Source organism: Haliotis cracherodii, unplaced genomic scaffold (assembly GCF_022045235.1).
Source record: "Haliotis cracherodii isolate W230 unplaced genomic scaffold, xgHalCrac1.p SCAF_8, whole genome shotgun sequence".
Taxonomy (NCBI): domain Eukaryota; kingdom Metazoa; phylum Mollusca; class Gastropoda; order Lepetellida; family Haliotidae; genus Haliotis; species Haliotis cracherodii.
In genome coordinates this window covers 2,354,644-2,426,732 of record NW_027266341.1, presented here as the reverse complement: position 1 = coordinate 2,426,732, position 72,089 = coordinate 2,354,644, and the positions used below count along the sequence as shown (strand labels likewise).

At 40.2% G+C, this 72,089-nt stretch overlaps 1 protein-coding gene and 1 pseudogene across 1 annotated transcript; one reads left to right on the top strand and one right to left on the bottom strand.

Moving 5' to 3' along the window:
• Positions 1 to 22,679: 22,679 nt before the first annotated feature.
• LOC139450253 (probable ethanolamine permease EutH) lies at positions 22,680 to 23,593 on the bottom strand. The gene is made up of 2 exons (XM_071231932.1): positions 23,297 to 23,593; positions 22,680 to 23,117 (listed from the first exon to the last, which is right to left on the bottom strand). Exons 1-2 carry the CDS (start codon positions 23,591 to 23,593, stop codon positions 22,680 to 22,682), a joined length of 735 nt encoding a protein of 244 aa, XP_071088033.1.
• Positions 23,594 to 28,406: 4,813 nt separating this feature from the next.
• LOC139450598 (uncharacterized) lies at positions 28,407 to 48,038 on the top strand (annotated as a pseudogene).
• The last annotated feature ends 24,051 nt before the right edge of the window (positions 48,039 to 72,089 follow it).

Here is a 72,089-nt window from a genome sequence, read left to right as displayed (position 1 = left end):
CAGAAAGGTAATAAATAAGAAAGGGGTTTTAAAGCCGCGCATTGTTGTTGTGGATGCGGTTATTTGCAATTAGCTAAGGGAATTGGCTTTGCAATTCAATTGGTTAATTGTTTGTCACGTGACACCAGCATGTCAAGTGGGCCATGACATATGTTGGTACCCATATATTAAGGGGTGCATGGCATCCGACAATCTCACACTCTCACCCTCCCCGTCTCTCACCCTACAATTACCACATCTACACCCGCAAGCAAAACCCAACGCACAACGACCACCACACAACCAGCACCAACACAAGCCATCACAGCCACAAGGGCAACAACACTCCCAAACTTACAGGCAACCCCCCACCCCACCCCCCCCCCCCCACCCCCCACCCCCCACCCCCCGAACACCCAGTCAACAGGGAAACTACAGAAACCACTCAGACTCTCGCACCCAAACCCAGCATGCAACCCACCACCGAACAGAGTGACCAAACTAAACATAACTTAACCGAAGAGGACGAGTACACATCCTCAGAGGAAATGTACGATCTTACCTTGTCAGCCCCCAAAACCAAAAGCTATAGAAAAAAACTCACCCAAAACGTAGCAAGCAAAAAACTAAACAACTTAGTCCTCCTACTAGCTTACATGTTAAAGCAGTCTAATCCAGAAGCCAGCTCCAAAGCCTTCTTTGGTGTAGCACATAAACTAAAACTCGTCACCACCTCTTTCGACCGTTTCAGCAGTAAATACCTAAACCAAGCCTAAACCAAACATAAATCCACCCAGTTTCCCAATGGAAGGCCTAAACATTTTTCAATGGAATGCCAATGGCCTCGCCGGCCATGGTTCTGAACTTAAAGCTAAATTCAAAATAGATAAAGGTCCCCATGTAGCTTGTATTCAAGAAACCAAATTCTCACATAAAACTAAATTCAACCTACCAAATTATAACGCAGTGAGAACCGACAGGTCCAAAACCATCCCAGGCAGAACAGGAGGAGGTCTAATCATCTACGTTAGAGAGGATATTAACTACGAGGAAGTTAAAGTAAACACTCCTAATCTAGAAGCTAATGGAATCCAAGTCACCATCAATAACCAAAAAATAAAAATCATTAACATCTATCACTCAACACTAAAACCAATTAAAGATACAGACCTAGATATCCTTTACCAATTAGGAAATAAATAAACCATCTTCCTAGGAGACTTCAATGCCAATCATCCTACCTGGGGCATTGCAGATAAACTAGACAACCATGGACAACTAATATCACAGTGGATCGAAAAAAATGACCTAATACTATTAAACAATAACCAACCAACTAGATACGACAAAACCCACCACACCATGTCGGCTATCGACTTAACAATATGTACGCCAGACTTAGCACAAAGTCTGATGTGGGACGTCAACCCAGTACCTCTAGGCAGCGACCACTTTCCCATAAATATAACCCTAGGAAATATAAAAATACCAAATCAAACCCCTAAACAGGAACCTAAATTTCAGTACAAAAACGCCAACTGGGACCAATTCCAAGAATTATGCAACGAAGCTAATCTAAACGATTTAGAAACAACAGACCCCGAAACATTCTGTCTAAACCTAACTAACTTCATAATCAACGCAGCCAAATCCGCAATCCCCTTCAAATCATCCAACCCAGGAAAACCCACTGTCCCTTGGTGGAATGAGGAAATAGAGCTAACTAGACTAAAACGCAAATCAGCTTTCAACAGAGCTAAACGAGACCCCTCTCATCTCAAAACAGCTCATGAACTTAACCACCAAGTCCAAAACCTAGTTAAACCTGCTAAAACCCAAAACTGGAAAAGATTCTGTGAGGAGCTAAACCACCACACCGACGCTAGGAAGGTGTGGCGCAAAATTCACGCCATCCGAGGCATCAAACGGCACAAAAAAAGCCCCAATATAAACAACTCAACTAACCCCACCCACACGGCCAACAGCCTAGCCAAACACTTCTCTAAAGTTAGTAGCAACAGTAACTTCAGTAAGAAATTCCAAGATAAACTAAATAAAGAAACCAAATTCTCCAAAAAAAAGACAAGACAACCTAGAAATAAATCAACCTTACACCATAGAAGAACTAAATCACTAACTAAACAAGAGAAAAAAAGGAACAGCCCCTGGCCTAGACCTCACCTCTTACCAAATAATCAAACACTTACCTACCAAACTACTCCAAACTTTACTTAAACTATACAACCTAGTCTACCTAAACGGACAGGTCCCATCCACATGGAAGGAAGCTCTAGTAATCCCAATACCTAAACCAATAAACCAGCAGATCAGGCAAACTCCTATAGGCCCATCTCCCTAACCTCAAATCTCTGCAAAATAATGGAACTTATGACTAAAAATAGGCTACAGCACTACCTGGACCAAAACAACATCATTAATCCCGACCAAAGCGGCTTCACTCCTGGTCGATCAACTCTCGATAACCTTGCCCGACTAGAACAGGATATAAAAACAGGACAGCTAAACAAGCAATACACCATAGGCATATTCCTCGACTTCTCTAAACCTTTCGATATGGTATGGCACCACGGGCTAATACAAAAACTAAAAAATAGGACTAAAAGGTCAAATAATAAACTTCATCCAAGATTTCCTAAACAATCGCAAAATTACCGTGGGTATAGACCATACGCTATCGGACCAGTGTCCCCTAGAAAATGGCACTCCCCAGGGCAGCATCCTCAGCCCAACCCTCTCCAATATAATGATAAATGATCTTATCGAGGACTTATCCCCTAAACTAAACACTTAAAAATTCGCGGATGACGGAGCTCTATGGATCCGCACTAAAAGCATTAAAATGGCAGAAAACTTAATCCAAAAATCTCTAAATAAAATACAACAATGGGCTGACAAATGGGGCTTCTCCCTTAACTCAGACAAAACAACAGGAGTAGTATTCAAACATAAAAACATGAACCTGCCTACCCAATCCTCCAGCTAAACAACCAAACAATCAAATTCCCAAAACAAACCAAATTCTTAGGACTTATTTTCGATCAACACCTCACCTGGGAGGCTCACGTCCAAAACCTAAAAACTAGATGCAGCAAAGACCTTAACTGGGGAGCCTCCAAACATACCCTCCTCTCACTATATACAACACTAATTATATCAAAACTAGACTACGGCTGTGCCATATACAATACCCTAAACCCTATACTCTCTATCTAAAAAACATGACTCAATACAATATCAGGCTCTCACACTAATTACACGCACCCAACATGGCACCTCCTACACCTCACTTCAGGCCCTTACAGGAGAAATGCCACTAAATCTACGCGGGGAACATCTAAGCCTTAATTTCTGGGCCGCGTCCCAAACAAACCCTCTCATCCAAAACCTAATTAACCAAAACATTAGCCCAAAACACCAAGCTCTAGCTCGCAAACACCCCTTACTCACCCCAATATCCCAAAGAATAACTAACTACCTCAATGAACACCAAACTCAAAATCTTAAACAAAACTGCAAAAAATCAAATATCTTCACCCCTAAACTCAAAATACCCCAAATAGACACAACGCTAGCTAACCAAATGAATAAACAAACCGACCCAAACATAGCTAAAACCACCACACTTGCATACATACACGAAAATTGGCCAAATTGGTGTCACATATACACTGACGGATCTTCAGACCCGATCTCCAACCACATAGGCTTCGGAGTCCATACCACACAACCAGTTATATCCACACAATTTTACCGACTCCCTAACAACCAATCTATATTCACGGCCGAACTTATGGGCATGGCCTCATCCCTGCATAACCAACAATCTAAAAACAACAAAAAAATCCTAATTCTCACTGACTCCCTTAGTGGACTAAAAGCCCTCCAAAACAAAAATACCAAAAAACGACCTAAATTAATAAACCAAATACTTAAAAGCTCCAACGACCTAACAAAAGCAGGCAAACAAATAACCTTCTTGTGGATCCCCGCCCACGTAGGAATTTACGGCAACGAAAGCGCCGATAAAGCAGCTAAATTATCTCTCAAAATACCAGAAATAAGCCTAAACCTACCCATCTCAAAATCAGAAATTAAAAGTGTAAACAAACAAAAAATAACCAAAAAATGGCATAATCAATATCAAAACTCAAATAGCCAAATCAAAAAAGTGCTCAGAAAACCACTAGCCAAACCTCAAATCCTACACCCCTCTAAAAAAATTGACAGATTAATTACAAAACTCCAAACAGGACACACGAACCTAAATAACCACCTAATACAACTCAAAAGACACACCACAGGCAACTGCCCCCACTGCAAACAACCCGAAACCACAGAACACGCACTCATCCACTGCACCCACTACCAAACACACAGTACCACACTACAAACCACCCTCAATCTAAATAAGGTTCCTACTCTAGATGAAATACTAAACCCTCAAAATAAACTAGAAAACTTCAAGGCCCTAGGCGTATTCCTAATCAAAACAGACATAATTAAGCGCATCTAAAAACTAATTAATCTACCAATCCAAAATCCAATAAACATACAAACACCCACCTCACCCGGCTCCCTTAGTTCCCTCCTCCACCCACCTCGGCATTAATTCCAAATTTAAAAATTCCAAAAATTCAATATAATTAACAACCCCTAAAAGCCCCCTCTTGGGTTGCAAACACCACTTTCACCCTTTTCGGAATACACTAAATGTTCTGGCCAGTGCGAAATACGCTACAGTCGGAAAGCGCACGTTAAATCTTCTATATCAGACAGTCAGTCAGTTAGTTTCCAACCACACTGACTGCTATGCTACTTATCAAGTCAGTTTACTGGTAACATGTTAGGTAGTGACCACTTCCCCATAAACATAACCATAGGAAATACAAACGTACCAATCCAAACAGAAAACCAAGAACCAAAATTCCATTACAATAAATCTAACTGGGACCAATTCCAAGATATCTGCAACGAAGCTAACTTAAACGAAATAGAAAATAATGATCCAGAAACCTATTGTAAAAACCTAACAGACTATATAATAAACGCAGCCAAAACCTCCATCCCCTTCAAAACATCTAACACAAGCAAATCGACAGTACCATGGTGGAATGAGGAAATAGAACAGACTAGACATAAATCAGCCTTTATTAAGCAAAACGCGACTACAAATATTTAAACATACCCCACGAACTAAACCACCAGGTTCAAAAACTAGGCCAAATAGCCAAAAGTAGAGACTGGAAAAAATTCTGCGAAGGTATAAATAACCGTACCGATGCCAGAACGGTCTAGCGCAAAATCCACGCCATTAGAGGCTTAAAACGACATAAAAGAAACCCTAACATTGACCAACCGCGCCCAAAAAGCAAATAATCTCGCCAACCACTTTTCGGCCGTTAGCAGTAACACCAACTTCAGCCAAACATTCCAAGATAAACTTAAAACAGAAAACAAACCCACAAAACACTGCAAACACGAAAACGTCGTTTTTTTCCGTATATGGTCATTGGACGGAAAAACGACGTTATTTGGACGTTTTGAAACCATCGTTTTTCCGTCCAAATAACGTCGTTATTTGACATCGGAATTTACTGGGAGAGAACGATAGCGTTAAGCTCCTCCCTTTCTTGATTGACATTGTCAATCAAGCAACAGCGTCTACCGGTATTTCTACTTCTCAGTTTTCATTGGTCAGTCCCCGCGTGTTAGATTACAGGCCCGCGTTTGACGCTGCACTCGAAGCGCTTAGCGGAAGTACTGAAATCAATCGTTCTGCGCATGCGGATTACTTAATGCCTTGACTAAATTTTCCGTTCTGTGCATGCGCGATTTCGCGTATTGTTTGCTAGAATTAATGTCACCACTATTTTTACAATGGTTCATAAACACAGTCACGTGAAGGTTCGGAATCGTAACGAGTAACTCCACTTAAATTGAAGAGTATCCCCAGTGATATGGGAGATTCCAAGATGAAACTATTCTATGGCTATCTAGGCTGCCACCCAAACCGATCTAAACGGGACCCGATAGCTTATTGTATGCTATATAGTCATATGGAAGTGGACAAGAACTATACATTGTATTCCGGCCGATTGTTCTTGCATTTACTTATAAGTCAGGAAAATGGACTTAAAAGGGGAGTTGTTGAATGTAATTTTTTAAATTATTAAATGTTGCCTATACACTAATCTGGACGAACTTCTCATTGTTCTGTTTATGTCATCCTATATACTATTAGTATGTTACCGTTCTAAAGTCATCCTCTCACATAACATTATATTGTTCATAGTATCAAAGTTTAATCAACAATATCAAGAGCAGCGATTTAAACCACTTAAACACCCAAACACAAGGCTGTTATCAAGCGCTAGTGCAGACGTGATGCATCGTAAAACTGTATCGTGATATCTTCAGAAATACAATTATACTACGAGATAGTACGGCTAACGCTGACTCACCGGTGGAACAAAGACAATATCGCTAATACAGATATAACGTATTTGAATGTTAATACTAAAGACAAACAATCATTATTTTTGCAGTGACGATATAACACGTATACACGTTTATTGTTAACTTTCATCAGTTTTGCTCTTCATTTTAATAACTTTGTTTTCACATATATATGTAGCAATACCCGACAAGCATGTCATACATAATTATGGGGCAGTTTTCAATCTTGCACTGACTTACTCTGGTGTTAATGAGCGAAGTTTATTGGCTTGTGTGTAAAACCCCGTTTTTCTTGTAATCCTATTATTACTTAGTTTATTTCTATCTAATGACACTCTGGATCATGGCTCCGTGACTATCCATAACAATTAAGATGAACATTCAGTTCAAGTAAATGAATGAGTTTGTTTTGACGCTACAGTCAGTCAAAAAACCAATGCTGTGAGGTTTGATAACACACTTCCACCAGGTCGAACATCGTGGATCCTCATTTTCTGCCTAAAGAGAATCATAGTTCATATGCTAATCCATCTGCGAATACCCTCCCACTCAAGATGACCTTACTTGTTGCTGAATCTATCATCTATCCCCCCAATCTCAGCCCCCCCCCCCCCCCCCCCCCCCCCCCCCCGCACGCACGCACGCACACACGCACACACGCACACACACACACACACACACAAACAACTGACCTAAATAACCTGGACAGGAAATACTGCTGATAGCCTCTGGTCAACTCAGCCGCGCCACCGCAGAATGTCCGTCCAACTCTGCAGGGGGCATTCTCAGTGGCTTCAAACGCGCTGAAATGTTTTCGCCTTGCATCCACGATGGTGGACAAGTGAAATCGTATGAAATTTGGCTATTTTAGGTCTTATCTCTTTTTTGATTACCCAATAAAGTCAATTCATAGTTACACGGTTGTGAAGCTTACAACTTTATAAGACTTATTCATCTCATTCCAAAAAAGCTACTCGTGCTCACATAAAGTTGTAGTTATTATGTCACTGTTATTTTCTTTAAAAATATATTACATGTTCAACAATAACAATTAAGATGAACATTCAATTTCCGATATTAGTAAATGAATAAGACATTAGTGTGTTTTACGCCACAATCAGTCAAAGACCAACGTTGTCCGGTCTGATGACACACAATCTACCAGGTAGCACATTGTGTACACCCTATCCCCATTGAAGTCTCCACTGTGGGTATTCCTGGGGACGAAAAGGTCCCATGTACCTAGGAATTTCATCAATACATTCATGCGCGGCATTCTCTGCCTAAAGAAGATCATATAGTTAACATGCTAATCCAACTCGAACTACCATCCCGCTCAAGATGAATGTTTTATGTAACATCCAACAGGCCCACATTTACGCACGCACGCACGCACGCGCACACACATATTTGGATTTACCAATCCCTGAATTGAGAAGACGTGCGTTACGAAGCTCCTCCAAGTCATCATCAATATCCGTATATGTCTGTGATATCATTACCCATCCAAAGCCGAATATACATTTATTGTGTTTTCTTGACAACAAATGTTATAATTGGGATAACACTTTCTGAGTAAAGTACAGATTCTCGTACTTTCTTTGGTTGAGTCCCGTCCGGGATTTGAACCCACACTGTGAGTGAGGCACCCAATCGCCAGAACACAATGTTGGCGATCTAACCCAGCCACCGAACCAAAAATGTTAGTCCAGATGACGTATACTTTGTGTACTCCTCTGACAAGAGAAAAATGGCACGGCTTCTATGACCGAAAGCTTTGAACCAACAATGCCTTTAAGAAAGTGGTCAACAGTAACACACATTATATTTGGATACCACTTTCTGAGTAAACTACATATTTTTAGGGTGGAGATAATAGACGTTGATGGTTGATTATCAATGGACAAATTAAAGCCAAAACTTAACTTATGAATGATTGGTAATGGGAAATGGACAATGGGCAAACGGGAGGCGGGGTAATCAGCGCCATGCCAGTTATCTGTTGGCTTCCCTTGTTGCGTTCCCATCTTTGATATCTTTTTACTTTTGTTGTTCTTACAGGTATAAATATATGTTCTCTGCCTCATAGCATTTAATAATATGCACCTGATGAAGGAGAAAGTATATATTCCGAAACGCAGTGTTCCTCCGTTGACATCCATAAATATTTTTCCTTGTGTGTATCAGTTCTTAATGCCCTTCAAAGACTCAATCTAGCTTTGTTTTTAAATGTGGTGATATTTGCGTAGAATATAATATGGTCATGCCTATATACATTTGGGTCTTTGTCTACATAAGCATTTAGACATACAATTTAAAGCTAAGGACATTTCTAATTCTGCAGGCATGAAGTACACGCCATAGCAAGCTGTGATCTTTATTCATACTTTAGATATTCGTAATGGAGATCTGTAACTGAAGTTTACCGTAATCTTCCGCAACTCTCACCTCCTGACCAGTTGAACGTCTTAGTGCATTCAAATGCCATTGTAAAATTCCAGGCTGCCCCTCTTTCTGTGATGTTTTGACGGATGAAATCTATTGCGTTATAATAATCTCTGTTTGCTGATATATAATATGTACATGTTGTAAAATATTTACGATATTTTAAACGTGTAATTCGATGCATATGCAATGCAGTGTGAACATAAGTGCGGATGCACGAAGGCGGTTATAGTCATAGTTATACTGCGATGGATGTAGGGGAATGGTAGGGGGGTGTATGTATGTATGAAAGCACGAATACCGATACATGAGGGCGGATATAGTTATAGTTCGATGGATGTTGGGGAATGGTGGGAGGATGGATTATGTATGAAAGCATGCGCATGGATCCATGATGGCTGACGTAGACATAATGGTGGGTAAAGAAGAATGTGGTGTGTGTGTGTGTGTGTGTGTGTGTGTGTGTGTGTGTGTGTGTGTGTGTGTGTGTGTGTGTGTGTGTGCATGCGTGCATGCGTTGTGATACGAGGGTACTTGGGGTTGGGGGATTGGGTGTGCCTGTACTGAGGTCTTTTGTTTCACTCACTTATAGTGTTTTCTTTCACTCAAATACTGTTTTACGCATTTTAATGACTGAAACTGTAGTGACTCAAAGGTCATACTGGCCGGGCATTCAACATATCTACCCCAACTACATACGTAGCCATTTTTATGGTGTACAATTCTTCTTCTACCTCTCTCACACACACACACACACACACACACACACACACACACACACACACACACACACACACACACACACACACACACACACACACACACACACACACACACACACACACACACACACACACACACACACACACACACACACACACACACACACACACACACACACACACACACACACACACACACACACACACACACACGCATTAATTGTTTTATTAAATGTATCTTCGAGAGTCAGTAAGAAACTAGAAATAACTGCCTTTGTTCTGTAAACCTCACCAAGTTTCAGCTTTCGCCTCTTCCTTTGTGGACTGAGGTTTCACATTTGTAAAATGATCTCTCTTATCTGTCTGTACCATCAACTTAACTGCCCTCACCCCCTGCAGTTTTCCCGTCCCATATTGCCAAGCAGGTGACCCACAAGGAGGAATACCGCCCTCCCTCAGTCCAGTGATACTGTTACTAGCACAATATGTTGGGGATACGTAGCCTTGCTGTGGGCAAACATTTTGTAACAATTTGGCAAACTTTGATATGTAAACAGCAAATATTATTCAGTTTCATTTCAACAAAAACGGTAAAAATCGCATCCTACTTATTTTGTGGATACCATAACAATAAATCAAGCCAATAGATCGTTTGAGCTGGCATGAATATAAAAAATAATTAGCAAGTCGATAGTCATAATTCCCTCTGTTGGTCCCACGTGAAATGTTCTTCACGAATAGAATAGATGGCTGATGGACGTTCGACCGAATAATATCATTTGCTAACTTCAACTGTTCATCTAATTTCCATGAATGTATGTTACATAGTTCATATGTTCATGGGCTTCTACACTGAATGTATAATGTGGAGGACTACTTCGCTTGAGGATAAGTAACATAAATAATGATGATAATTATGATAGTATTGCCATTATTATTCCTTCAGATTATTAAAAAAAAAGTTATTATGTTTTCATAGAGAGAAAGAGGTATGGAGATTGTGAGATTATTTTTAGCATCGGAATTGTTAACATAATTCTTAAAGATATTATGTTTTGTTTGTTTGTTGTTAAATTCTGCACTCAGCAACGTAAGGACATTAAAACATTACATTTAGGTTCAGTTGTATTTTTATATTTGTATCATTTTGCAAATGTTACAGAGACCTGATAAGGGATATATAATAATGTATAGTCGCTATTCTTAAAGTAAGAATATGTTAGATTTATCAACCAGAAATATTGCACACAAGAGGATAATCATATTTCATGACACTATTCAACGTCGAAGTCAACGATATTTGTGTATGTTATTGGTACATGACACGGATACGTCATGATAAAGCAATTAGAAATTGGCATTTGATGATATAAGATAGCTACGCGATAAATCACAAAGAACAAAGAAGGAAGCGATATTTATTTCACGATAAAAATTGTTCTATCATGACGTCATTTATTGAGATTCGAACATGCACTCGCAACTTGAAAAGTAAAATTTGTAAATTTGACCTTATTTTTGAGAGGTATGTGTCTAGTGAGTTGTTCCCAATAAATGTTGCTGGAGAATCCGAAAGTGAGAGTGATATGACAATCGGTATTGGGAGAAAAGGTACAGATGATTGACGAGAAAATTGTGAGAATATACGGGACCAAACTCAAATCCTAAAATGGATTTATCTAGCATGGCCGCTGTCGGATTCTATTCAAGGAATCATCATTATTTAAGTACGGGTAAATATTGTAAAGCGTGTATTTTTTCCTAATTTAACACCCTAAAAGAGGCTGTACGTAATGTTGATATCTCATATAGAAATAAACGAGTCTCGGTCGTTGTTTATCGTACAATAAACAACTCCCACTCGTCGTTTGTTTCTTAATTACATGACCATATACACTAACTTTATATCTTTTCATGTTTATCGGTCAACAAAAGCGACATAAGCATTTCCATTATCATGAGAAACCCTTGCCAAAAGTAGCGCCAACTGCACCATTGCGACAACATCAGGAGCATGTTTCATGATTCACCATAATAAATGATGACATTGGATGCTCGCAAAAACGCGAGCTCATTCCGATCCACTAGTGGCACCCGCCACAAACACATCCAAAGGCAAGCCAATTGTTCACCCGAAAAGGCAGAGAATTGCATCTGACATCATTTTTGTCATTGATACGTCAAACCTGGAAATGCCGTCTACACGTCCAACACAAAGCCCAAGCCAGGACCCAAATCCTTCAAACCGGGCCAAAGTTTAATTAATTACATACATTTCCCCCTAACCTTAAATAATCTCTACTAGTTCTGAAGTAAATCGTATTTACCCGTATGAATCATCTTATGTTATTTATTGCCGATAAACAGAATATGCACACTTTCTGAAAGTACTGTGTGATAAGTCACGCACCAAACCTATACTCTCGATGTACATGCTTCTCTTACTTAAAAAAGAATAACAAGGGTTAACAGGATACGTATATTAAAGTACCATGCTTTCCTGATGTGCTCTCATTCTAATTTGAAATAATGGCATAAATAGTTACCACTCATCTTTCAATATTTTTCAAGGTTGGGTTAATCACGAACATATTTGAATATGTACAACATCTATAGTTACTTATCTTTATACTTAAAGGCATCAGGTTTGTCTGTCATAAGACCCCGAAACAAATATGTCCAACACAGCCCAATATTTGACTCTTGGCTCCTTGTTCTTATATTTTATAAGTATTGTTTAAACAACTGTTTTTTTCTGTAAAATATGTTCATTTCAGAAATTAGATGTTATTCTAGCATCAGGTCTGTGGTACGTTTACTGCATCAGCATTACATTAAAACGATATTACATTATATAAATTCATACAGAGGAAATGCTTAACTTTTATCTTTTAGGGAAAAGTGCAGGACGACTTGCTTTATACATATAAATGTGGACATATATGTATGGACATTTGGATGATACAGATATACCTCCTTAAAGATAGTACAGTGTTCGTAGATGACTGTAGACAATGGAATAATTATGTGAGTAATCGGGTTAATACCACGTTCAGCAATATTTAGCCATATTGCGATATTGGTCTCCAGCATACAAGACGGACCATGAAATTATGACTTGAATTTGGACCTGGCTTTCTGGTGTGATGTAACACCCCAGAATCTCCGGTAGAAAAAGGGCTCAAAGCACGAATTAAGATCACGAGATGATACTGATGTATGCATCTGGACACATATTTGCGTAGTATTACTACCTTAATTCATCAGTATATATGTATTTTGCATAAAAGGATATTATAGGATCGACGCTGACGCGCATATAACCTATTCACCAGTGCTGTAATATTTCATTTCTTCTGACACATATCGACACGAGAAATTATATTTAAATTTAAAAGGAGCCCAAGTGGGATAGAAATTTGAGTCTGAACCTGTTGAACAAGGCTTGTTTCATTTTGGGCTATAGCATTGCCGCATGGCCTGGGCGGAAGGGACCACCTGTTTGCACCCATCAGATACCAATCACAACTTCTCTCTCCAAACGAAAACAAAATACGAAAAATGTCGGAAGTGTATCCTTCTAATTTTCTATTTAGATACATGTTTTAACTTTAAAGTAATTATATGTATCTCATGTATTATTGGTATCTGTGATGCTGGTACCGTTTTGTTGCCATTGTGTAGCTTTTGTGGAGTTATTATGAATATCAAATACATGCCTTGAAATATGGACTTCCATGACGAAAGAATACAGAGTATACATAACTCGCAATTCTATATATTCAGCAAACAGCCCAAAACCGAAACTCCACAACATATCTGATTACACTGAATAAGGCTGTCCCAGTTCTCCATGCGATACTGACGCCTGTTCGTCTCCCAGACCATACAGAATAAATTTAAAAGGAATCCAGCTCAAGTCTAGAACGATTTGGCAAGCCTAGATTGCCTTAATTCTATCCATGAAAGTAAGCATTAATAAAAAAAATATTGTTCTTGTCTGCTTCAGATTATATTTTGTAGATACTTATTTTAACTAGGAAAATTGTACTGACACCGGCGCTGTCCCTATTAAAGCTATCCATAAGAATTTCGAATTGCCGTCCATTGTTCGATGTCAATACATCGATGACAAGTGAGGATATCAAAAAGTAATCGTTGATGCCGCGCTACACTTTGATAAAAATTATAATCAAGTTGACTGGTGTGTACATTACTACAGTGAACATGTACATGATCATGCCCTAATAATCAAATGCCGTAATGTCAAATACTAATTTATTATTGTGTGATGAATTTAACTGGATCAGTGGTAACATGTGATATTAATATTCCATCAATTTCTTTCCTGGTTGGTCCATCCATGTCTACAAAATGAAAATAATACAATTAAAATGGAGCATAGAACAATCCTTAATTTCAGGCTAGAGCTGTGGAAATCTAGACTTTCCCAATCATTATAGACTTGAGTTGGTCTCATGTTTTACATTATTCTCTTGGGTCAACGTCACAGTTCATACCATACACTAACAAGACCAGCTTGCCCCCCGCCGGAGCTCCCGGATTTTGGTTATATCATCTAACATGGCCAACTCTGCTCTTAAGTAAACAAGAACCTAATCAGCGAGGGGTCCTTTATCATCCCTATGTGGTTGCTTATGAAAATCTGATATCTTCTTTTCCCAAAGACTTAGTTAATAATATATTTTCTGCTGAATATTCGAAACAAATAAAGTGAGTTGGTACTACATGTACATATGTATACGGTTCTATTTTAAATGACTGCAGCGCTCCATTATGAAAACAATTTGTTTTAACGCCGCTCTCAGCATTATTCCAGTGATATATGACGGCGGTCTGTTGTATATGAAATATATGCAAATTGAATCTTGAATCTTGAAAGTTGTAACATTTCCGCAAATAAGTATCACATGCAGTATACAGTATATCAACTGCAATACACATGAGCACACATTTCCTACACCTCTCCCTTCGGCAAACACCTCATGAGGGTTGCAACGAGGTCACAGGTCAGGCGTGCACTCGTCAGTTGTCTAATACGGTCAAGAGTAAGATCTTCCGGAAGACCACTGCACTGGAGGTATGTGGATTATGGAGGAGGTACTACGTGTTTGGAACTGGGAGTTGAACACTAAGCACTTTTAGAGAAGAGCTCATAATAAAACGTTATGGAATCGCGGACGGACTTGTGTTTTCATTTCAAGACGTACATTTATCAGGTTGAACTTCCTAACTGTAACAATAACTGAACTTTACGCCTTTTATACACATTTGTGATGGGGCGACAATGCGACAACGAGACATATTTTGACCTTGAAAATGTCGCGTTACGGCATCGTCGCCCTTTTGTAAAATAAAGAAAAGGATTATCAAAGAGCGACAATGCGAACACGCGACAATGCGACAAATGGCCAATTGTCGCGCTTTTGTTAATTTTGACAGGTTTTGCTTGTTGTTGTAAAGGCGTCAATGCGACAATGCGACAACGAGACAATGTCCCTTTCATAGTAATCCGTGCAAATAAAACTGAGTAATGAAATAGAAGTCTGACATGCCAGACATGCCAGTTAAAAGATAGAGTGTTGCAGCTTCTGATTTCATAGATCTTCAAGAAGGGGTTATCAATAATGGGATGGGTGATGAGTTCAACTGCATACTCTGTGATTAACAATAATGCTCCGAGTCAATACATTTTGTCAAATGTATGACATGTATTACGTGAATGAACATATTGTTTATACTCGTCCATGTTTTTGACGGACAAAATAATTTACATGCTCGGTAAAACTCATTGTGTGTTTCCGTGCTTTGTTCAGGTGAACAATTGACTTGTCCTTGCATGTGTTTGTGACGGGTGCCACTTGTGTGGCAGGATACGCTCACCTTTTCCCGAACACCCATTGGATGACCTGAACCACTTCGGATTTTTATCCCACAGCAGTCTGATACACCATGATATAACTGAAATACTGAAATACTGTACAGTTGAAAATGATGTTTAATGCGATTACCGTAGTGTGTTACTGCAACTGTTCATATTTTGTGCAGTGATGTTATGTAATATGTAAAAGAAAGCATATTCAATTATCCAATTGATTTGAATAGAATATACTTGCGTCAGTGTATTTTATTAACGCCCCAAATCGTAATTTAAACACATAAAATAACAGATCACGCATGGTGCCTTGACTTACTACTAGATTTAATGGGCCACCCCGGAATAAAATAGTTCCCCCCAAAGCGAGGAACATATGTTTTAGTATGTTTACAAGAAATATATTCCAAACAATATCCTCATAAGATGAGAAGATCTTTTACAGAATTACCTCAGTAAGTCAATTACAATGACAGCGTCGTAATACATTTACATCAAGTACAATACGTCAAAATGGCCGACACGATAAACGTGACGGGAGATATTTTCGAAGTTGTCAATTAACCTGTGGCTATTTCAAGCCTTTGGCATCACTGATCATTGAAAGGTGATTGTGAAGATGTGTCAAATAGATACTAAGGTAAATTCATAGATTTCTGTAAATTGTCACTGCGACAGTTTGGATTTTTTTTCGTGTTTTTTTTCTCTCTGGGATGGGTTGTAGCGAGGGTATCCTTAAATGGGCTTGCAACCACGCTTCTGTATGAATTCGTACCAGGGAATTCCAAGGGTTTTCCCCAGGAATGTGGAAGTAGTCAGTGTTTACGGCTTTTCAAGAATACAGTCACGTGAAGAACGTCATGTGACCGACCTCGCGTCCAAGTCGTATATCTTGTAAACTTCACATTAAAAAATTAGTTATTGTTATAACCAAATGAAACACAACCCATTATCCGATAGGGGTAACTGTACATAGCCGTTACCACAATAAACTTAGTAACATTGTTTGGTTTGACTTCTTGGCGCGTGTCTGAATTCCATTAACATGTAACATATCCTAAAACTAGCTTATCAGCAAATCTCGCTGCACTGCGCGCGAGAGATACTAGAGCAAGGCATGCCAGAAATATTAAACGTAAAGCTTCCGAAAGGAAGCCTTGGACATCACGTGCGTCGGGGGACCAGCGCCATCTGATTGGCCGTTAACAGTTGTACAAGGCGGAGCAAAAAGCATCGTTTTTCCGTCCATTTTACGCTTGAAAAACTCGACCCTTTTCTGGACACTTTCTAGACGCTGACCAATTAATCAATTTTAATGAATTTTTAGTCGTTTTTCCGTCCAATGACCATATACGGAAAAAAACGACGTTTTCGTGTTTGCAGTGAAAGAACCAAACAATAACAATCTAGAAATAAACCAACCCTACACAATGGAGGAGCTCCTCTACGTAATCCAAAACAGGAAAAAGGGCACAGCCCCAGGATTAGACCTAACTTCTTACCAAATAATTAAAAAACTCCCCCTAAAACTACTCCAGGCACTATTCAAACTATACAATCTCATCTACCTAAACGGACAGGTTCCTACTCCCTGGAAACAGGCCCTAGTCATACCAATCCCTAAACCTAATAAACCAGCTAATCAAGCTAACTCATATAGATCAATATCCCTAACTTCAAACTTATGTTAAGTACCGGGTAATGGAATCAATGGCTAAAAATAGATTACAACATTACTTAACCCAAAATAACATCATAAACCCAGATCAAAGCGGTTTCACTCCTGGCCGCTGCACCCTAGATAACCTCGCCCGACTAGAACAAGATATTAAGACAGGACAACTAAATAAACAATATACCACAGGCATCTTCTTAGACTTCTCAAGCTTTCGACATGGTATGGCACGTTGGGCTAATACAAAAACTTTTAAAAAATAGGACTCAAAGGTCAGATAATAAACTACATGCAGGACTTCCAGGACTGACCGTGGGTATAGACCAAACTCTATCGGACCAATGTCCCCTAGAAAATGGCACTCCACAGGGCAGTATCCTCAGCCCCACCCTCTTCAATATTATGATAAACGATCTATTCGAGGGCCTATCCCCTAAAGTAAACACATCAAAATTCGCGGATGATGGAGCCCTCTGGATCCGCACTAAAAGCATGAAAATGGCCCAAAAATCTACTCCAAAAATCTCTTAATAAAATACAACAATGGGCTGACAAATGGGGCTTCTCCCTTAACTCAGAAAAAACAACAGGAATAGTATTCAAACATAAAAACATGAAACCCGCCTCCCCAATTCTCTAGCTAAACAACCAAATCAAATCAAATTTCAAAACCAAACCAAATTCTTAGGACTTATTTTCGATGAACATCTCACCTGGGATGCTCACATCCAAAACCTAACAACTAAATGCAGTAAAGACCTAAACACCCTAAGATGCATAACTGGCTCTAACTGGGGAGCCTCCAAAGATACCCTCCTCTCTCTCTACATATCACTAATTAGATCAAAACTAGACTACGGCTGCGCCATATACAACACCCTAAACAACTCTCTATCTAAAAAAACTTGACTCAATACAATAATATCAGGCTCTCGAATTAATTACACGTAACCCAACATGGCACCTCCTACACTTCACTTCAGGCCTTGACGGGGGAAATGCCACTAAGTCTACGCAGGGAACAGCTAAGCTTAAATTTCTGGGCCGCGTCCCAATCAAACCCTCTCATCCAAAACTTAATAAACCAAAACATCAGCCCCAAAAACCAAGCTCTAGCTCGTAAACACCCCTTACTTACCCCAATATCCCAAAGAATAACAAACTACCTAAATGAACACCAAATTAATAATCTTAAACAAAACTGCAATCAATCAAATATCTTCACCCCTAAACTTAAAATACCCAAAATAGACACGACACTAGCTAGACAAATAAATAAACAAACCGACCCACTTTACAATTGCTTTTGAAAAAGTCGCAACTGATATTGAAGGTCAAATTAGCTTTCAATGTCTTTCAGTTAAAATGTTCACAGCAACTGAGGAAGAGCTCTCTGTAGTGTGATGAAATCTGGTACATGTCACCCTCAGAGTGAGGCATATTTTGTTTCAAACTTAAATGAAGCTGGTATGCTCGTAACAAGTACTTGTACCTTTACAAATAATCATATTATCATATCACTAGGACCAAAGGCCCACGTGAGCACACAGTTGATGAGTTTATACTTTCACCAGAACAATCTGGAAGTCTGAACATGAAATTTAAGGATATCATCATACATGTGTTAGAACTGATGTTTGTTCATTAAACAACTTAACATCTAAAAAGAATTATAGATGAAATTGAAAAAAATGTCTTCTCCAAAAGTACATGCCCATAGATCTCAACTTTAAGGAGATAATTACAACTAAAATGACACAGAATATTACTACAGCTATCTGATATGCCCAGGCTAACATTATTTACCAGAAATAAGACATCTCGAAAAATTGCATCCGGATACCTTCCAGATACCTTCCGGATACCTTCAGCAATGTTCAATTTTCTTGGTTAGTTTCCAATATATATTTAGGTGTTTCACACTTAATTGAACAAAATGCACCCCCAAGTTGGGACATTTATTTGGAATCTCAGAATGAGGTATCCGGTGCTGGATCCTTGGACACCCAGATTGAGGTATCCGGTCCCGGATACCCGGATTCCAGGTGGCATACTTTCAGGTGAGGTGTCCATGCTGGATACCCTGGATCTGGTATCCGTCAAGGTATCTGCCACCGGATACCCGGACGCGTTTTGGGTAAGTGTCCGGAGGTATCCAGCAGGTATCCGGATACCGGAATCTGCATTTTCTGTGTATACAGATGGTGGGTGAGGTGCAACAGTATTGAGACAGATGGTGGGTCAGGTGCAACAGTATTGAGACAGATGGTTGTTGAGGTGCAACAGTATTCAGACAGATGGTGGGTCAGGTGCAACAGTATTGAAACAGATGGTGGTTGAGGTGCAACAGTTGTCAGACAGATAGTGAGTGAGGTGCAACAGTATTCAGACAAATGATGGGTGAGGTGCAACAGTATTCAGACGGATAGTTGGTAAGGTGCAACAGTATTGGGAGAGATGTCGGGTCAGGTGCAACAGTATTCAAACAGATGGTGGTTGAGGTGCAACAGTATTCAGACTGATGGTGGGTGAGGTGCAACTATTTTGAGACCTGTAGATAGTGGGTGAGGTGCAACTGTATTCAGACTAATGGTGGGTGAGGTGCAACTGTATTCAGACTGATGGTGGGTGAGGTGCAACAATATTGAAACAGATTGTGGGTGAGGTGCAACAGTATTGAGACCTGTAGATGGTGAGTGAGGTGCAACAGTATTGAGACCTTTAGATGGTGGATGCGGTGCAACAGTGTTGAGACAGAAGTCCAGTGAGGTGCAACAGTATTGAGACAGATGTTGGGTGAGGTGCAACAGTATTCAGACTGATGGTGGGTGAGGTGCAACAGTATTAAGACAGATGGTTGGTGAGATGCAACAGTATTCAGACTAATGGTGGGTGAGGTTCAACTATTTTGAGACCTGTAGATAGTGGGTGAGGTGCAACTGTATTCAGACTGATGGTGGGTGAGGTGCAACAGTATTCAGACAGATGGTGTGTGAGGTGCAACAGTATTGAGACAGATGTTGGGTGAGGTGCAGCAATATTGAAACAGATTGTGGGTGAGGTACAACAGTATTCAGACCTGTAGATGGTGAGTGAGGTGTAACAGTATTAAGACATGTGTCCAGTGAGGTGCGACAGTATTGAGACAGATGTTGGGTGAGGTGCAACAGTATTCAGACAGATGTTGGGTGAGGTGCAACAGTATTGAAACAGATTGTGGGTGAGGTGCAACAGTATTGAGACCTGTAGATGGTGGGTGCGGTGCAACAGTGTTGAGACAGATGTCCAGAGAGGTGCAACAGTATTGAGACAGATGTTGGGTGAGGTGCAACAGTATTCAGACTGATGGTGGGTGAGGTGCAACAGTATTCAGACAGATGGTGGGTGAGGTGCAACAGTATTCAGACTGATGGTTGGTGAGATGCAACACTATTCAGACTGATGGTGGGTGAGGTGCAACTGTATTGAGACCTGTAGATAGTGGGTGAGGTGCAACTGTATTCAGATATATAGTGGTTGAGGTGCAACAGTATTGAGACTTGTAGATGGTTGGTGCGGTGCAACAGTATTGAGACTGATGGTTGTTGAGGTGCAACAGTATTCAGACAGATGGTGGGTGAGGTGCAACAGTATTGACACCTGTAGATGGTGAGTGAGGTGCAACAGTATTGAGACAGATGTCCAGTGAGGTGCAACAGTATTGAGACCTATAGATGGTGGGTGCAGTGCAACAGTATTGAGACAGATGTCCAGTGAGGTGCAACAGTATTCAGACTGATGTATGGTGAGGTGCAGCAGTATTCAGACTGATGTTGGGTGAGGTGCAACAGTACTCAGACAGACGGTAGTTGAGGTGCAACAGTATTCAGACGGATTGTGGGTTAGTTGCAACAGTATTTAGACCTGTAGATGGTGTGTGAGGTGCAACAGATTGAGACAGGTAGACGGTAGGTGAGGTGCAACAGTATTGCAAACTAGAGTCACGAGCTAATATTATGTTATGACCTAGAGGGTGGTATGTCAAAATGACCCGGGACCGGGTACTTGAAACTGCGATATCTCTGTGACCTTGCACAGCAGGCAAGGTTTGTTGTCAAGCAGATAAAAGTGTGCAGCGTCGTACTGGCTGCACTCTATCAAAATACCTGGTGTGATTGTCCGACGGATATACAGATATTCTGCGCCTTTCTATCTTTGTCTTTACCTCCTTTCAGCAGGTGGTTATGTATGGTGGAGGAGTGGTCAAGATGTAAGTATCGCTTAACATTGACATCATATTTCATAACTGTAACTGCCCTTTACCCAGGTGATGTATTTCCTTAACCTCTTGGGAATGGAGTAACCTGGTCAAAATGTATAAGTTTGCTCTATTTCAGGGACATCATACCCAGCACCAAACCCAGCACAAAACCCAGTACAATACCCATCACCACACCCTGTAGCATACCCTGCACCATACCCTGTAGCATACCCTGCACCAAACCCTGCAGCAAACCCTGTACCATACCCTGTAGCATACCCTGCACCACACCTTGTAGCATACCCTGCACCATACCCTGTAGCATACCCGGTAGCATAGCCTGCACCATACCCTGCACCATACCTTATACAATACCCAGCACAATACCAAGTAGAATACCCAGCACCACACACTGTAGCATACCCTGCACCACACCCTGTAGAATACCCATCACCACACCCTGTAGCATACCCTGCACCACACCCTGTAGCATACCCTGCACCACACCCTGTAGCATACCCTGCACCAAACCCTGTACCATACCGTGTAGCATACCCTGCACAATACCCTGTAGCATACCCCGTAGCATAGCCTGCATCATACCCTGAACCATATACAATACCCAGCACAATACCAAGTAGAATACCCAGCACCATACCCTGAACTATACACAGTAGCATACTCAGCACCATACTTTATACAATACCAAGCACAATACCCAGTAGAATACCCAGCAGCATACCATATACCATACCCTGCAGCAAACCCAGGACCACACCAAGTACCATATCCAGCACCACAACCATCACCACAACCGATACGACACCACTCACCTCAGCATCACCACATCCAGCACCATTCCCAGCACCACACCCAGCACCACACCCAGCACCACACCCAGCACCACACCCAGCAACACACCCAGACCCAGCACCACACCCTGCACCACACCCAGAACCACACCCAGCATCATACCAATTACAACACCAAATACCATACCCAGCACCATACCTAGCACCAGACCAACCACCAGACCCACCACCAGACCCACCACCACATCAACTACCACACACAGCACCACACACAGCACCACACCCGTCATCACACCCAACACCAGACCCAGCATCATACCAAGCATCACACCCAGCACCACACCCACCACCACACCCAGCACCACATCCAGCACCACACCCAGCACCACACCCAGCACCACACCCAACACCAGACCCAGCATCATACCAAGCATCACACCAAGCACCACATCCAGCACCACACCCAGCACCACAACCGGCACGACACCACACACCCCACCATCACCACATCCAGCACCATACCCAGTACTTCACTCTGCACGATACCCAGCATTACACCCATCACCCCACCCAGCACCATACCCATGATCACACCAAACACCACAACCAACACCACACCCAGCACCATACCCAGCACCACAACCATGATCACACCAAACACCACACCCAGCACCATACCCAGCACGACACCCAGCACCACACACAGCGCCACACCGAGCACCAAACCCAGCACCACACCCATGATCACACCAAACACCACACCCAGCACCAAACCCAGCGCCACACCCAGCACCACATCCAGCACCAGACCCAGCACCAGACCCAGCACCAAACCCAGCACCACACTCAGCACAACACCCAACACTGATAACTTTGGACCACATCCAGCACAACACCCAACAATTCAGTCAAGCTTGCAACAATAGATGAAAATGCTGAAAACTTTGGACCACATCCAGCACAACACCCAACTATTCAGTCAAGCTTGCAACAATAGATGAAAATGCTGATAACTTTGGACCAAATCCACCACAACACCCAACACCATACCCAGCACCACACCAAGCACCACATCCGCACTATACCCAGCATCACACTCAGCGCCATACCCACCACCACACCCAGCATCACACCCACCACCACATCCAGCGCCATACCCAGCACCATACCCAGCTTCACATCAAGCATCACACCCAGCACCACATCCAGCGCCATACCCAGCACCACACCCAGCGCCATACCCAGCACCACATCAGGCATCACACCAAGCGCCATACACAACACCAAACCAATCACATCACCAAGTACCACACAAATCACCACACCTAGCACCACACCCAGCACCATGCTGATAACTTTGGACCGCAGTATAAAGAATAATACTGATTAACTATATACAGGGAGTCGATGTATAACGAGCGTCCTGGTCCTGTTGAACAAAATGAACAAATGATAGAAACTAATTTCAACATTCCCCAGTAGTATTATAACGATTTCATGTAGCAGAATATGTGTGTGCACCGTAAACTGACGTCAAAACACGGCTACGGGTGTGATTCATTTTATTAGATGAGGAGTATGTATGGTATACTTTCTTTCTCACCCTTAAATGCACAATAACACTCAATAAGAATCTTGTAAATTATGACAATTAAATTGAGAACATGATACTTCATTAGGATTACCTTATACATGTATAGAGGATATGTATACGTCAGAACATGGTACATTATTAGAATTACATTATACATACATATAGTTTATGCATACGTCAAATCAAAATACTTCTTAGGTGGTGTAAAACGTGATCAATAGATAAACATAATAATAATAATATATATTTACATGTGGTAATAAGTAAACATACCAGAAGTATGTAGGTTACACTTTAGTCTGTCGCGACTACATGGCCAGGGCTACAGTACCTATAAATATGGAAATTATTCTAAATGTACAATAACACTAGCTTCCTTACACAATGCTCTTGCACGTGTGGACATTATTATCAAATCAGTGCTATTGTTTATACATATTTACAGATATGAACACAACACTACCATAAAACACAATTAATTACTAAACATACTAAAACTATCATAAATGTCCACACACTTACAATACATTTAACACATATATGACAATAGCCTCATAAACATGTTCAAACAACACCCTGTCCAGGAGAATCAGACATTGACTAAATCTCACACACATCATAACAAATACCTTATTTAACGTACACCTATATATAATCTTATTTATGAAAAGATGGTTTATATATGTTTGAGTATTTAATTGGAAACATACCTTGACTTTACAAAATCTATAAAATGTGCCCACTTGCTGTCGCCTGTCAGTGACTTGTCTGTGTAGTGACTGAGGTGCAAGTGAGGGTTAAAAAGCATGCAAAGCTGACCCTAAAGAAAACAATAGGGTCAACCACTCAACCAGAACATTTGCCCTGGCTGACACAAAGGAGCTGATAGGGTAGTGACTGACCCAAGCATAACTAAGTTAAAAGGAGCAGTATCAAATCGTCATTAAAATCCCTAAAACTCATACTGCAAACTAATACCAATACTATATACTAAATACTAATATTAAATACTAATACTAAATATTAATATTAATAATAATAATGACTAATGCTAATACTAACTACACTGTGTATTATATACACTATATACTAATACTGACACTAAGTGATTTACTGGTTAGTTGACAGTCAAACAAAACCTGTAACTGCCACAATCATATCCCAGGACCGCCCGAGAGACAGTTCTCAGCTATATCCTGTGGGGTCAATCGCTTTTAACATGTCTAAGAATAAACTCATTTTAAGGCACTTGATTGGTCAAAACCAGCTGCCCTGGTAGGTTTTTAGGTTTAACAGCACCATAACTATGCTCTTCGATTTCAGCGATAGATATGATTTGTTACCTAGGTGTTGTCATAAAAAGCTAAATGTCTCAACATTCCAGTTTCTTAAATAGTAGAAAAAGTGTGTTGAAATGTATCTACGATTTGTTTTATTGGACACAATATATGCTCTGTAAATTGTAGTAAACTGTAAATACTCCTGCTGCCATGTAACTTAAATATATACTCTTCACTAAACGAAACGCAAAACGGATATTTGGGGCCATAAAAGCAAAACTGAGCGGACCAAGAGATGCAAAATGATGAGGTTTAATTTATTATAGTGTCAGTGACAAATTCCCCTGATCAAAATGATCAGAACAAGGACATGCTAGCCATTAGTCGGGAAACACGTCGACTGACCGATCTTTATTCTGCTGAGCTAGTCAGTTCTGATTAACTTGACAGTCGCTATGTCAGCAATTATGCTGTTTATATAAGTACCTGGCATTTGCTATGTCGGCAATTAGGCTGCTTATATAAGTACGTCAGCTGACCAGTTATTATCTGCCGAGTTGGTCAATATTAAAACGCAGAAATTTTATACATGTAATTATGTTATCTGTATATGTTTTGCATTGTCTATCAAAACTATATTTTAATGGCGTTTCACTTTATTTTATGTATAAACTCCTACACCTGGTGTTATCACTGATTTTCAGTGACCCATTCAAATAATGTTCACCAGCTTTTTTTTTATTTGAAATGGGTCGATATTTCTGCCTGTGTTCTGAAGTCTCCGAATTTCATTTTTAGCTCAATAGCATTTATCAAATATGCTGAGACAACTACAAAAAAAGTGTTTTTGCCTGAGACAGAAACTGCCTCCGTTCCCGCCCCGGTAACCGCCCCCGCCCCTGCACCCGCCCCCGCTCCCCTACTGTGTTGCAAAACGAACATATATTTAACACGCTTTATTTCTTTACTTATAAGCAGCATAATCTCTGTACACGACAGATTCAATTCAATTTTATTGTATCGTTTTCAGTATGAACAAAATCAGTGAATTCGTTATCATGTGACTGGATTTCTTGTCCATCACTTGATTGTCATGTTATCTGCAGAGGTTCAGGACAACCTGTCCCAAGGGAAAGCAAAAGTCATCTGAAATATTTAATGTACCGAGAAAACAATACAATGTATGTGAAATGCTGGACATCCTCATTGATAACATCTATGTAGAATTTAGGGGTAAGACATCTAGGCAAGAAGTAGGCATCACCTTCTTGCTGGTCTGTTTCTTTCTGCTTGGATTGACAAAGTCAAAACAAGTTAATTTGGCCATGAGGTTTAACTGAAGCTATAAGTTATATCGATGATCTTATATCGTTCAATAACCATCAAACAGCCAATTCTCTTCCACTGATTTACCCTCCTGAACTAGAAATAAAGGTAATCAGTGATCAGTGAAACCGCCTCGTCTGTCTCATGCTCTTTCTTCAGAAATTTCAAAGAGCGTCATCCCATTCTTGCTCAAAAAGTTGTTTCATCAAGGTAACAACATTCAAGGCCCCAGTAAAGCTTTCAAGGGTTTTATGGTAGACATGTGGTGGACATTTCCAAATTTGAGCATCGGTGACCAAAATTATGCCCTCTGCTATTCCCTCTTTTTGACTTTGACCACATGTTCCTGTGTATTTTTCAGGTGAACAGTTAACTAGCCTTTGCATGTGTTTGTGACGAATGCCACTAGTTGGGCAGGTTGCGCTCACCTATTCGCGAACACCTGGTACCATCACTATTTGATAGTGATTATCAACAGTCGGAATTGTACAATCGAGATTACTTGTGGACTTTCCGTTTCCTGTCAATACTTTTGTGCTCTCTACCAATGACAAGATAACGCAAAAACGACTCTGAAAGACATTCAACAGATTCCTCTACTCTTTTGGCCAATTATTTGGCATATGCTTCGACAGCATCCATAATGAGTTTAAAGTTGTGCTCCCAAATGGTAGCAGGTTCCTCACGATACTCTGGTCCATATTTAAATATCTGACGAAGGTTGTTATTGTCAACAAGAGAGAAGTCACCCATGATTATATGACCTACAGGCTTAAAGAAGTATGATGAGTCTTGGTAGCCACAAGTAGTGGAATTTACATCTTTGGCTGCCAAGTTCACTTTCTTGAACACCTTCCTATAATTGAACAACCTGGATGAAATGGTGTTCATATACGAAAATGAAATTGTTGGTGGTTCCTGAAATTTGGAATATTGTGGGACATTTTGGTAAACTTATTTTTGACTGAGAATGTTACTTAAATTTAAGGCAACAATTCCCTTTTTGCAAATTTCAAATTCAAGGACATGCAGTCTTTGATTTAGTGGAGATTTGTTTCTGTTTAGGCCAAACGTTTCAAACCGAACTTTACTCTCTGTACTGTAGACCACCCATCAGCAAAAATTGCTGGAGTCGTTTAATTTCTTTCTTTGACACAGAGTATAGTATTGTCTTACTTTGTGCAGTCCCAATGATCCTCAAGGAGAGGCAACAAATGAATGGTATCATTTGGCCTTTGGCCTTTCTTGTGACCATGGCTACGTCGACGTCTTTGGGATGCTGGAAACAGATTCTATACATTAACGTTGGCACGTCTTTGGTTAGAAAGATTTTTATAAGTCTTATAATTTGTCATATAGGGTTGACTGCATTTAAAAATGCTAGATGGATGGAATATTTCCGCTAATATCCTTACTTTCATGCAAAGAATGGCATGACTTTCAGAATTGAAATGTTGGTAGACACAATTGGAACATTTAGCAAGACCAACTTTCTTAATTAGATTTGTTTGTATTGTTTTCAGCTTGACTTATCTTTGGACAGTATGGTAGCTAGTTAACAGTATGGTGATAAGGTAGCTAAAAAAGCAAATAACATCCCGAGTTGCATATATGCTAGATACACGTCTTCTCGATATTGCGATACTTATTGACTAGCTGTGAAACTTACATCGAATGTCATGGTAATAGCACTTAAAAATATACACAATGGTAAAAAATAGATACATGGGACAAAAAGAATGTTTTCCTAAATAACAGTTGATTAGATATATCCCACTTCTCCCTATATTTAGCAGAAGACAAACTTATTCTTGAGCATTGCATTTTTTGCTATAATCTTTTGCCTGATTGTTTTCTGGCGTTAACGTTTTGTGTAATTTAGAGTCTTTTGAAAAGTGTCAATTTAATTTTCTTTCAGAGAGCATATTCAAGTGATACCTAACTGATTGGGCATAGCAGGATGAACCGCCGCAGATCTACAGCATTGTGTGCAATAATTTTTCTTGTTTCAATACCTGGATTTGTATGGTGGAGAAGTGATCAATATGTGAGTAAATATTTACACGAACATTCATATTGAGTACTTATTTATTTTTTTACGATAACCTCATTGTTTCTACATAACGATCTTCCTCTTTAAAGAACACACAGTGTGTATGTGCAGATGTCTCATGATTGATAGTCAACCTTCCCTTCATGTCGATCACTAGTCCAGCCGGTCAAGCCTTTGGACTGAAATGCTCGTCTACGATTTCAAACATCATACGACTCTTACTCAGGGTTTGAGGGTTTTAGCATTAAATGCACAAGTGAAGCATTTAAAACGTTTCATGACATACATGTAAACTGTGGGACAAGAGACAGTATACTGAGTTGTTTTTTTTATGTAATTGAAATTTGAAAGAAATGTTAAATTTGATTATGTCTATTTAACCTTCACTTATTCCGGGAACATTTTGTAAAAAGTAATCTGTGGCTGGGTGATTTTGTGTAAAAATATATTGGTTCAATGACGACTGGGGTAAGAAATGAATATTTGCAACTACATTCCCCCTACCATGTTTGATGAATTGTAAATGTGTGCCGCAAATTTATTTATTTTCAAAGATACCCACCAGCAGTTGGACATTATGCGGATGTATCTCTTCATTTTTAATGTTTTAAATCAAATAGTATTTTATAAAATAGAACCATGTAGAAGTATTCGATGAGTGCTAACTTAGCACCAATGCAGTTGACTTTATAGATATAATATATCTAACTTAAGATATCTTCATTTGAAAATCAAACATATGATAAAATCAACTGAAAGGTTGACTTGTTTTGCTCCTCAGTTGACAAATTTGACGCGTAGGAGACAAGAATTAATTGACATATTTTGAGTTGTACCATATGCCTGTTCTTAAGCAGTCACTGGTCGCCAAGGCGTCTAATGCTCCGCGAATCGCTGTTCAGGCCTGCGCGACAGTATCTGTCATGACCCGAAATGCAAGCTTCCTCCTGTGTGTGATTTATGGTTTGCCAGGACCATACCCGAACTTTCATAAAAAGGATAAAACTCCCAGATAAAACTAAAGACCTATTATCCCTTTTGGCGTTCCTCCCAATTTAACCTGATCATGATCTGACATACATTCATATAACAGGAACATTGTTAAGTTGCATTAAGTGTTTCTTATCTCAACTCAATGTTTCAGCTGGACATTGGGGAAGTGTACATGTCTAGTGATGGAAAGCCATTCTCGTTTAACAAGATACATTGACCAGCTACTCAATCTGAAAACAGCGGAAAACCACTTCATTACTTCAGACAGATTGGAAGAATGTCAACCTTTTTCTTAACTGCTTTTGCAGTAAATGACCGACCAATAAATGGTCGTTTGAACATCAACATAAACACCTTTGATGGCGCCCATGTGACCTTGAAGTGTTGCATCATACTGAGCAACCACACGTTGTTGATAACCAATGCATCCGAACATTACAAGATGTCACGTGCGGGTCATTACCACGCTACGCAATACACTTGTTCATTACCGCTTGGGACAGATGTGGTACAGATGTCCCTGACGTCGTCCTCGTGCAGCCATGATGTACAGGATTATATTCCAGTGAAGAGACCAGTTCGACGACCAGGAGGTTTAGCTCTGTGTGGGAAGACCTTATTTGGAAAAGACCTGAGGCCTCAGCGATTAGTGGAATGGATAGAAATCCAAAAGCTACTGGGAGTTGACAAGATTCTGATATTTGATTTGGACAATCCAGAGAGTATACGAAAGATATTTCGGTATTACTCCAAAGAAGGAATACTGGAAGTTCAGCCCTTCGAATTACCAGGAAGAATAGACGGTAATATTATTAAACATTTTTCTTGTAACGTTTTTTTGTTACTCCCGGTGCTAAGGTTGTGTCACTGTGCACAACGTATGTGGTGTCATCGCACCATGAAATAACATAAGTCAAAATAACGTAAAATAACATATAGTAGTAGGTTATTCAGTAGTACGTCCACATGGCCTAAGTACAGTTTTACGTGTCAAGATAAGTGGTCACGTCAGAGTTTGTAATTGAAAAACATGTTTTAAGCAAAAGATTTAAGGAGTTGTACATTTCTAGTATTCGGCAACTTTACCATTGACTGAGTGCTGGTAGAGCTATAGTGAGGTATTTCTAATACCTGAGCACTTGGGGCATATAACATAATATGATACTCATCAGTAACAAAAGCTAAATTACAATGTGTAAATAGAGTCGGACTTATCTACATTTTTACATTGTCTTGATGTATTGTTTATCATCACTGACGTCTTGTGCAATCCATACATGAGAAAATCCGCAAAAGAATAGAAGATAGCGTATTTCTGATGTCCAATTTGTTTTTTCCAATTTCATTCAATTTTCGTAGCATATTATAACATTGATGGGCATGTCTATATTCATTCTTTATAATCTAATCCAATATTTAACAATTCTCATCTGAGTAGATATATACAGACAATGCCGCCCTGTCTCACCAAGGATAGCTTTGTCAGCAGCAAACTTTCCAACTCGCTTGAAGAAGGCTGCTTGGACAAAAGGTTTGCACGCACAAGAAAACAGTTGTATTGTTGAAATATATTATTTATTGGAATAATGACATTTGAGAGGGACGATTTTTCATTTCTTTTGCAATTGCATTTTCTTTCAAAAATTTACTTCAAGTCCCCACTTTTTACAAAATGATGTAGCACAATCAAGTTGTCGCTGTAGGCCAATCACAGTATATGAAAATGTCGCAACATCGTCCGCAAATAGAAGGAGCATTAAATCTTTAATACTTTGTGAAATAAATATGTAATAGTTACAAGATGTTACATTTCTGTCACTAATTCATTTATGAAGAAGATAAACAAAAGCGGACTTAAGATGCATCCTTGACGAACTTAAGACGATGTTTGAAATGATGGGGTTATCTCACTATTAATTTTCAAGCAAGATTTAACGGAGCCGTACATGTTTTTGAGACTACTGTGTATTTTTCCATGACATCCTTTCTGTAACAATAAGTTTTTTTTCTTGGTCAAAGGTCAAATGCCTTTTTAAAATCTATAAACGCACAAAGGAAACGTCCTTTTGGTCTGAAAAGATACTTACTGTATATTGCTTGTGAAGAGAATAGGTTGTCTATTCTAGACTGATGCCCTCGGAAATCAGCTTGTGATTCTGATAATAGGTAATTTAATTCAATCCATTTTCTTAGTCCTCTTCCAATAATAGCAGTAAACAACTTTCCAGTCACCTTAGTGGGGATACTTCACTGTAATTATTCGGATCATTTTTGTAACCTGATTTTAACAAACGTAAAATCATGCCAATATTCCATGATTTAGGGGAAACTAAATAATCCAGAATCTGATTAAATACAAGTTTTAGATGTGAAACAATGCAATAAATGCCCACCTCTAAGAATTCCAAGGGTAATGTGTGATTGTGTTAAGGAAGGGTAATGTGTGATTGTATCAAGGAAGGGGAATGTGTAATTGTATCGAGGAAGGGTCATGTGTGACTGTATCATGGAAGGGTTTTGTGCTATTGTATCGAGAAAGAGTAATGTGTAATTGTATCGAGGAAGGGTCATGTGTGATTGTATCATGGAAGGGTTTTGTGGCATTGTATCGAGAAAGAATAATGTGTAATTGTATCGAGGAAGGGTAATGTGTGATTGTATCGAGGAAGGAACATGTGTGATTGTATCATGGAAGGCTTTTGTGCTATAGTATCGAGAAAGAGTAATGTGCAAATTGTATCGAGGAAGGGTAATGTGTGATTGTATCGAGGAAGGGAAATGTGTAATTGTATCAAGAAGGAGTAATGTGTCATTGTATTGAGGAAGGGTAATGTGTGATTGTATCGAGGAAGGATAATGTGTAATTGTATCGAGGAAGGATAATGTGTAAGTGTATCGAGGAAGGATAATGTGTGATTGTATCGAGGAGGAGTAATGTTTGATTGTATGGAGGAAGGGTAATGTGTGATTTGACTTTGAGGGTAATGTGTGATTTAGCGAGGAAGGATAATGTGTGATAGTTTCGAGGAAGGGTAATGTGTGATTGTATCATGGAAGGGTTTTGTGCTATTGAGAAAGGGTAATGCGTTATTGTATTGAGGAAAGGTAATGTGTGATTGTGTCGAGGAGGGATATTGTGTGATTGTACCGAGGAAAGGGAATGTGCAATTGTATCGAGGAAGGGTAATGTGTGATTGGATTAGTAGTGGTAATGTCTGATGGTATCGAGAAAGGATAATGTAAGTATCGAGAAATGGTATTGTGTGATTGTATCTATGAAAGATAAAGTGGGATTTTATCGAGTAAGGTTAATGTTTGATTGCATCGAGGGAGGATTGAGTGTGATTGTAGCAAAGAAGGATAATGTGGGATTTTATTGAGGAAGGGTATCGTGTGATTGTATCGAGGAAGCTTAGGGTTTGATTGCATCGAGGAAGTGGAATGTGTGATTGTTTTGAGGAAGGGTAATCTGTGATTGTATCAAGGAAGGACCATGTGTGATTGTACCGAGGAAGGGTATTGTGTGATTGTATCGAGGAGGGGTAATGTGTGATTGTATCGAAGAAGGATAATTTGTGATTGTATCAAGGAAAGGTAATGTGTGATCGTATCGAGGAAGGATTATGTGTGATTGTATCGAAGAAGGATAATGTGTGATTGTATCAAGAAAGGGCTAGGTGTGATTGTATCGCAGAACGATAATGTGTGATCGTATCGAGGAAGTGAAATGTGTGATTGTATCTAGGAAGGGTAGTGAGTGGCTTTATCTAGGAAGGGTAATATGTTATTATATCAAGGAAGGATCATGTGTGATTTTATCGAGGATTGGTATTTTGGGATTGTTTCAAGGAAGGGTATTGTGTGATTGTATGGAGGAGGGGTAATGTGTATTTGCATCGAGGAAGGATAATGAGTGATTGTATTGAGGAAGGGTCAGATGTGATTGCATCGAGGAAGGGTATGGTTTGATTGTATCGAGGAAGGTAATTTGTCATTGTATCGAGGAAGGATAATATGTGATGGTATCGAGAAAGGGTAATGTGTGATTGTATCTAGGTGGTGTCATGTGTGATTGTGTTGAGGAAGGGTATTGTGCTATTGTTTCGAGGAAGAGTATTGTCTGATTGTTTCGAGAAAGGGTAATGTGTGATTGTATCGAGGAGGGGTATTGTGTGATTGCATCGAGGAAGGATAATGAGTGTTTGTATTGATGAAAGGTGCTTTTATAGAAGAGTGAGTGAGTGAGTGAGTGAGTTGGGTTTTACGCCGCTTTTAACAGTATTCCAGTTTTATCGCGACGTGTCGGCTTCATTTGGGAGGAAAGCCCGAAGTGGTGCAGGTCTCAGACGTTTACCACTTCGGTGAAAACCTGAGCACGGGTATGGTGCTGACAAACCTAGAAACATAATCGGGACGAACCGGGATTCGAACCCACAATCATAGGTTTCAGGGGTGCCCAAGGGACGCAACTCTGCACAGCGAATCGCGGCACCTTAGACGACTGGGCCACCCGTGCCCCCTTTTATCGAAGAGGGTATTGTGTGATTGTATCGAGGAAGGGTAATGTGTGATTGTATTGAAGAAGGATAATGTGTGATTGTATCGAGAAGGGTAATGTGGGATTTTGTCGAGGAAAGGTAATCTGTGATTGGACATGGAGGGGTAATGTATGATGATATCGAGGAAGGGTAATGTGTGATTGTATCGAGGAAGGATAATGTGTGTTTGTATCGAGGAAGAGTAATGTGTGATTGTGTCGAGGGAGGCTAATGTGTCATTGTATCGAGGAGGGGTGTTGTGTGATTGTATTGAGGAAGGATAATGTGTGATTGAAACGAGGAAAGGGTAATGTGTGTTTACATCGAGGAGGGGTAATGTTTGATTGCATCATGGGGTAATGTTTGATTGTATCATGGAAGGGCTTTTTGCTATTGTATCGAGGAAGAGTAATGTCTGATTGTATCGAGGAAGTGTAATGTGTGATTGTATCATGGAAGGGTTTTGTGCTCTTGTATCGAGGAAGAGTAATGTGTGATTGTATCAGGGAAGGATAATGCGGATTCTAGCTAGGAGGGTTTTTTGTGTGATTATATCAATGAAGGATCATGTGTGATTGTACTGAGGAAGGGTATTCTGTGATTGTATCGAGAAAGGGTAGTGTGTTATTGTATCGAGGAAGGGTATTGTGTGAATGCATCAAGGAAAAGGAATGTGTAATTTTATCGGGGAAGGGTAATGTGTGATTGGACTAGGAGGGGTAATTTGTTATGGTATCGAGGAAGGATAAGCTGTGATTGTATCGAGGAAGGATAATGTGTGATTGTATCTAGGAAAGGATAATGTGTGATTACATCGAGGAAGGGTAATGTGTGATTGTATCATGTAAGGATAATGTGTGATTGTATCGAGGAAAGGGTAATATGTGATTAGAGCGAGGAAGTGTATTGTGTGATTGTATCATGGAAGGGTTTTGTGCAATTGTATCGAGGGAGAGTACTGTGTTATTGTATCGAGGAAGGGTAATGCGGATTCTATCGAGGAGGGTTTTTGTGTGATTTTATGGAGGAGGGGTTTTGTGTGATTGTATCGAGGAAGGGTAATTTGTGATTTTATCGAGGAAGGATAAGGTGTGACTGTGTCAAGGAAGGGTGATGTCTGACTGTATCGAGAAATGGGAATGTGTAATTTTATCCGGGAAGGGTAATGTTTGATTGGACTAGGAGGGGTAATATGTGATTTTATCGAGGAAGGGTATTGTGTGATTGCATCTAGGAAAGGGAATGTGTAATTGTATCGAGGAAGTGTAATGTGTGATTGCATCTAGGAAAGGGAATGTGTAATTGTATAGAGGAAGGTAATGTGTGATTGGACTTGAAGGGGTAATTTGTGATGGTTTCGAGGAAGGATACTGTGTGATTGTATCGAGGAAGGTTAATGTGTTATTGTATCGTTTAAGGGTAATGTGTGGTTTTATCGAGGAGGGTATTGTGTGATTGTATCGAAGAAGGGTAATGTGTGATTGTATCAAGCAAGCTTAAAGTGAGATTGCATCGTGGAAGTGTATTGTGTGATTGTATCGAGGAAAGGGAATGTGTAATTTTATAGGGAATTGGTAATGTGTGATTGGACTAGGAGGGATAATGTGTGATTTGATGGAGAAAGGATTAGGTGTGACTGTGACGAGGAAGGGTAATGCCTGAATGTTTCGAGAAAGGGTTATGTGTTATTTTATCGAGGAAGGGTATTGTGTGATTGCATCTAGGAAAGGGAATGTGTAATTGTATCGAGGAAGTGTAATGTGTGATTGCATCTAGGAAAGGGAATGTGTAATTGTATCGAGGATGGGTAATATGTGATTGTATCATGGAAGGGTTTTGTCCAATTGTATCGAGAAACAGTAATGTGTGATTGTATCGAGAAAGGGTTATGCAGATTGTATCGAGGAGGGGTTTTGTCTGATTGTATCGAGGAGGGGTAATATGTGATTGTATCGAGGAGGGGTTTTGTCTGATTGTATCGAGGAGGGGTAATATGTGATTGTATCGAGGAGGGGTTTTGTCTGATTGTATCGAGGAGGGGTTTTGTGTGATTGTATCAAGGAAGGGTAATGTGTAATTGTATTGAGGAAGGATAATGTGTGATTGTATCTAGGAAAGGGTAATGTGTGATTACATCGAGGAAGGGTAATGTGTGATTGTATCGAGGAAGGATAATTTGTGATTGTATCTAGGAAAGGGTAATGTGAGATTACATCGAGGAAGGGTAATGTGTGATTGTATCATGGAAGGGTTTTGTGCAATTGTATCGAGGAAGAGTAATGTGTCATTGTATCGAGGAAGGGTAATGCGGATTTTATCGAGGAGGGGTTTGTGTGATTGTATGGAGGAAGGGTTTTGTGTGATTGTATCTAGGAAGGGTAATGTGTTATTTTATTGAGGAAGGATAAGGTGTGACTGTGTCGAGGAAGGGTGATGTCTGACTGTATCGAGAAAGGGTAATGTGTGATTTTATCAAGGAAGGGTATTGTGTGATTGCACCGAGGAAAGGGAATGTGCAATTTTACCGAGGAAGGGTAATTTGTGATTTGACTAGGAGGGGTAATATGTGATGGTATCGAGGAAGGATAATGTGTGATTGCATCGTTGAAGATAATGTGTGATTTGATGGAGGAAGGATTAGGTGTGACTTTGAGGACGAAGGGTAATGTGTGATTGTTTCGAGGAGGGTTAATGTATGATTGTATCGAGGAAGGGTAATGTGTGATTGTATCGAGGAAGGGTAATGTGTGATTGGACTAATAGTGGTAAAGGGTGATGTTATCGAGGAAAGATAATGTGGGATTGATTGAGGAAGAGTAATTTGTGATTGTTTTGAGGAGGGGTGATGTTTGATTGTATCGAGGAGGCGTATTATGTGATTGTATCGAGGAAGAGTAATGTGTGATTGTATCGAAAAAGGATAATGTGTGATTGTATCGAGGAAGGGTAATGTGTGATTGTATCGAGGAAGGGTAATGTGTGATTGTATCGAGGAAGGGTAATGTGTGATTGTATCGAGGAAGGGTAATGTGTGATTGGACTAATAATGGTAATGGGTGATGTTATCGAGGAAGGATTATGTGTGATTTGATGGAGAAAGGATTAGGTGTGACTGTGACGAGAAAGGGTAATGCCTGATTGTTTCGAGAAAGGGTTATGTGTTATTTTATCGAGGAAGGGTATTGTGTGATTGCATCTAGAAAAGGGAATGTGTAATTGTATCGAGGAAGTGTAATGTGTGATTGCATCTAGGAAAGGGAATGTGTAATTGTACAGAGGAAGGGTAATGTGTGATTGGACTAATAGTGGTAATGGGTGATGTTATCGAGGAAGGATAATGTGTGATGGTTTCGAGGAAGGATACTGTGTGATTGTAACGAAGACGGTTAATATGTGATTGTATCGTTTAAGGGTAATGTGTGGTTTTATCAAGGAGGGTATTGTGTGATTGTATCGAAGAAGGGTAATGTGTGATTGTATCAAAGAATGATTATGTTTGATTGTATCGAGGAGGCGTACTGTGTTATTCCATCGAAGAAGGAAAAATGTGTCATTCTATCGAGAAAGGTTGTTGTGTGATTGTATCAAGGAAGGGTAAAGTGAGATTGCACCGAGGAAGGGTAATTTGTGATTGTACTAGAAGGGGTAATGTGTGATTGCATCGTGGAAGGGTAACGTGTGATTGCATCGAGGAAGGATAAAGTGTGACTGTGTCGAGGAAGGGTAATGTGGGATTTTATCGAGGGAGGATAATGTGGGATTGTTTCAAGGAGGGTTAATGTTTGATTGTATCGAGGAAGGTTAATATGTGATTGTATCATGGAAGGGATTTTTCTTATTGTATCGAGGAAGAGTAATGTGTGATTGTTTCCAGGATGGGTAATGTGTCATTGTATTTAGGAGGGGTTTTGTGTGATTGTATCGAGGAAGGGTAATGTGTGATTGGATCAAGGAAGGGTTTTGTGTTATTGTATCGAGGAGGGGTAATGTGTGATTGTATCGAGGAAGGGTAATGTGTGATTGGACTAATAGTGATAATGGGTGATGTTATCGAGGAAGGATAATGTGGGATTTTATTGAGGAAGAGTAATTTGTGATTGTTTTGAGAAGGGTAATGATTGATTGATTCGAGGAAGGGTAATGTGTGATTGTAGTGTGGAAGGGTAATGTGTGATTGTATCGAGGAGGCGTATTATGTGATTGTATCTAGGAAGGGTAATATGTGATTGTATCGAAGAAGAATGATGTGTGATTGTATCAAGTAAGGGTAATGTGTGATTGTATCGAGGATGGGTAATGTGTAATTGCATCGAGGAAGGATAATGTGTGATTGTATCGAATAAGGATAATGTATGATTGTATCTAGGAAGGGTAATGTGTGATTGTTTCGAGGAAGGGTATTGTGTGATTGTATTGATGAAGGGTCAGATGTGATTGCATCGAGGAAGGGTAAGGTTTGATTGTATCAAGTAAGGGTAATGTGTGATTGTATCGAGGATGGGTAATGTGTAATTGCATCGAGGAAGGATAATGTGTGATTGTATCGAATAAGGATAATGTATGATTGTATCGAGGAAGGGTAATGTGTGAATGTTTCGAGGAAGGGTATTGTGTGATTGTATTGATGAAGGGTCAGATGTGATTGCATCGAGGAAGGGTAAGGTTTGATTGTATCGAGGAAGGGTAATGCGGATTTTATCGAGGAGGGGTTTGTGTGATTGTATGGAGGAAGGGTTTTGTGTGATTGTATCTAGGAAGGGTAATGTGTTATTTTATTGAGGAAGGATAAGGTGTGACTGTGTCGAGGAAGGGTGATGTCTGACTGTATCGAGAAAGGGTAATGTGTGATTTTATCAAGGAAGGGTATTGTGTGATTGCACCGAGGAAAGGGAATGTGCAATTTTACCGAGGAAGGGTAATTTGTGATTTGACTAGGAGGGGTAATATGTGATGGTATCGAGGAAGGATAATGTGTGATTGCATCGTTGAAGATAATGTGTGATTTGATGGAGGAAGGATTAGGTGTGACTTTGAGGACGAAGGGTAATGTGTGATTGTTTCGAGGAGGGTTAATGTATGATTGTATCGAGGAAGGGTAATGTGTGATTGTATCGAGGAAGGGTAATGTGTGATTGGACTAATAGTGGTAAAGGGTGATGTTATCGAGGAAAGATAATGTGGGATTGATTGAGGAAGAGTAATTTGTGATTGTTTTGAGGAGGGGTGATGTTTGATTGTATCGAGGAGGCGTATTATGTGATTGTATCGAGGAAGAGTAATGTGTGATTGTATCGAAAAAGGATAATGTGTGATTGTATCGAGGAAGGGTAATGTGTGATTGTATCGAGGAAGGGTAATGTGTGATTGTATCGAGGAAGGGTAATGTGTGATTGTATCGAGGAAGGGTAATGTGTGATTGGACTAATAATGGTAATGGGTGATGTTATCGAGGAAGGATTATGTGTGATTTGATGGAGAAAGGATTAGGTGTGACTGTGACGAGAAAGGGTAATGCCTGATTGTTTCGAGAAAGGGTTATGTGTTATTTTATCGAGGAAGGGTATTGTGTGATTGCATCTAGAAAAGGGAATGTGTAATTGTATCGAGGAAGTGTAATGTGTGATTGCATCTAGGAAAGGGAATGTGTAATTGTACAGAGGAAGGGTAATGTGTGATTGGACTAATAGTGGTAATGGGTGATGTTATCGAGGAAGGATAATGTGTGATGGTTTCGAGGAAGGATACTGTGTGATTGTAACGAAGACGGTTAATATGTGATTGTATCGTTTAAGGGTAATGTGTGGTTTTATCAAGGAGGGTATTGTGTGATTGTATCGAAGAAGGGTAATGTGTGATTGTATCAAAGAATGATTATGTTTGATTGTATCGAGGAGGCGTACTGTGTTATTCCATCGAAGAAGGAAAAATGTGTCATTCTATCGAGAAAGGTTGTTGTGTGATTGTATCAAGGAAGGGTAAAGTGAGATTGCACCGAGGAAGGGTAATTTGTGATTGTACTAGAAGGGGTAATGTGTGATTGCATCGTGGAAGGGTAACGTGTGATTGCATCGAGGAAGGATAAAGTGTGACTGTGTCGAGGAAGGGTAATGTGGGATTTTATCGAGGGAGGATAATGTGGGATTGTTTCAAGGAGGGTTAATGTTTGATTGTATCGAGGAAGGTTAATATGTGATTGTATCATGGAAGGGATTTTTCTTATTGTATCGAGGAAGAGTAATGTGTGATTGTTTCCAGGATGGGTAATGTGTCATTGTATTTAGGAGGGGTTTTGTGTGATTGTATCGAGGAAGGGTAATGTGTGATTGGATCAAGGAAGGGTTTTGTGTTATTGTATCGAGGAGGGGTAATGTGTGATTGTATCGAGGAAGGGTAATGTGTGATTGGACTAATAGTGATAATGGGTGATGTTATCGAGGAAGGATAATGTGGGATTTTATTGAGGAAGAGTAATTTGTGATTGTTTTGAGAAGGGTAATGATTGATTGATTCGAGGAAGGGTAATGTGTGATTGTAGTGTGGAAGGGTAATGTGTGATTGTATCGAGGAGGCGTATTATGTGATTGTATCTAGGAAGGGTAATATGTGATTGTATCGAAGAAGAATGATGTGTGATTGTATCAAGTAAGGGTAATGTGTGATTGTATCGAGGATGGGTAATGTGTAATTGCATCGAGGAAGGATAATGTGTGATTGTATCGAATAAGGATAATGTATGATTGTATCGAGGAAGGGTAATGTGTGATTGTTTCGAGGAAGGGTATTGTGTGATTGTATTGATGAAGGGTCAGATGTGATTGCATCGAGGAAGGGTAAGGTTTGATTGTATCGAGGAAGGGGAATGTGTGATTGTATCGAGTAAGTGTTATGTGTGATTATATCAAGCTGGTTATAAGCATTACCAGTATACAGCTGATTCTTCTTCTATTTGAAGGTGTCGCCTTTCGGGATCTGTGTAAACACCGCCATGACCATGATGGGCAGTTTTCTCAAGATGAGAGTTTTGTCCTGTTAGACTGCAGAGAGAGACTATCGGGATACAGCTGGGTGATGGGTATTGATGCTGATGAGATCATTCTTCCAAGGAAAAATGTCACTTTGAAACCTTTCATCAAGGTATTTTCTGTCATAACAAAACAGCAGTCATATAGCTGGAATATTGCTGAGTGCTGCGTTAAACAACAAACAAACAAACATAACAAAACATCTGAATATTTAACTGTCTATTCATTTACAGTGATGCTACATAATAAATAACACCATGAGGTAATGTACTCTGTCTGAGTTTAATAGATGGGGAACAACGATAAGTACCATTTCCAAAGTGATATTTACTCCAATAGTGAGTGGGTGAGTATGAGAGAGTGAGTTGGGTTTAACGCCGCTTTTAACAGTATACCAGTTTTGTCGCGGCATGTCAGCTTAATGTGTGAGGAACACCCGAAGTGACGCAGGTCCACTTCTGTGAAAACCCGAGCACGGGTATGGTGCTGACAAACCTAGAAACATAATCGGGGCGAACCGGGATTCGAACCCACAATCATAGGTCTCTGGCGTTCCAAAGGGACGCGGCGATTTAGACGACTGGGCCACCCGTGCCCCCAACGTGAGTATGCTTTTACGCCGCTTTTAGCAATATTCCAGAAATATCACGTCGGGGGACACCAGAAATGGGCTTCACACATTGTACCCACGTCGGGAATCAACCCGGGTCTTCGGTGCGAAGGCTTTAACTACTAGGCTACCCGACCGCCCCTACACCATTAAGATAAAACAGCGTACATAACTTAACATTGCTGATATTCAAATCTCAGGAACTAACTGCCAAGCACCCACAAGCAGCAGGGTTCCACTTCTACATGATGTTCCACTACACCAGCCACGGCAAAACAAGGAACCATTCTTCTGGCATGGAACACTTAGAATACTCCAGGTCAACACCACCTCAATGGAAGGCTTACAAGTACTTTTATATTCCCGACAGAGTGGTGATTCCATCGACTCATTTGGTCAACGCCAAAGCCCCTTACACAGTGTAAGTAGTCAGAGTCTGAAAGAAAGTGTTCGATGTTAAAAAAGTCAGTGGATTGTAATACCGATACATGGACGAGCACTATTCGGCCATGACAGGTCGTTCACATGAAACATGCATTGTCATTGTTCGGTCGTGACATGATATATGTATTATCAAGGGGACTCGTGTTTGCTAATAAAATAATATTTGAAATATAAATGTTTTAGTCACAATTTGCACGTGCGTGTCAATGCATGGCGCACAATTTAGATGTTTGTTTTTTGGTTTGGCGCATGGTACTCATCAAACCTAAGGCACCAAGAACAATGGGAAGTCAAACAACTTCTTTTTTACTCTCTCTCTCTCTCTCTCAGTATACAGGCGATGTTGTTGATGGATTCAAGGTATTGGCGATGTAGTTGATGGATTAAGTATACAGGCCATGTTGTTGATAGATTTAAGGTATTGGCAGTGTAGTTGATAGATTCAGTATACAGGCGATGTTGTTGATAGATACAGTATACAGGCAATGTTGTTGATAGATTCAGTATACAGGCGATGTTGTTGATAGATTCAGTATACAGGCCATGTTATTGATAGATTCAGTATACAGGTGATGTTGTTGATAGATTCAAGGTATTGGCGGTGTAGTTGATAGATTAAGTATACAGGCGATGTTGTTGATAGATTTAAGGTATTGGCGGTGTAGTTGATAGATTAAGTATACAGGCGATGTTGTTGATAGATTCAAGGTATTGGCGGTGTAGTTGATAGATTAAGTATAGAGGCGATGTTGTTGATAGATACAGTATACAGGCGATGTTGTTGATAGATTCAAGGTATTGGCGGTGTAGTTGAGAGATTCAGTATACAGGCGATGTTGTTGATAGATTCAAGGTATTGGCGGTGTAGTTGATAGATTCAGTATACAGGCGATGTTGTTGATAGATACAGTATACAGGCGATGTTGTTGATAGATTCAAGGTATTGGCGGTGTAGTTGATAGATTCAGTATACAGGCGATGTTGTTGATAGATTCAAGGTATTGGCGATGTAGTTGATAGATTCAGTATTCAGGCGATGTTGTTGATAGATTCAGTATACAGGCGATGTTATTGATAGTTTCAGTATACAGGCGATGTTTTTGATAGATTCAAGGTATTGGGGGTGTAGTTGATAGATTAAGTATACAGGCGATGTTGTTGATAGATACAGTATACAGGCGATGTTATTGATAGGTTCAGTATACAGGCGATGTTGTTGATAGATTCAAGGTATTGGCGATGTAGTTGATAGATTCAGTATACAGGGGATGTTGTTGATATATTCAGTGTACAGGCGATGTTGTTGATAGATTCAAGGTATTGGTATTTTATTTCAATTCAGTAGACATAAATGTAACATTGGTAACATGTATATGTTGATTGATTATATTAAGTAGGCTGATAATGCCTTCCATTTTCTGTCGAATCTATTAATACTACTATTTTTCATTGCGATACATTTTTTTCTATTTTACATACATCTTTCAATATTTTTATGAAAAAGGAAAGCACAATGGAGTTTTCTTAATGCTTATAGTTGAAAAGGTAGTTGTTTTTGTTGTAGCAAAAAAACTTATCCAGAAGAGTAATATGAATATCATATGCAAATTTCGTGTAAAGGCACATTTCAATTACTAACTAAAATTCCTTTACAATAACGCATTCTACAAACACATGGTACAAGTTTTCAGACTCAGATACACAAAATGAGCATATATCATCATCCATTAACTTAATTTTCAATAATTCCTTTTTGGTATATAGAGATCTATATATGAATCCGTACTGGACATCTATTAGTTTAATATAATTTGTACACATTCTACAATCAGAGAAAACATTATTCCATAAAATGCTTTGATTAAGTTCATTTTCCCATTTATCACACATCAGGGGAAAGATACTTGATACTTGAACTTGATACTTGACAAACTTGGCCCCTGTATACTGGCCTATTCCCATAGATTAAGATATAAAAAAATGCAGCAAACAGGGTGTGGGTTGTCAAAGCATTGTCAGGCAGGTATGTGAAGACTCCCCAACACTGCAACCTTCTGGATTACCCAGATTGTCAGAAGGGCTGTATTCCTTGTAGCAAACTCAGGTACACTCCCATTGTCAGTCAACAGATTGGGAGGTACCAAACCTAAGGCATCGAGAACAATGGGTCGGACAACTTGATACTGGGGATGCAAGCGTGACATTTCGAAAGCGAGGTCCGCACATTTGCCATGTTTTTCCTCAATCTTGTCAATGACATTATTGTCAGGAGGGACAGAAAATTCAATGACATACATGATTTCATTGGATTTATCTAAATGGACAAGATTATATTTGTTGGCCTGGATACGACTGAGGCTGTATACGGGCCTATTCCAAAGGATTTTGTATTTATCATTTCTATGACGCCCTCTACTTATTCTGTGTTGTACCATGAATGGACTTCTGTGTCAAAAAAAGTTATAAAAGGATCCAGCCACTTCATCGTGTCGCTTAAGATACTGTGTTTGTGCCAAAGCTAGGCATCCATAGACAATGCGTTGGACAGTCTCATGAAATTCATTACATAATCTACATTTCATGTTTACATTTTGGTGCAAAGTCATACATTGACGGTTTCGAGTGGGAAGTGACTGGTCCTGGGCAGCAAACAGAAAGCCTTCTGTTTCACTGTTCAGGCAAGCCGACCTCATCCAAGCGAAGGACTCTGCAGGGTTACTGATTTTCTCAACACACTGCACATGAATTCGATGTAGTGGTCGTTCAGACAGCCTCTCCTTGAAAAACTGAGTCTGGGCAGATTTGATATGGCACTTCACTTGGTTGACACTCATTTCTGTACCGTCCAGCCCTTCAGCACCATCAACAAAATCAACACTGACATTGAGATAATGTCCCACATCCTTGACTCGTTTACGAAAACTGTGGAATGCCTTGTTTTCATCATGACTTGCTTGACATGCTTCATAAGAGGATCATCTGACAAGTAAATGTGTGCAAAAGGGCACAAAACAATTCTATCATGAAGAGCCTCTACATTAATCAAACCACGCCCTCCCATCATAATTGGTAAATGTAAGCGACTGAGGGAAGAGTGAGGGTGGTGGGATCTATTGTCTGCCAAAATTCTTCGTGTGAGGACGTCAATACCCTGAATTTCTTTTTTCTTCCAATCAACAACACCAAAATAATACGAAAGGACGGGCACAGCATAAGTATTTTTGGCTTTGACTTTATTTGCGAGTGTTCAGCTCTGAACTCCAGATTTTCTTAAGTCTACATTGGTACTCTGCCCTACGTTTTCCCTTATAAGGGTATTCTGGAGTTTGGCCCTAATCTGCATCCCTAATCTGATCCTCCCTCTTCTACCTTGCCACGTTTCAGATTACGAATGTTGCATTTGTCGAGTCCAGAGGTCCAAAGGACATGCAAATATCATTAGAAAAAGGACTCGACAGGGAGAATCTGTTTTTTGTAGTGTGGATGCTCCATTGGCAAAGTTCAAGGTCATCCATGTAAAGGAGGTGAGTAAGTGGTGTTGGTGATCTGTGCTGAGGAGGTCCAAGATGATAACCGTCCTCTTTGCTAAGCAAAAAGCTTAAAGGTTTTAATGACAAACAGAAAAGCAAAGGACTGAAAGAATCACCCTGAAAAATTCCTCTTTTGATAGAAATGGGTTCCGAAGTTACCACCTGCCCGTACGAAGACATCTCAAGTTTAGTTGACCAGCAATTCATTAAAGACTTGACTAAAACAAGAAGTCGCTCGGGGAGGTCAATGCATTCCAGTGACTTCAAAATCCATTCGTGAGGTACAGAATCATAAGCTTTTCTGTAGTCTATCCAACACATTGAGAGGTTTTGGTGTTAAGTTTAGCCTCTTCACCTTGATTACTGCCGCTTGGTTGAAACGAAATGTGAAACATGTTCTCATTGATAATTTTCTGCAAAGATGGCGAGAATCAAAGGAAAATTCATCTAAAGGTTACTATTATAACATGTTTAAAGAGTTACCATCCCTAGAACCTTATTTACAAGAACTACCAATCACCTTACGCATCTCTCTTTCTCGTTTTAGAACAGCAAATCATAGATTACCCATTGAAACAGGAAGATGGTATAATATTGTAAGAGAGGAAAGAAAATGTACATCGTGTAAAAATTTGATATGTGATGAAATGCACTTTTTATTAGAATGTCAAAAACTCTCAGAAATTAGAAACAAGTTTTTGCCTCAATACTACTGTATGTATCCTTCTGCCATAAAATTCTCTGATTTGATGTCCATTACTTATAAGCCAATTCTATTAAAACTGGCGAGTAATATAAGATCATGTATGGAAATGTTTCACTGACATGTTTTCTCCTATTGTCTCTAATTCCCGTATCCAATTACATCTCTGTATCAATGCCGTGATTTACGAGAATAAACATCATTCATTCAAGGATCATTTTTCAGAACCAGCAGTTGATCCTTACAAACCTAACATCCCTTTCTGGCTCCTGGCGCCGTATCAGATTTGGACTTTTTAATGACATTTTTTTCAGGCAATCAGGTGTAATGAAACACACCAATGGTGACCTTATTTCTTCATGTACACTATTATTGTAATCCTCAACCCGTGGTTCCTTGAAGTTACAGTTGTCGGGTATGGACCACAACTGTTTCCAAAACCTTTCACTGGAATCAATGGTGGGTCTTTTCTCATCACCCTCATTGGTTGCATTTAATTGCCTGTATAATTGTTTTTTCATCTGATTAAAACAATTTATTTTGTTTTATGAAATTATATTTCTTATCCCACTTTCTTTTTCTTTCTGTCCAAACCTTTAACTTTGCCTTCAGAGAATCAAGAATTTGATTGAGAATTTTCTCCTTTGTTGTCTTGTGTTATTATTATTATTACTTACAGATTAAAATAGAAAATGCAGCAAAGAGGGTTTGGGTGATCCTGTCACAGTCAGGCTGGTTAGGCTCATCATCAGCTCAGGGCCCTTGCCTCCTCTACACTCAGCCCAGACAGCGAATGGGAATTCTCCCAGGAAGCATTGCCTAGTCAAACCCACCCAGAACTTTTCAGAGAATGTGAAGACTCCCAACACTGCAGCCTTCTTGTCAGATTGTCAGAAGGGCTGTTTTCCTTGTAGCAAACCCGGGTACTCTCCCAATGTCAGTCAACAGATTGGAAGGTACCAAACCTAAGGCACAGAGAACAATGGTAGGTCGGACAACTTGATACTTGTGATGCAAGGGTGACATTTCGAAAGCGAGGGCTGCATATTTGCCACGTTTTTCCTCAATCTTGTCAATCACATTATTGTCAAAAGGGACAGAAAATTCAATGATATAAATTTTTTTATTGGATTTTTCAAAAAGGACAAGATCAGGTTTGTTGGCTTGGATACGTCTGAAGCTGTTTACGGGCCTATTCCAAAGGATTTTGTATTTATCATTTTCCATGACGCCCTCTACATATTCCGGGTCGTATTATTATTATTATTATTATTATTATTATTATTATTATTATTATTATTATTATTTGAAAATTTTCTTGGTGATAATTATCGTTTTAAGGTGTATCTGATATGAGAATGTTGGCATGTCATATGTTCAACGACAGAATTGCTACTGGCTTGTTTTAGCAGAGAGACGCCACACCGACTGCTTATTGATTGATAGTGACCTTGTTTTCAAGAATATATTTTTTTACAAAAGAGATGTCACCTAATCTTTTATCTCTGCCATTGATGTTTCAATTTGTTTTTTCAGACCCCGTGTGTCCCCAAGTGATGGCGTTATTCATCACGTGCGTCTATGCATTCATAAAGAGAGCGTCTGCTTCCCTCCAGACTCGGTTATTGATTATTCTCTTCTGAGATTTGAGGCCGAATTGCCACAGAGAGTTAAACAGGCGATGAAAGAAATGGTGTAATTGGTGAATGTATTTTCTTTACCTGAATTCACTGAATTGTAGAAGCTAGTAATAAAAGATATATATTATTACTGATGTAAACGTCGTCTCTTTAGCCGACATGTGTATACAATCACTCATTAAACAATAGGCATAATTTCCATAATTATTTGAAAACAGTCCCTGATATCTCAAATACCCCATATGGTGTATCTGACATATCACCACACTTTTGGGCCATCGCTGATTGGCTACTCACCAAATGAAGGCGGGGTTGGCCGATAACTGGGTCACCCTCACCCACTACAATAAGAGGGGTGTTAATTAAAGATTTCCCCTAAACCACTTAGGGTTATCATATTCGGTTGAAATTTCACACGTGTAATGATACATGTATCTATGGGTTATGTCTGAATTTGCAGCACCGAACTATTAATCATATCACTTTTATAGGTGTTATGATCGAGTAGGGTGTGACAATGGAGCCAGTAGAATACCGAGCAGTGATTAGGTTTTTATATTTGAAAGGTTGCACACCAAAAGAAACTTTCGATGAAATGAAAGCAACTTATGGGGAAGATGCCCCATCATATGACGGTGTTAAACACTGGCATCGCCAGTTCAAGTGTGGCCGGACACCTGTGGAAACAGCTGCCATTCCTGATCGCCCCCATTCAGCCATTGATGAGGACACTATCCATCAAGTGGAGACCGCCATTTTGGCAGACCGACGTATAACTGTTCGCCAGTTAGCACAAGATGTCAAGATCAGTGTAGGGTCTGTTAAAAAATCATCCATGACAATTTGAACATGCATAAGGTGTCTGCACGATGGATTCCCAGGCTGCTCATACCTTTACAAAAGCAGGAACGAGTCAATTGCTCAAAGGATCTTTTAGACATGTACCAAAAAAACAGGCAAATTTTTTTGACAGACTTATCACACAGGATGAAAAATGGGTCCATCACTACGATCCTGAGACTAAAGTTCAGTCGATGCAATGGAAGCACGTGTAGTCACCACCCCAAAGAAGCCACATGTCCAACCCTCTGCAGGCAAGGTCATGCTCACGGTGTTTTGGGACCTGCACAGAGTAGTGATGATGGATTTCTTGGCAAAGAGTACCACAATTACAGGAGCTTATTATGCTTCACTGCTGCGGAAATTGCTGGCTAATAACCCTGTAGCCATGACATCTATATGCCTTGAAACACTTAATTGTCGTGATTATAAGATTCTAATCCCAATTGTTAATTGTCAATGTACTGTACATCAACTGTCTGCCATCCTGAACGAGATGTGCAAGTATGATCAATTACTGTTGTTTATGTTTATGACTTACTAAATGTCAGTTGACAAGATAGACACATTTTTTATGGATATCAACTTCTTTAATACTGTGAAAAGCGACGTTTCGGTATAGATCCTTATACTGCTTGACTGCTTGACTGCTTGACAACGGTATAAGGATCTATACCGAAACGTCGCTTTTCACAGTATCAAAGAAGTTGTTATCCATAAAAATTGTGTCTATCTGGTCATCCGTCAACTTCTATGTAATGCCTATCAAACAATTTAAATGTCAGATGACCTTGGCTATATAAGTCTTGGTCCAGAGATGAAAGAGAGAACAAGGCCTTCCCCTGAGCCTAGCTACGGCTAAGCTAGGTGCTCCAACAACCACTACCACTATGTGCTGACCTGGCAAATAGTGTTTGTTTATGTATATATCTACCTGAAAAATTATTTTCTCCAAGTTGTCACTTCCTACCGAGAACCATACTTACTTACTTATATTGGAGATTTTACGTGCGCTTTCCGACTGCAGCGTATTTCGCACACGGGCCCGGCCAATGCAAGCCATTTAATGTGTTTCCGAAAAGGGGAAAAAAGTTGTTTGGCAATCCAGTAGGGGTGTTTTAGTGGTTGCTTATGTAGAATTTTGGAAATTTTGAGATTTGGAAAAAATGTCCTAAAGGGTTTGGGGGGCGAACTAAGGGACCTGAGTATGGAAGTTTGTTAGTTTGATTATGTGGTTTGGTTTTGGTAGTTTATTGGGGTTTTCAATGCGATTTATTAGTCCACTTTTGATTAAGTATACGCCTAAGGCTTTGAATTTTTCTATTATATTTTGTGGGTTTAGGATTGCTTCTAGAGTATGAGCCTTATTTAGATTTAGGGTGGTTTGTAGTGTAGTTCGGTGTGTTAGGTAGTGGGTGCAGTGTATGAGTGCGTGTTCTGGTGTTCTTGTTGTTTGCAATGTTGGCAGGTTCCTGTTACGTGTTTTCTTATTATTTTGAGGTGGTTATTTAGGTTGGTATGTCCTGTTTGGAGTTTAGTAATTACTCTATCGATTTTTTTTCGGACGGATGTAGAAATTTTGGTTTGTTTAGGGGTTTTTTTTTAGAACCTTTTTGATTTGGCTATTTGAGTTTTGATATAGGTTATGCCATTTTTTGATTATTTTTTGTTTGTTGACACTTTTAATTTCTGATTTGGAGATTGGTAGGTTTAAGCTTATTTCTGGAATTTTAAGGGAAACGTTGTGTTCCTCTTAATAAAGAAGTTGACATTCATATATTCTCTTCGTTATGTGTATCACTTCTAAATGACTTTCAAAGATCTATATCAAGGCGGTCTGTAAATAATCGAGTCTGGACCAGACAATCCAGTGATCGATATCACGAGCAATTATATATTTATTTGTCAACCAAGTTGCTGAGTTGCTGAAAATCTATTCTCTACCCGGATCATAAAGACTGTTGCCTACACATAGTGTCAAGGATCATCTCACGGCAATCAATCAAATAATCAATTGGATTACTCCAGTACCCTGCAGCTACTCAAGCTTAATGGATGCGATAGTATTTAAGTGCCAACACATGTTGCCCCATACGGGAATGGGGTCGCTGATCATTACAAAACCCTGAATTTTAAGCTTTAGATTTTCGACCAAGCCCTAAAGGTTTTGAAACTGTTTTGTCGAAATTTATTTCAGTAAATTAGATAGACTATCTGATGGTTTAAACATATTTAGTCCTATGATTTTAATAATATTAACATTCTATCATGCTCATCTTCTTCTTTCTTACTGAAGGAGTATTTCATGTTCCTTATTGAAAGTGAGTGAGTATGGGGTATATATCACGGCGGGGGACACCAGAAATGGGCTTCACATATTGTACCCATTTTGGGAATCGAACCCGGGTCTTCGGCGTGACGAGTGAGTGAGTGAGTTTGGTTTAACGCCGCTTTTAACAATATTCCAGCAAAAGCACGGTGGTGGACACCAGAAATTGGCTTCACACATTGTACCCCTGTCGGGATTCGAACCCGGGTCTTCGGCGTGACGAGCGAACGCTTTAACCACTAGGCTACCCGACCGCCCCTCCTTTTGACAGGGTGTTTCACGTTTCTTATTGAAAGAGTGTTTCATGTATCTTATTGAAAGAGTGTTTCATGTTTCTTATTTAAAGAGTGTTTCGTGTTTCTTATTGAAGGAGTGTTTCATGTTTCTTACTGAAAGAGTCAGCTTCAGGTTTATTCCATAACATGAAGCACTGTCGTGCCTCTGTCTTTTCTTTTCCCTGTCATTGATGTTCAAGTGCAATGTATACGTGTATCTGTGGATCGGAGGCAAAGCTTTTAATCTGATGCCATTGGCGCACGGCCCGTCCATGGTGTCGCCTCGCCCATCCCAAATTTCTCCGGCCAATGGTAAGAAGTTTGGGTCACACCCTTCACAGGACGCCTTGCTCTCAGGCTTTCTGACGGTTTTTAACGGTGGATGTGGGAATTCACATGGGCCAAGTCTGACCCAAAAGGTTAATTAGGGATGCCCAACACGTTAATTAATGAAAGAAGAGTAGTCAAAACACTGTCGTTTCCTGCCCAGGACATCAGACCCCTTACACGCTAAGGTCGGAGAGAAACCTTCTCATCCAAGAAAACACACAGTCAAGACACTGACTCGCAGTATGTAGTCATAATTATCAGTTTATTACATTGTTGAAGATACATTTTGATTCAAACTCAATTAAATGAGCAAAACGATACGTTTGTGGACATTTGCGATCTGCCTAGATATGCATGTTTCGTTTTATTGTTCTGCAATCCATTTTTAGTATTACCCGCTGGCCCGGCCCGGCCCGACTTTTCTTGGCCCGACTCTTAGGCAATCCCTGACGCGAGCGCCCGTCCACGCCCACCGCTGGTCACGGTTCAGTATATGGAGGAGGAACAGTTCGAGCACGATGTTCACAGATACCAGGACCTCGTTGACTTCCTGGTGGACTGAACTATCAAGACCAGCTCAGCCTACATCTCGAACACAGCCGCCCGGCTGACTGACCAGCAGACTGTGCCAGACCCCCAGCGAAGTGGAAGAGTGCACAGCGAGGAAGCTCCTGCCCCAACTCCTCTACTAGCCGCTCCAAGGGTCCTCTTCCCCCACACGCTCGCCAGCCGACGCCATGCCTTCAACCGCTTGACCCCAGCCCCACCAACCCAAGCCCAAACCTTTCCACAATTATTATATCTTTTATTACATCTCCTTTACACCCAGCCAACCCCAAAACCACTAGCAGTTTTAGACTAGTTCCGTAAACATTTAAATATATGGGGGGTTGCACTTCTTTATATTATTCTTGACGCATTTTTTCCACCAAATAGTATAAGTGCAACCCCGTGTGCGAAATCCTCGGTGATGTAGGCGACGGTAGTAACCAAATTGCGTAAGCGCATGTAAAATCACCAACATAGTCAGTTAGGCTTCTCCATTAACGGTGAGAATGTGATTACTGTTACACCTGAACTTATTTGTTTGAATGGCACGTCTGAAAAGAAGGAGTGAACCGTAATACGGCAATAATCTTGGCATGATTTTCTGTGCTATAGAATCAAAGTGTCGTTGAATATACATGTAAATGCGTCAAAATGATGTGTCATTTCGTAATCAGTACGATGTTCTAGTGTAAGCACTTTTTTACACAAAAGATAACGTCTCTAGAACACTCTTCCTCAAATGTATGCTCCATGATATAACCTACTCTCACGAAGTAAATGCTGCTCTTTCTCAGCGTCACGGCTACCGAGCTGAGACAAAGAGACCAATCATCGTAAAGTAATTAGGGTCCAATAAAAACAATGCTCCACCACACCTTATAAACCCGGATCACTGGAAGTCGTACTACAGACGTTTAATGTCAAATCACACACACTTTTCAATGACAATAACATTTTCCAAGATCAACACCATCGCAAAATATCAGTAGAAGCCAATGGTCGTATAAATAAAATGGAACAGATTGATCACAACGGTACTCACATTTTCCAACAAAATCACATCTGAAAAGGAGACATCAGTAAGTGTACATCATAAATCGTCAGGACATAAATAAATGCTCTCCTTCTTCCAATCTCAGTTTAACATGGCTTCTCCTTTGGTCAAAAGTTTGTTCCCTCCCTAATGAGTGTGTTACGCGTTGCAGACGAGTGGCGAACGGGGTACACACCCGCGTGGAGGACGGGTTCCACACGGGTTACGTTTCCCATGCGCGTAAGGGGAATGGACTTCTAGGCAGTAGTGTAAGTTTCAGTAATTATCTTTCATTTGTTTCCTCTTACGGTCAACGCAGTTAATTCTTTGGCCTTGGACTGGGTCTATGTTTCATCATAAACTCAGTAGTATTTATCTATTATGCTGAGTCGTGTGCAAAAGAAGTGTTTGACCGCGACATTAAAACTGCCCCCTGCTATGAACGTATTACCGAAACGTTTCTCTTTAATAATAGGCAGTAGAATCTATGCACCTGTACACAGCAGGAGTGATTCAAAATTTACTTATCGTGTGTAGTGTCAACAAAAACAGTAAATGTGCTATCATGTCACTGGGTTGTCTGGCCTGTCACTTGATTGTCTGATCAAGAATCAACTGTTTACAGGCCGCCGAGTACTGCTGTGTGGCGTTGAGCAACAGACAAACACTTACTTTTTTATGCAAATTGTATGAGTGGCAGGCGCTTCCGGTAGAGCGGGTCAGGTTAACGCTTTGTGCGAACACCCTGTTCCATCACTAATGTTTAGTTATCCATTCTTTTCACCAATATTATAATTTTTACTGCTCTTTTACCTTTTTCACCCAGTGGTTTCTGTTTCGGAAAACAATAGAGACCGATTATTCTGTGGCGTTGACGTTGTATTATCGTCACTGATCTTTTTATTGATTGACAAAAAGTTATATATGAGTCTATAGTACTACTACTAGTATATATAGTACTGCTGTACGGCGTCGGGCAACAAAAATTTACGTTTGTATCCAAATGGTGTGAGCGGTGGGTGATTCCTGCAGGGCAGGACATGCTTACCCCTTTCACGGACACCTGGTGTTATCACTGAGCGTAAGATGGATTATATGCCAAAGGCAAATATTAAAATAAAATTACGCCCAATTATTTTTTTTCCTTTAGTAACATTTAGTCCTATTTAAACCTGGTTAGACGTCCTCCTAATAGATCAGAAGCTTCGTTTCTTTAGGACGATCTCTTTGGTGACGTATTTACAGCAGTATTATTCCGAGCCAATGTTGCCAGATTTCATAATGCAAACCGTCAATGGTCGGAGACATGATGTCTCTTTCGGATATTTATTTGCTTCCCCTGCAGTCCTGGCGTAGATCCTGTGCAGGTCATCAATGTCGGCTTCTGACGTTACTTTTGCAAGGTCAAGGTCAAACCTCTGACAAAGTAATCTCCCCTCTTCATATTTCCTGGCCTTGCTCAAGTAGAGATCGGACAAGTAGAGACTGGTTATTTCCCTGCGTTGACGTTTTATATTTACACTGAGAGGTCGCATATACGAGGCTGAGATATATACTGAACCGCAAAAGAAACGTCACCCCAAGTAATATTGCATGAAAAACTGTCATTTAAATATCTGGGTAATTTTTGTCAAAGTTTCTAAAATTTAACATTACCTTGTCCGGGAAAATGAAATTTGATGATAAAAAACAAACAGATCGCCCAAACGCATCACGGCAACGTCCATGGTAACCCGATGCACGTGGGTTCCGTTCAAATTGAAATGCACATGCGTTCCCCCATTTCCTGTCCTATAAAAATCCACCCAGATCGGATAACATTCATTTGTGATTAAATTACTACCACATGCCAAGATTGATAAGGAATCAGCGACACACGCCCTTGGACGACTGTAAGCTATACAAACCGCCCGGCAAGTAGCCACTGCATTACAAGTCCACGTAAGGACCATGTACAGGCTCCAGCAACGGTACCAGACCACCAACACAGATGACCGACCACGTAGTGGAAGACCTAGTGTCACCACCCGACGTCAGGATCGCCAGATTGTGCGACAGCATCTTCAAGATCGCTTTGTTACTGCTGCGGGAACTGTTCAACAGACCATGGGGACACATCAGCGACATGTTAGTGCGGACACTGTGCGTCGACGATTGAAGAACAGATACCTCCACTGCCACAGGCCACACCGAGGACCTATTCTGACACCACATCATCGCCGGAAGAAGGGTCCTCTTCTCAGACGAATACCGTTACTGTATATCAACAGTAGATAGCAGAGATAATCTGGCGACGCCGTGGGGAACGTTATTGGGATGCTTGTGTTGTTGAGAGAGGCTCGAGGGGTGATCAGAGCATCATGGTGAGGGGTGGAATTGGTGTTACACAGAGGGTCGGCCCTGTGGTCTTCCAGAACATCGGTCCAGGGAGAGCAAATGGTGTCACAGCAGCGTGGTACATTGATCAAGTCTTGAGACAACAGCTGAACTGCGTCAGGCGTTCCTCAGAGTGTGGGCTCAAGTGCCTATGGCCTTAATCAACCGCCTCACCCATTCCATGTATCGACGTTGCACGACAGTCATCAATGCACATGGCGAACAGTGTTGTGTTTCACTTTAAGAACATTTGACACTTTAATTTAGACCTTGATGATCAGTTTTGCCAAGTTTCATCTCTCAGAGTATATTTACAGTGTTTGGACAAATAAGGTTTCTTATATATCTATCCAAGGTGACGTTTCATTTGCGGTTCAGTATACATAAACTTTACATATGCAAGACTTTTCCAAGGTCGGTCAGCACCATACCGATGCTCGTGGGTTTCACCAAAGTGGTAAACGTCCTTCCTCCCACATTAACAGTTTTACATCCTCGGATAAGTCCTCAGTTCAAAATGTTCATTTCGGAGAGAAATAACACGTTTGACATACAAATCCAGTTTTAATATGACATCGTCATCTTTGAAGAGATAGGATTGTGCAATAATCGTTCAACAAACAATGTTATCCCTAGACGCCAATTAAGGTGTCTGGAAAACTAACATTTCGCATCCTGTGATGGAATGTTAAGCGGATGTCGAACATAGCAATGTATTGTATGTAACATGTTTGGATCACATATCCCTAGAGATTTGAAGTGTGTTATCTGCCAACGGATATCTTGCTTAACAGAAACATAAGATGAACAGTTCTCCACTAATAGCCCATATACATGGTTTCTATTGATTATGTATTGTATTGATGTTCATCTTTGTGTTTACATCAGTTACATGGCATGTTCACCCAGGAGAACAACAGTGTTTCCAATGTAGAGCTAAGTTACTCCTAAATAATCTACAGATGACCCAGCTCTACAATGAAAACACAGCGTTTATCTCAAAATTCACTTTTATCTATTGCAGTGAGGTTACATTGGTCAATGAATAACAAACAATACATAATGGACCATGATGACACTGATGTGTAATATCAGAAACAAGGGTGAGAATTGTTATACCATCACAGAATTTGTGTCAGTTCCTAGGTTCCCGGATTTAGTCTACTGCAACTGTTCTTTTCTTCCACACCACAGTTCCGGTGCTGGGCTGTGTCAGAAAGGAAGTGATGTCACTGTACATCCGACACCAGGCGCCCCCTAGCGAGTAAAACATGCAGTTATTCAGCCTCGAGCAATCCTTTGCGCATGACCGAGATGACGTCCGTCGTTTGATTAACGTGGCCTTGCTAAGCAGTTCAGCCCCTTCTCGCCATTTTCTGAAGGAAATTAACTTCGGTTCCGGTGTCAAATCTGAAAAAATATACAAACTGTATTTACCACACAAACGCAACTGTCGATATTCGGCGACCAATTTACAGAAAAAAATATTTGTTATTATTTTGGTACCTTTTGCTCATAAATGTAACATTATTGGTTATAACAAAGGCACCTATAAGTTTTACTTTTAAATTTTTTTTGTATTCGATGTGCATTATTACTCGCTTGTCATGACGATTCCTATGATACAGAGCCTGGCCACTGCTATCTTTGTGTTTCGAATACGGCCTCTCAGTAAGCGTTACGGTGAGGTTAAGGGTGTGTCTAACCTGGGGAAGGGTGCGGACATGTCTCACCTGGGGGAGGGTACGGGTGTGTCTCACCTGGAAAAGGTACAGGCGTGTCTCACCTGGGGAAAGGGTGCGAGTTCACACTTGTCTCACGTGAGAGAGGGCACGATTGTGTTACCTGGTTAAGGCTAACAGTAAGTGTTAGGGTTAGGTTAGGGACGTGTCTCACCTAAAACAGGATACGGGCTGCACAGTAAGTGTATTGGTTACGTTAGGGACGTGTCTCACCTAAGATAGGAAACGGCTACACAGTAAGTCTAAGGGTTAAGGAAGGGAGCGCTTCTTACCTAAGATAGGATACGGGCCGCACAGTAAGTGTTAGGGTTAGGTTAGGGGCGTGTCTTACCTAAAACAGGATACGGGCTGCACAGTAAGTGTAAAGGTTAGGATAGGTGCGGGAATCACCTAAGATAGGATACGGGCTGCACAGTAAGTGTTGGGGTTAAGTTAAGGGCGTGTCACACCTGAGACAGGTTACGGGCTGCACAGTAAGTGTTAGGGTTAGGTAAGGGGCGTGTCTCACCTGAGACAGGTTACGGGCTGCACAGTAAGTGTTAAGGTTAGGTTAGGGACGTGTCACACCTGAGACAGGTTACGGGCTGCACAGTAAGTGTTAAGGTTAGGTTAGGGACGTGTCACACCTGAGACAGGTTACGGGCTGCACAGTAAACGTTAAGGTTAAGTTAGGGACGTGTCACACCTGAGACAGGTTACGGGCTGCACAGTAAGTTTTAGGGTTAAGTTAGGGGCGTGTCACACCCGAGACAGGATACGGGCTGCACAGTAAGTTTTAGGGTTAAGTTAGGGGCGTGTCACACCTGAGATTGGATACGGGCTGCACAGTAAGTTTTAGGGTTAAGTTAGGGGCGTGTCTCACTTAAGATAGGATACGGGCTGCACAGTGAAGGGTACACTCTGCTACAAAGCCTATTATGCCAAAGGAATAACTTCTGTTTCACCACCGCACACCTCTCGTTTTCGATATTATCCGGTTCTTTATTTGTGACGTTGTTCCAGCGAGAATGTTGTATCGGGGTCCCGTCAGGCCACAGGAACTTGTTGCCATTGTAGAGAAGACCCAGCCATGCCACCTGCGACCTTCACGAATATAATTAAAAAATACAGAACGTTATTATTATGGTCATAACTTACAGTTATGGTCTTCTTCCTTTTACGCTCAATAGAATTCCTTTCGGCAGATAATTGAGACTTATTATTCTCTGGCCTTGAACTGGCTCGATATGTCATCATAAGCTCAGTAGCACTTATCAATTATGCTGAGTCAACTACAAAAGAAGTGTTTGGGCAAGACATTAAAACTGCCCCCTAATGTGTTGCAAAACTAACGTCTTACTTAACGTTTCTCTGTAATTATAAGCAGTAGAATCTCTGCACCTGTACACAGCAGGCGTAATTCAAATTTTACTGATCATGTGTAGTTTCAATAAAATCAGTAAATGCGTTATTGTATGACTGGGTTTTCTGGCATGTCACTTGATTTTCTGATCAAGACTCGACTGTTTCCAGGCAACGTTGTGTAGGTGGAGTACTGCTGTGGCGTTGACCAACCGACAAACGCTTACTTTCTTATGCAAATTGTGTGAATGGCGGCTGTTTCCGGTAGGGCAGGACATGCGAACCCTTTTCTGGCTATCATTAATTTTCAGTAACCTATTCATATTTTTCAGCTATATTTATTTTTTCACCGCTATTTTACGTATTACACCGAATAGAATCTGTTTTGGCAAATAATCGAGACTGAATATTGTGCTAAATAATGAGTAAAGCTTTATTTTGTTTTAACTCGGTAAGAACAACAACGCAGCCGACCCGGTGCTCAGGTCACGATCCGCACGTGCTTCTGCTACTGTGAGGCCGCTGTGCCTCACCGATGATGCTCAGTCTTCTTCCTGCAGGCGAGAAACTAACGCTGGTGAGCAGTGGCGTGCAAAGCGAGTGCCGACTTCGAAACCTGTTTAAAAGAGCTTAGTTTCAGAAGTAGTTCAATGTCGACATTGCTGGCGGAAGAGTTTGTCTGCCCAAATCAACTAACACTCTTAACTGAAGATGATATTGCCTAATTAGGTTTCAAGATGGCACAGCGAAAACGTCTCGAGAAAGTAGTTGAAGACATGGAATCCCCTTTTCATAACCAGCAACAACAGCAGCAAGATAACCATACTACCACTAAAGACCTAGCGGCACATTTCGATCTGAGACAACTGCAAGTATCTATGAGGTCGACGTCATTGAATGACATCTTACATACAGACGATAAAGCGTACAATGGTGTTACAGCCACGACTAGACAGGTGAGATACCATACTTTATACATGACTCTATTATTACCCGGCCTAAATGTGTAGTCCAAGATTACGAAGATACTTTTGGTTTATCAGATGGTAGTAGCCAACTTGTCATAATGAGAGAGAATAGTAAACTAAAGCCTGAAGATATTGCAATGTCACAGTGGATCTGCGCGAACACAAAAATATTATCTCCACTACTTGGAGAATGGCGTTTAGACTCAGGGACTGTATGAATACCTTGAGTACACAGCCTGTATCGGCAACTATTTACAGTCCCAAACCGTATCATCTGGAATGACATTTGACCACATTCACCGGAAAACACAGGTAGAACAAGGAAAACGTTGGAGTGATATAGATTTCCATAAAGTATTCTGGAAAAGCGGGATATGAGACAAAAGAATGTATAAGAGAACTACAGAGAAAGGACACAGTTTAAATTCCAAAGTTCAGGAGGGTGTAAATTTCAAAATTGCAAAATATATGCACATATATATTCAGTGCCATGAATATTCTCTGGTTTTGACATTATATATTTTGTCGTCACTGATTGTATTGTTGATTTTAATAAACTTATTTATGAATACTGTTTTCACATTCTAGTAGCAGTTAGACCTTGTTAGACAAGATCACACTTGATCAGAAACCTGGTCTTTCGGAAGATCTGTTTGTAGCCGTCTGTACGTATTTACAGCAGGATTATTAGGAGCCAATGTAGCCAGATTTTACATGCAAACTGTCCATAGTCTAACACATGGCTATTTGCGTACCCTGGGATGCTGGCGTAGATCTTGTGCAGATCATCAATGTCGGCTTCTGAAGTTACTTTTTTGCAAGGTCAAGGTCAAACTTCTGACAAAGTAATCTCCCCTCTTCATAAGTCCTGGCCTCGCTCAGGTAGAGATAGGACACTCCTGTATATGCATATAACAGTGGACTTTGTGAAGTTTAGATGCCAAGTTACACGCACGCCAAGGACGGATAGCTATACTTATTCCTTTTAGTCTTACAGAACATAAAACAAAAATGTATTCATTATCAACCATGTGCAAGAGGTGGTTGAAACGTTCAGAGCCTAACTGTGATGTACTGAGTACATGGAATTGGCTGCGAATTATTTTCAACATACTCTCCTCAGAAGTGCTATGATCCCACTGGTGTAGAAGGCTTCTACTTGGTGACGTAAAAAAGTATTTTGTCAAGTTTGGGCAGAGGTGGAAATCGGTTGAAAATGGAGGACCTTCAATTACTTCAAAGCCACAATAATGCATTGCAGCCATGGAAACCATAGACATGTACATGACCCTGGTTGGAGCAACACACCTTTAGACAATTTTCCATGAAGCTGAACCTTGATATCCACACCAATTTGCCAAAGCAGATTAGCATAACATTGGCCATTATGATCAGACCTTTCGGGAGGTCGTCCACGAATAGGATGCCTTTGGAATCTCCAAAACCAGATGCAGTCACCTTGCCAGCTGATGGAACAAACGTTGCCTTTTTCAGTGGAGAGGTTAAATTATTCCACTGCTTTAAATGTGTTTTAGTCTATGGCTGATGGTGGTGAATGTTTGACTCAGCTTGGTCTGCTTCAAAACAACACGTTAGTAGACTTTAGTAACCACTTAGTAAATGTTTGCCAATTAGACTAGTAGGACTAGTCTGTCGTCGATTTACTAATGCAGTTGCATTTTAAGTAAAGAGTCAATTTTAGATCCGATGTTTAATTGCTGAAATAGTCAGTTTAACCCCAAGGCTGGGAACGCTGAGGGGTTTAACTGATCATTTCCATAATAAAATCATAGCTAACATTATTTAAAGAAGCATATGAGCTTATTGTTAGCAATCATATATCCCTGATCCGATTAGAGTAATTTCTTTTCTATCTGATAGTTTCTTTGAATGAAAAGCTCCAAAAGCACAAGTACGTTAAATGCATTGACTAACATAAAAAAGTCTTATTTTACACTTGCAAACTTAGCTAACCACACTTCGTTATTGAGTACAAGCTATAAACTTTGTCAGTCATGAAAAAATAGCATTGACCACGTTACAAGGCCATTATATACCTAGTACTCATTGTTTCCTCAAAATGGCGAGCGTAACATTGACTGAAGTCCTTGGCGCCGTCTCTCCAATGCTGTGAACGCGTGGAATCTACTAAGCACGATAGCAAAGTCGCTGTTTACAAAAGCTTCTGGATGGAGTGGTTAGGCTCGGAGACTAGTTGGATAATACGGTTCTATATTTACTGTTTGTAGGTTTGTCAGACCTACATTGGACATTGTTGACAACAAACCAACTCAAGTTTCTCTTTTTCATATTCCCAGTCATAAATTTCATTCCTACATTAAATTGCAAATGGGTTTAATACATGGGAGGTATTCAATTGTTTACCTTGCATGGCCGAAAGTAGTCCAGTCAGGTACACCAAGCACGTCCACACGCGGGGATCTCCTCCTCCCGTCATCACCGCGCACCTTGTGTGTGTCACAACCACCACACCTTCGCCATCTGTGGTGATCACCCGCTACCCTCTAATATAACTGATTAAAAGACACCGACAGATCGATACCGTCTTGTGACAGCTATGTCTCATGCAGGGTCCTGCTATACCTGATTCCACTCTCTACCAAGTGAGTGACTTTATCTTTCAGCCTTTTCGTGTCTGTAAATAATCTCGTTTGTGCAAGACACGCATATTACCGAGATTCTTATTATTTTTTTTAAATCTATAAACTTGTCTCGAGCATTACTTTCGATTGATCTACTTGACGTGATTGCTTTCTGCTAGATAGTTGAAAGTGTTTTATAATTAACTCCGAGACTGATAATTAATTCTATCCACACATTCACTAATGAAATCACATGAAAACTTTCCAAATTAAAACGGTTTACCTTCAAGATTTGCGATGCCCAAATTGACAAACAATGCAATCAGTAGAACACCGACTAATGCATACATGTACCGCATGTAATTTTTGCCAACACACAAATGCATCAGGATCCGAATTAACCTTTAAGAGATTGATACAAAACAGTTAAATAATAATGTATTTGCATCGTGTTGTGTGAGATATACCTTCATAAATCATCGTGATATGAACCCACCCGGACAGAAATGAACTAATGTTATTTAAAGTCGAATGAGGGAGGTGTCATAGCCTAGTGGTAAAAGTGTTCTCTCGTCATGCTGAAGGCCTGAGTTTGATTCCCAAATGGGTGTGTGAACATTTCAAATGTTCCAGCAGTGTTGTCACTAGAGTGTTGCTACTCACTCGCGAAAAATACAAGTCGATGTTAGTCGATAAATTAGGAGAAAGGGGTGTTTGCAATCATTTGTCCAAATACAAAGTATCAGTCTGATTTCCAAATCAGTCACTGAGCCGTCCATCGATTGTCCATCAAACGATTGAAGTTTTATTAGACACTAGTTTTATTGGTCACTATTGTATGGTATATGCGATTTATATATGTATTTGGATTGCAGTTATATAAAATAACACTTTTTATCACCATTGGAATATTATCTGTTTACAAGGAAAGTAATGATTGTCAATGAAATTTTGTGCATTATCATTTAGCTCCTCCTGAGACAGCGACTCATGGTGCACATCAGCTGGGACGGAATTTCTGGTTTTTGGTGGTCATATAATTTTCACTGCTTTTGCCATTTATGTCCAATGGAATCTGTTTCATGCATTATCGAGACTGGTTATTTTCTTGCGTTGACGGCCTTTATGTGAAACATTGCATTTAAGAGTTCATCTTCAGAATGCAACAGATGATTTATGACAAGTTCGGGTGACATTTCCTGGTACAGTACAGGATTCCGTCATTGCGGACGTGTACAACTGGCATCCAATTAATTATATCTTATGAATGGGAAATAGTAACGTGTCCTTAATTCGTTAATCCGGACAATTTCCCTATGGATCTTACAATCCAGATTAGCGAGGTTTCACTGTATTGTCTTCCCTGGCACATTACATTATGAAATAATGATTATTGGTTGTGAAAAATGTCAAATTATATCAAATATTAATAAGATCTAATATTAATAGAAACAATGGCAAAGATTCTTCGGACACTGTGTTCTCATCATCATCATTTATTAACGAAGTATGGGCCATCGGCCCATAACATGTTGTAACGGTGCTTCAGCCAATTTTTAACATTTCTTTTCTCAAATTTTTAGTGTAGCAAATAAACTTAGATTTTTGTAAACTAGGAAATAGATAATACTTCTGGGAGACAATCAACTGCCGTAGGTGTTCATATGCACTGCATATTAATATAAAAAGGTATTCACTTTCAACATATCCGCAGCTACACATATCACATATTCTTTGGTTTCTTGGCATGCCCACGTATCAACCAGTTCTATTTTTAGACGATGTGAGCCACATCTTAACCTTGCCAAAGCCACACGAAACTTATTTATAGTGATACAGCCAATTTATGGTTCAACGCCAAAACTGGGTTAAAATAAGGAGTACAAGAATGTTTTAAAGCCTAGAGATGGGGAGGAATGCCAATCCTGCCGGTGCATATATTGTGATCTCGCCATAAACTCTGAAACAAAAGAATCTCTACTTCCAATAGACTGATCTTCCCAGACAAATCCAAATCCCATTTTACATATTAATAATTTCAACTTTGAGACACAGTTAATTTTTCCATGGCTAGCATCCGATAGTAGTAGATTATAACATTTTTTGGAAAACGAGAGTTTGGCATACACAATAACTTATACCAGTATTTAACACAACGTTTATAAGCAGGTATATGTATGGGGTACCTTCCACATTCAGGACGGACAATATGCTTGGGTGTGGATAATTATACACCAAGGACATATTTACCGGCTGACATCTGCACTTTTTCTATCTCAGAGTCCTTTCTCCAGGACAAATTTTGTGAAAACATGTTTCCCAGATATCTATAAAAACTACAAGCTCGATTTGGTTACCCTGGAAACACATTTTTTCGTGCTTAGAAGCCATGGATCCATTTCTAAAGACAACCACTTTAGATTTGTCCAAATTCACTACTAAATTATATTCCTTACAACACTCATCTAACACACTAATTCGTTTTTGTAGACCAGAAGTAGTGGCCGACGAATGAATTACATCATCAACAAACAAAAGTAAACAAAAGTTGCGTTAATTCAGGTTGTAATTGGATACCTAGATAACAAGATAATTCTATTTTTCTGCCAGTTCATTAATAAATAAATAAAACTAGAAAAGGGCTCAAGTCACAACCTTCGCCAACATCAATATCACACGCAAACATCTCAGAGAAGGAGTAATTATATTTTAACACATGACTTTACTGTCATAAATAGATCTAATACAGCCAATCTTTTTTGTTGATATTCCTTTTTGAAGAAAAACTGATAATAACTTTGATCTATTCACCAGATCAAATCACTTGAATTGGTGTGGTCAACAAAAAATGCATATAATTTACCTATTTTTTGCTAAAATTCTATCAGCGACTTATTGTAAAATAAATATATTATCAGCAGTTGAATAACCAGTACGGAACCCTGCCTGCGACTCAACGACCCTATTATAAGCACCGCTCCATAAACTTAATCGGGTTTTATTAATTGAAATGTATACTTTACTGACAACACTTTGCACGGTGTCGGGCCGGGAAGTCGAAAATCTATTTACTAGTAGTACCGGAAAGGCGAATGGAGGGGTAAGGGACTGGGGACCGGGAAGGCGAATGAAAAGATCAGTGATGTGTACCCTCGTTATGTATACAACGGACACTTATACATTGAGGACACTGGGGTGTTGTGAGACGAAAAAGTGAAGAAAGAGATAAAAAAAAATGAATTCAGAGAATGTGATTACTAACTTCCATTGAACTCGTGAGACGGAAAAATAAAGAAAGAGATAATCTACCCAAGTAAGAAGTATATAAGATTTTTATATGTACAAGATAATTAACGTTCAAAACGATGGCTAATGCACAGGTACGTTTGATTTACATCGACAGTGGTCATAAGTATCGTATTAACAAGAAGACTGATGAGAAGACTGATTGGAAGTGTGTCACCAGCCAGTGCAAGGCCAAACTCATCACCTCCGATGATGTCCTTCAGTCACAAGGACAGGCACACAACCATGTAGAACAGCCCTTCATCATGCACGTTGATGCCTTCAAATCGAAACTAGTTCATCGTAGTTCACCTGAACAAGAGCGCCCAGAAGACTCACCCTAACATCTTCGAGGTAGTGAATCTTCTGAAACGTGAACAATCTCTAACAGAAGTGAGGGTTGAGCAGCTAGGCGCTCACCCAAGAGCACCTGCTCGGAAGAGAAAATACCGAGTGATTGACTCTAGACTCCGTGCCTTAAAAGTAGATCTGTTGAACCAATTGACGACAACAATGGACTACACTGACGATGAGGCAGATCTACTGCACTGGGAATGAACTGAATTATTACATAAATGATAAAATGTATGTCTATATACATCTTCAAATACATGTATGATATATGGTATGTTATACCATACTTGTTATATATTGACTTTGTTGCCCAGATTAAATAGTGTCCTCATTTCATTGGTATTTTCTTTGTAATTAACAAGTACCGGGAAGGCGATCATCTGCCATAATAAGAATTTTTGTGATGACCGGGAAGGCGAACGTAATTTCTAACTCTGAGGGATTGATTTTCGCCTTCCCGGGCCATAACCCTTTGCACGGTGATGCCTCCATAATTAGAAGCCGTATGCCGATCCCCCTCTTTATGTAAAGGGTCAATTAGTCCCACTGACCACAAAGTTGAAAACGAACTCTTATCAAACAAAATATTACACCTCATAGTAAGATATGCCACCAATGTATTCCTGGAGTGTACAAGAAATTTTGCGATTGTCACATCACTTCCTGCCGACTTTGCAAACTTTAGATTCCATAATGACTCATTTACGTCTTCTATTGTGATCAGTGAGTAGAGGATAGCTTATGAACACTCGTCCGAGATACAGGACCCCTCCCTACTTTATTGCTGATCAACGTTATCAATCTTTTTGTCGTTATCCATATAAATATTTCTAAAATAGATATACCAATCCACCACAGATATTTTATGTTATAAACATCTCTGTTTTGTTTGTTCAGATGTACAACGGCGATTATATAATCAAGTCGGGACTAGAGACTCAAGTTATTGACATGGTGAGCATCGATCAACGCAATTGGATTATGATGACATGCATCAACCAAGTCAGCGAGCCTGACCACCCGATCCTATTAGTTGCCTCTTATGACAAGCATTGGTTGCTGAAGATCAGTTCTTGTCCGGAACTTCACCGGGTAACAATTTTTACTTCAAAACTAAATACATATATATAATTCAGTTTAAAAAGTTCATTTCTAAGCGAAGTAGGGGCGGTCAGGTCGCTTAGTGGTAAAAGCGTTGGCTCGTCACGCCGAAGACCCGGGTTCGATTCCCGACATGGGTACAATGTGTGACGCTCATTTCTGATGTCCCCCGCCGTGATATTGCTGGAATATTGCTAAAAGCGGCGTAAAACCATACTCACTCACTCTAAGCGACGTTTTACATACAAAGCCTGTTTTAATATCATATGAAATCATCAAGATTTTGAAATAATCTTTCAGTAAACAATGCGAACATCTGTCCCCACTTGAGGTAATCAGAAAAAGAACACACATTTCTTATCCTGTTTGTATTTGTCTCTGAATGTTTTGCGAATGTCGAACACAGCAATGCATTGTACGTAACATGTTTGCATCCCATAATGCATGTGTTGTGCAGTGGTTATCTGGCCACTCACATGCTTTACAGAAACGTAATATGAACAGTTCTCAAATAATACTCCATACAAACGGTTTCTGTTAATTCTGTACTGATTTCCATGTTAGTATCAGAAGGTATTGTGAATGTGGACAAGTGTAATATACTGAACCGCAACAGAACCCTGGATAGATATGAGAAACCTTATTTGTCCAAACACTGTTAACATTCTTTGAGAATATTAAAAAGATGAAACTTGGCAAAACTGATCATCAAGGTTGAAATTAAAGTGTCAGATGTTCTAAAAGTGAAACACAACACTAGTCTCTGAGAAAATGGCATCACATGTCAGTATCTTGTGTGCCCTTGTTGTGCATTGACGACTGCCGTGCAACGTCGATACATGGAATGCATGAGGCGGTTGATGAAGGCCATAAGCACTTGGGCCCACACTCGAGGAACGCCTGACGCAGCTCAGCTGCAGTTGTCGGCCTTGGTCGGACGTCAATCAGCCGTCTTTGAATCTCGTCCAATAGGTGCTCAATGGGATTTGAATCGGGACTGGGGGCAGGCCACTACATGGTTCTGATGTCATTCTGCTGGAGGAAGTTTCTTGTTGCTCTCGCACTGTGGGCACGGGCGTTATCATGCTGAAAAACTCGTGGTTGTGGCGACGTGCCAAATGAGGTATGGCATGTGGTCTCAAGATTTGATCAATGTACTGAGCTGCTGTGACACCATTGCCTCTCCCTGGACCGATGTTCTGAAAGACCACAGGGCCGACCCTCTGTGCAAGACCAATTCCACCATGATGCTCGGACCAACGCACGAGTGTCTCTCAACAACACAAGCATCCGAATAACGTTCCCCACGGCGTTGCCAGGCTCTCTCTCTGCCAGCTGCTGCTGAGATACAGTAACGGCTCTCGTCTGAGAAGAGGACTCTTCTCCGCTGTTGGTGGCGCCAATGCTCGTGCTGTGTTGCTACTGAAGACGGTCCCGGCGATGACGTGGTGTCAGAATGGGTCCTCGGGGTGGCCTGTGACAGTGGAGGTGTCTGCTCGTCAATCGTCGGCGCATGGTGTCCGCACTGATGTGTCGCTGGTGTGTCCCCATGGACTGTCAACAAAGCAATCTTGAAGATGCTGTCGCACAATCTGACGATCCAGACGTCGTGTAGTGACCCTTGGTCTTCCACTCGGTCATCTGTAGTGTTGGTGGTCTGGTACCGATGCTGGAGTCTGTATATGGTCCTTACGTGGAATTGAAATGCATTGGCTACTTGCCGGGCGGATTGTCAAGCTTGCAATCGTCCAATGGCATTGTGTTGCTGTTTTTTGTCAATCTTGGCATGTGGTAGCAATTCAGTAACGAATGAATGTTATCCGATTTGGGTAGACTTTTATAGGGCAAGAAATGGGGGAACACATGTGCATTTCAATTTGCACGGAACTCATGTGCATCGGGTTACCCTGGTCGTTGCCGTGATTCGTTTGGGCGATTATTTTATTAAGAGGTTTTACTTTCAAAGTCGCCGTCACTCATCTTTCCACTTCAGAGTCTCTGGTGAAAGGACAGCGAGGTTTCAAAACACGTGCTTTTAAACAAGTGCTTATCAATGCTGCACAATTAGCACGTGAAGTAACTGCTAGCCGTTACGTCACAACTACCTCTATGTAACAGTTGTATTGTTTAAAGTCGTAAATCTTGTAAAGCAAAAGACACCTTATAAATTTGTGAATTTTTGTTTTGAAAAGTTTAAAAGAAGTGGAATATTGCAACATAAATATTTAGAGACCGAAGATTTCACATTCATTTAAAAGTAAGTATTTTAGTTGTGTTTTGTTGTTGACACATGCAAGTGCTCTTGATCGCCTGGCAAGTCAGCGAATTTCACATGCAAGTTTTGATATCACGTTTTCAAGGAAGCGCTATAATGAAGCGCCTCATTTATAGATGCTCGTAATAACATTTAATCAGTTTAGACGGTTTATAAGTATGGAAAAACACTTTCCTTCGGTTTTGGTAGACAGAGCATGCCCTGGAGCTTCGCCCCCTTGGTTTTTCCCTCTCCCCAGGGCATGCTCTGTCTACCAAAACCTCGTGAGCGTGTTTTCTCCAATCCATAAATTTGGGGTTAAGGGGATTCTCATGTTACTATTACGAGTGAGAATGAGTCAAGCCTCAAGCATCGGGATCACATGACGGTATGCGACGGAGCACCTGCATACAGCTGCTGAGATTGTGAAGAACGAAGCATGGTTTATTTCACGATAAAACACTGTTCTACCAAGACGTATTTTTTGGAGAATCAAACTCGATGACATTGTAAATTGGATAACGTTATATTTGAGAGAGAAGTGTCTTGTGAGATGTTCCCCATAGATGTAGCTGGGAACCACAGTTGAGCGGTCGCATTTAAAAATGTGGGCGACATATGCCAATCTGTTTTGGGAGAATCTGGTACATAGCATGGACGTGAAAATTGTGAGAATATCCGGGAGATACCAAACGTAACCCCCCTGTTCATAAATGGATTGTATTCTGGGAGTCATCATTATTTTAATACGGGTAAATATTTTTGAAGCTTGTACATTCTATCTAAGAAAAAACACAAAGTGTACCGAAATGACATTATGATGTATATAGAGTGAACACCCCTTATTCCGTACAGTACATTGCCACATCAAATCATCCAGAAGATTCCAGGCTAACGGGGTTTCCAGACTATCGGGATTGTCGTAGTAACTGGGATTCCTTACTAAAGGGGTTTCAGTACAGACGGGGTATCCAGAAAAAGGGATTCGCCAATTATTATAGGGTGGGAAGCTGGGGCGGGGAGGAGGTGGTCTGATATGGCCTTAGTGTTGCATCATATTTCGCCGACAACACCCATTTGATGGAGGATGTTTTCATGCTACCCAAAACATACAGCACTTTGTGTTACGACCGTACTGTATGAGTGAGTGAGTGTGTTGGGTTTAACGCCGCTTTTAACAGTATTCAAGTTATATCACCGCGTGTCAGCTTTACACTGCAAACACGAAAACGTCGTTTTTTCCCGAATATGGTCATTGGACGGAAAAACGATGTTATTTGGACGTTTTTAAACCATCGTTTTTCCGTTCAAATAACGTCGTTATTTGACATCGGAATTTACTGGGAATACCATCACGCTCCTCCCTTTCTTGATTGACATTGTCAATCAAGTAACAGCGTCTACCGGTATTTCTACTTCTCAGATTTCATTGGTCAGTTCTCGCGTGTTAGATTACAGGCCCGAGTTTGACTCTGTACTCGAAGATCTTAACAAATACTGAAATCAATCGTTCTGCGCATGCGGATTATTTAATGCGGTGTCCCCCCCCCCCCCCCCCCCCCCCAAAACAAACAAACGTACCAATACAAAAGGAAAACCAAGAACCAAAATTCCATTACAATAAAGCTAACTGGGACCAATTCCAACATATCTGCAACGAAGCTAACTTAAACGAAATAGAAAATAATGATCCAGAAACCTATTGTAAAAACCTAACAGACTATATAATAAACGCAGCCAAAACCTCCATCCCCTTCAAAACATCAAAGACAGGCAAACCGACGGTACCATGGTGGAATGAGGAAATAGAACAGACTAGACGAAAACGTAAATCAGCCTTCAATAAAGCAAAACGCGACTACAAATATTTAAACATACCCCACGAACTAAACCACCAGGTTCAAAAACTAGGCCAAATAGCCAAAAGTAGAGACTGGAAAAAATTCTGCGAAGGTATAAATAACTGTACAGATGCCAAAACAGTCTGGCGCAAAATCCACACCATTAGAGGTTTAAAACGACATAAAAAAACACCTAGCATTAACAACTCAACCAACCCCGTCCAAAAAGCAATTATCTCGCCAACCACTTTTCGGCCGTTAGCAGTAACACCAACTTTAGCCAAAAATTCCAAGAAAAACTTGAAACAGAAAACAAACCCACAAAAGAACCAAACAATAACAATCTGGAAATAAACCAACCCTACACAATGGAGGAGCTCCTCTACGTAATCCAAAACAGGAAAAAGGGCACAGCCCCAGGATTAGACCTAACTTCTTACCAAATAATTAAAAAACTCCCCCTAAAACTACTCCAGGCACTACTCAAACTATACAATCTCATCTACCTAAACGGACAGGTTCCTACTCCCTGGAAACAGGCCCTAGTCATACCAATCCCTAAACCTAATAAACCAGCTAATCAAGCTAACTCATATAGATCAATATCCCTAACTTCAAACTTATGTAAAGTTATGGAATCAATGGCTAAAAATAGATTACAACATTACCTAACACAAAAAAACATCTTAAACCCAGATCAAAGCGGTTTCACTCCTGGCCGCTCAACCCTAGATAACCTCGCCCGACTAGAACAAGATATTAAGACAGGACAACTAAATAAACAATATACCACAGGCATCTTCTTAGACATCTCTAAAGCTTTCGACATGGTATGGCACGATGGGCTAATACAAAAACTTTTAAAAAATAGGACTCAAAGGTCAGATAA

What these genes read in the sequence shown, in the direction of transcription:
- LOC139450253 (XM_071231932.1), bottom strand. Translation starts at nt 23,593, where the DNA reads ATGGTGCTGGGTGTGGTGCTAGGTGTGGTGATTTGTGTGGTACTTGGT. An exon ending in GGTGCTTGGTGTGGTGCTGG is followed by an intron (nt 23,118 to 23,296) that starts GTATGGTGTTGG and finishes TGTGGTCCAAAG; the next exon opens with TTATCAGTGTTGGGTGTTGT.